The sequence below is a fragment of the Lucilia sericata genome, unplaced genomic scaffold (assembly GCF_015586225.1).
Source record: "Lucilia sericata isolate MDLA Ls3-8-SP2 unplaced genomic scaffold, ASM1558622v1 Contig000283F_arrow, whole genome shotgun sequence".
Lineage (NCBI taxonomy): Eukaryota > Metazoa > Arthropoda > Insecta > Diptera > Calliphoridae > Lucilia > Lucilia sericata.
This window is the reverse complement of record NW_023994308.1, coordinates 385,991-443,675: the sequence shown is the minus strand read 5'-3', so window position 1 is coordinate 443,675 and position 57,685 is coordinate 385,991. Positions and strand designations below refer to the sequence as shown.

The 57,685-nt window shown below is 30.4% G+C and overlaps 2 protein-coding genes across 6 annotated transcripts; both read left to right on the top strand.

The window, feature by feature from the left end:
* Positions 1-15,680: 15,680 nt before the first annotated feature.
* Positions 15,681-24,265, top strand: LOC119603213 (band 7 protein CG42540-like; the record flags this gene model as incomplete). Its single annotated transcript, XM_037955179.1, is given in 9 exon segments — positions 15,681-15,793; positions 15,898-15,970; positions 16,057-16,143; positions 21,246-21,448; positions 23,239-23,266; positions 23,269-23,293; positions 23,421-23,598; positions 23,673-23,730; positions 23,733-24,265. Coding segments are annotated over 9 exon segments (812 nt in total), but the record flags the coding sequence as incomplete, so codon positions are not given.
* Positions 24,266-27,627: 3,362 nt separating this feature from the next.
* Positions 27,628-52,420, top strand: LOC119603208 (band 7 protein AGAP004871). 5 transcript variants are annotated; one of them, XM_037955156.1, is made up of 10 exons: positions 27,628-27,733; positions 35,579-35,716; positions 35,860-35,871; positions 44,462-44,571; positions 44,720-44,792; positions 49,032-49,114; positions 49,251-49,454; positions 51,705-51,760; positions 51,843-52,023; positions 52,124-52,420. In XM_037955156.1, the coding sequence occupies exons 2-10, from the start codon at positions 35,599-35,601 to the stop codon at positions 52,256-52,258; spliced, it is 972 nt and encodes a 323-aa protein (XP_037811084.1). In that variant the 5' UTR covers positions 27,628-27,733; positions 35,579-35,598; the 3' UTR covers positions 52,259-52,420. The 5 variants fall into 5 exon arrangements, with proteins under 5 accessions (XP_037811084.1, XP_037811080.1, XP_037811083.1 ...); XM_037955152.1 differs by lacking the exon at positions 27,628-27,733 and adding an exon at positions 31,978-32,004; XM_037955155.1 differs by lacking the exon at positions 27,628-27,733 and adding an exon at positions 32,415-32,433.
* Positions 52,421-57,685: the final 5,265 nt, after the last annotated feature.

Genomic DNA, 57,685 nt, shown 5'->3' with positions numbered 1-57,685 from the left:
CGAAAAATTGACATTTAAGAAAATGAAAGTTTAAATTAATTGCAAGGTAATTGGGGTTATAAAAAGACTTAGGATTAATGCTTAAGTGGAACTACATACATATACAAAGACACAAAATTTAAGATAAACTGTGAATATACAAAGGCCCTTGGTTGGAACTTAATTGGGACTATACAAGGTTCTAGTTCAGTTCTAGTTCAGTTCTAGTTCAGTTCTAGTTCAGTTCTAGTTCAGTTCTAGTTCAGTTCTAGTTCAGTTTTAGTTCAGTTCTAGTTCAGTTCTAGTTCAGTTCTAGTTCAGTTCTAGTTCAGTTCTAGTTCAGTTCTCTAGTTCAGTTCTAGTTCAGTTCTAGTTCAGTTCTAGTTCAGTTCTAGTTCAGTTCTAGTTCAGTTCTAGTTCAGTTCTAGTTCAGTTCTAGTTCAGTTCTAGTTCAGTTCTAGTTCAGTTCTAGTTCAGTTCTAGTTCAGTTCTAGTTCAGTTCTAGTTCAGTTCTAGTTCAGTTCTAGTTCAGTTCAGTTCTAGTTCAGTTCTTGTTCAGTTCTAGTTCAGTTCTAGTTCAGTTCTAGTTCAGTTCTAGTTTAGTTCTAGTTCAGTTCTAGTTCAGTTCTAGTTCAGTTCTAGTTCAGTTCTAGTTCAGTTCGAGTTCAGTTCTAGTTCAGTTCTAGTTCAGTTCTAGTTCAGTTCTAGTTCAGTTCTAGTTCAGTTCTGGTTCAGTTCTAGTTCAGTTCAGTTCAGTTCTAGTTCAGTTCTAGTTCAGTTCTAGTTCAGTTCTAGTTCAGTTCTAGTTCAGTTCTAGTTCAGTTCTAGTTCAGTTCTAGTTCAGTTCTAGTTCAGTTCTAGTTCAGTTCTAGTTCAGTTCTAGTTCAGTTCTAGTTCAGTTCTAGTTCAGTTCTAGTTCAGTTCTAGTTCAGTTTCTAGTTCAGTTCTAGTTCAGTTCTAGTTCAGTTCTAGTTCAGTTCTAGTTCAGTTCTAGTTCAGTTCTAGTTCAGTTTAGTTCAGTTCTAGTTCAGTTCTAGTTCAGTTCTAGTTCAGTTCTAGTTCAGTTCTAGTTCAGTTCTAGTTCAGTTCTAGTTCAGTTCTAGTTCAGTTCTAGTTCAGTTCTAGTTCAGTTCTAGTTCAGTTCTAGTTCAGTTCTAGTTCAGTTCTAGTTCAGTTCTAGTTCAGTTCTAGTTCAGTTCTAGTTCAGTTCTAGTTCAGTTCTAGTTCAGTTCTAGTTCAGTTCTAGTTCAGTTCTAGTTCAGTTCTAGTTCAGTTCTAGTTCAGTTCTAGTTCAGTTCTAGTTCAGTTCTAGTTCAGTTCTAGTTCAGTTCTAGTTCAGTTCTAGTTCAGTTCTAGTTCAGTTCTAGTTCAGTTCTAGTTCAGTTCTAGTTCAGTTCTAGTTCAGTTCTAGTTCAGTTCTAGTTCAGTTCTAGTTCAGTTCTAGTTCAGTTCTAGTTAGTTCAGTTCTAGTTCAGTTCTAGTTCAGTTCTAGTTCAGTTCTAGTTCAGTTCTAGTTCAGTTCTACTTCAGTTCTAGTTCAGTTCTAGTTCAGTTCTAGTTCAGTTCTAGTTCAGTTCTAGTTCAGTTCTAGTTCAGTTCTAGTTCAGTTCTAGTTCAGTTCTAGTTCAGTTCTAGTTCAGTTCTAGTTCAGTTCTAGTTCAGTTCTAGTTCAGTTCTAGTTCAGTTCTAGTTCAGTTCTAGTTCAGTTCTAGTTCAGTTCTAGTTCAGTTCTAGTTCAGTTCTAGTTCAGTTCTAGTTCAGTTCTAGTTCAGTTCTAGTTCAGTTCTAGTTCAGTTCTAGTTCAGTTCTAGTTCAGTTCTAGTTCAGTTCTAGTTCAGTTCTAGTTCAGTTCTATTTCATTTCTAGTTCAGTTCAGTTCAGTTAAATATTAATTCCCTTTATGAAGATCTAACTACTGACTAAAAATTTGGACTACATTTAAAGTTAAACTTTGACTACATGAGTTCCAATTTGTGACACACCTAGAACATGAAAGAAAATCTTTCCACAATTCCGATAGCAACTGTATTCCTATTGCAGTTACAATGATTATTTTGAATAAAATGAATATTAATAGATACCCTGACACATACACACACTCCCAAACAATCAATAAACAGTGAATATCCTATGACTATATATAAGGATATTATTTCGTTTAAAATGTATGGAAATGTTATTAGACACATCATCATTATTTAAATATACACATTCACATTTAAACAACATGTGTAGGGTTTTATTGTTAAAATATAATTTTCTAGATGAATTTACACGAGCAGCTACAAATATGTATGAGTATTTGATTACATTGGTTTATGTAGATTTGTATGCATGTACATATGTACATGTACATATGTATGAAAGAGAGTAATGCTAATTGCATTAAATAAACAAACACATTGGGTTTAACTCTTAACAACAAGCATTTAATCAACAAACCACAAAAGACATGCAATATTACACATGCAAATACATTTACACACACATACATATATGTAATATTTATATAAACAAGGACACATATAAAACTACTACGAAACTTTTATACTTTCTCCCCACAACCACCCACTCATACGCTCTTATATGCATGAGTGTGTAAGTAAATAACAACTACATAAAAACATAACTACAACATACATATATAATACTGGTCATTATGTATGTGGCAGGACTCTCTCTCCCCTCATAACTAACTCTCTTTCCTTTTTGTGATTCGTCTATTTGCTTGCAACATTTTTTCTCCCCTTCCCGTATTTACATTTCATTACTTTCAATACTACTCTTTGAAAATTCATGTGTCCGAATGTTTGTGTATATTAGTATATGTTTACACTTATAAATCAATTGGCATTATTAATTGTTTATTTATACATTCATTAATTTATATACAAATCTTTCATTGAGGCATTTTAAAATTTCATCAAAAAGCCCCAAATAATGCTTTATTAAAGGGTAAAAACTTAATTATCATGTGGTTAAATCAACTATTTAACTTTGTGTTTTTTATATTTAATAATTTTTTAATAAAAAAAACAAATACAAACAAATATTGTAGTTAACAATTTAAAGGGGTTTTTTTACTATTAAAAGGTAATAATGTGATACAAATACTTTTGTTATTAATAATTTTTAAAAATGTTTATGCATTTCTTACATTAAAGGATTATCCCTTTTATAAAGCATATTTTAAGGGATTTTAGTTTTCTAAGAAAAAATTTAAAAGAAAATATTCATGAATATTTTAACATTACATAAAAACTCTTATTAATAAAATAAAGGTTGCAAAATGTGTTAAATCAAATTAATAATTGTCTAGTCTATAGTCTAGTCTATAGTCTAGTCTATAGTCTAGTCTATAGTCTAGTCTATAGTCTAGTCTATAGTCTAGTCTATAGTCTAGTCTATAGTCTAGTCTCTAGTCTAGTCTATAGTCTAGTCTATAGTCTAGTCTATAGTCTAGTCTATAGTCTAGTCTATAGTCTAGTCTATAGTCTAGTCTATAGTCTAGTCTATAGTCTAGTCTATAGTCTAGTCTATAGTCTAGTCTATAGTCTAGTCTATAGTCTAGTCTATAGTCTAGTCTAGTCTAGTCTAGTCTAGTCTATAGTTATAGTCTAGTCTATAGTTAGTCTAGTCTATAGTCTAGTCTAGTCTATAGTCTAGTCTAGTCTAGTCTAGTCTAGTCTATAGTCTAGTCTAGTCTATAGTCTAGTCTAGTCTATTAGTCTAGTCTATAGTCTAGTCTATAGTCTAGTCTATAGTCTAGTCTATAGTCTAGTCTATAGTCTAGTCTATAGTCTTTCTATAGTAGTCTATAGTCTAGTCATAGTCTAGTCTATAGTCTAGTCTATAGTCTAGTCTATAGTCTAGTCTATAGTCTAGTCTATAGTCTAGTCTCTAGTCTAGTCTATAGTCTAGTCTATAGTCCTAGCTATAGTCTAGTCTATAGTCTAGTCTATAGTCTAGTCTATCGTCTAGTCTATAGTCTAGTCTATAGTCTAGTCTATAGTCTAGTCTTATAGTCTAGTCTATAGTCTAGTCTATAGTCTAGCTATAGTCTAGTCTATAGTCTAGTCTATAGTCTAGTCTATAGTCTAGTCTATAGTCTAGTCTATAGTCTAGTCTATAGTCTAGTCTATAGTCTAGTCTATAGTCTAGTCTATAGTCTAGTCTATAGTCTAGTCTATAGTCTAGTCTATAGTCTAGTCTATAGTCTAGTCTATAGTCTAGTCTATAGTCTAGTCTATAGTCTAGTCTATAGTCTAGTCTAGTCTAGTCTATAGTCTAGTCTATAGTCTAGTCTATAGTCTAGTCTATAGTCTAGTCTATAGTCTTTTCTATAGTCTAGTCTATAGTCTAGTCTATAGTCTAGTCTATAGTCTAGTCTATAGTCTAGTCTATAGTCTATTCTATAGTCTAGTCTATAGTCTAGTCTATAGTCTAGTCTATAGTCTAGTCTATAGTCTAGTCTATAGTCTATTCTATAGTCTAGTCTATAGTCTAGTCTATAGACTAGTCTATAGTCTAGTCTATAGTCTAGTCTATAGTCTAGTCTATAGTCTAGTCTATAGTCTAGTCTATAGTCTAGTCTATAGTCTAGTCTATAGTCTAGTCTATAGTCTAGTCTATAGTCTAGTCTATAGTCTAGTCTATAGTCTAGTCTATAGTCTAGTCTATAGTCTAGTCTATAGTCTAGTCTATAGTCTAGTCTATAGTCTAGTCTATAGTCTAGTCTATAGTCTAGTCTATAGTCTAGTCTATAGTCTAGTCTATAGTCTAGTCTACAGTCTAGTCTATAGTCTAGTCTATAGTCTAGTCTATAGTCTAGTCTATAGTCTAGTCTATAGTCTAGTCTATAGTCTAGTCTATAGTCTAGTCTATAGTCTAGTCTATAGTCTAGTCTATAGTCTAGTCTATAGTCTAGTCTATAGTCTAGTCTATAGTCTAGTCTACAGTCTAGTCTATAGTCTAGTCTATAGTCTAGTCTATAGTCTAGTCTATAGTCTAGTCTATAGTCTAGTCTATAGTCTAGTCTATAGTCTAGTCTATAGTCTAGTCTATAGTCTAGTCTATAGTCTAGTCTATAGTCTAGTCTATAGTCTAGTCTATAGTATAGTCTATTGTATAGTCTATAATCTGTCCTATAGACTATTCTGTAGTCTAGTCTATAGTTTATTTCCTTAAAATACAAAACAAATATCTTCATCACAAAATCAATCACACGATTGCAAAATTAGAATTAAAAATTTAATCGTTTTTAGTGTGAAACACTTATAAACTAGTTTGACATTAAATTTTTTAAAATCATTTCATGTTCTATAGCCACAATAATTTATTTATTCATTTAGCTAACTAGTTAATAGTTTTTTTATTTATTTTAAGTTAATTCATATCTAAAGCGAGTAGAACAAGTCACGTAGTGTTTTGCGGTTTATGTGTGTAAATTAGTTGTTAGTTAAAAATTGCCTGTCAACTTCTCTGTAAAGTTGTTTTAAATTTGCACATTTTTTTTGGTTTAACAAACTATACCGCATGCTGCCACACGATCATGCCACAGACAAGAATATAAATAGGAGAACAACAAATAATACATGTTTACCACTGCTACCAAACAACTTGTTTAAATGTTTTTTTTTACTGCTACGATTACTTTAACTTCTTCTACCGTAATTTGTATCAGTTAGATTGGAAAAGTGTTAATAAATAGCAGAAGTGTAATTGTACAGCAGCGACAAACATTTGAGCATTATTAGAGAGGGCCAAGTGAATGTAAATTACTCACTTAAGAATCGAAATCGGAACAATGATTTTGTGAAAAGCTCCACTAACAAAATGTCAGTTCATATTTTGTCGCCTATCTTTTCGGTGAAAAATATTTTTATTTTTCAAATGATTTTCAAACTCACTTGTTTATCTCTATAATAAAAAAGTTTGAATTATAATTCTTAACTTTATAAAACCAGTTTGAAACAGGTGTTTAAAAAAGTTAAACTATTTTTTCTAACGAAAACGTGATAATGAATAAATAAATTAGAAACGCTGCTATGTACATAATTTAACAGTGATGACAGATTGTTGAAAAGTTCTTTAAAAACAGCAAATATGAAAATTTTGCTATTTATAAGCAATAGCAATATGTACTATAATACTAAAAATAGCAAATTTTATGAAAATTTACAAAAATAGCAAATTTATGAAAATTTTAAAAAATAAGCAAATTTTATGAAAATTTACTAAAAATAGCAAATTTTATGAAAATTTACTAAAATAGCAAATTTTATGAAAATTTACTAAAAATAGCAAATTTATGAAAATTTACTAAAAATAGCAAATTTTATGAAAATTTACTAAAAATAGCAAATTTTATGAAAATTTACTAAAAATAGCAAATTTTATGAAAATTTACTAAAAATAGCAAATTTTATGAAAATTTACTAAAAATAGCAAATTTTATGAAAATTTACTAAAAATAGCAAATTTTATGAAAATTTACTAAAAATAGCAAATTTTATGAAAATTTACTAAAAATAGCAAATTTTATGAAAATTTACTAAAAATAGCAAATTTTATGAAAATTTACTAAAAATAGCAAATTTTATGAAAATTTACTAAAAATAGCAAATTTTATGAAAATTTACTAAAAATAGCAAATTTTATGAAAACTTACTAAAAATAGCAAATTTATGAAAATTTACTAAAAATAGCAAATTTTATGAAAATTTACTAAAAATCGCAAATTTTATAAAAATTTACTAAAAATACCAAATTTTATGAAAATTTACCAAAAATAGCCAATTTTATGAAAATTTACTAAAAATAGCAAATTTTATGAAAGTTTACTAAAAATAGCAAATTTTATGGAAATTTACTAAAATAGCAAATTTTATGTCCAGTCTATAGTCGAGACTATAGTCCAATTTATAGTCGAGACTATAGTCCAATTTATAGTCGAGACTGTAGTCCAATCTATAGTCGGGATTATAGTCCAATTTATAGACGAGACTATAGTCCAATCTATAGTCGGGACTTTAGTCCAATCTATAGTCGAGACTGTAGTCCAATCTATAGTCGAGACTATAGTCCAATCTATAGTCGGGACTATAGTCCAAACTATTGATCAGTCTTTAGTAAGGCTATAGATCAGTCTTTTGAAAAACTATAGACCAGTCTTTAGTAAAGACTATAGATCTATCTATAATCAAGTCTATCAATCAGACTATAAATCAGTATTTAGTCAAGACTATACATCAGTCTATATGCAGGACTATAGATCAGTATATAGTTAAGACTATAGATCAGTCTGTAGGCTGGACTATAGATCAGTCTATTGTTAAGACTAGAGATCAATCTATAGTCTACAGTTAAGGCTTTATATCAGCATACAATCAAGACTATAGTCTAGATTAAAAGTCAGTCTATAATCATGACAATAGATAAGTCTATAGTCAAGACTATAGATCAGACTATAGCCAAGACTTTAGATCAGTTAATGGTCAAGACTATAGATCAGACATCTGTAGTCCAATATAAATAAATCAAAAGAAATTTTTAAGCAGTTAGCTTTAGATCTAAAACTAATTCCCACCTGAAAACTGCATGTAATGTAACACACAAACTGACATTCATACATACATATGTATGTATGTGTGTATGTTTTAGCAAGATGTGCAAAACAATTTACTGCTTACATTTGCCGGTTAAATTTTTCTCCTTAATGCCTGTCAGCCTCTAACAAAAAGCTAAATATTAAAACAAATTAAACCCGATAACCTGGTAGATATATAGAAAAATGGTTATTCACCATTAACAGTTACATAAACTCTTTGCAGCAAATATTTAACTGTCGCTTTAGTTTAAAATCATTTTTTAAAACAGGTCTGAAGTTGCCGACTAACACGAACATCTTTTATTAATTTAAAACGCCTAAAGAACTTAATGAATGCAATTTTTTTTCTCATAAATCAACTATTTTTATGGCTATGGCTTAAACAAAGTATTTAGATGAATATTTGAATTGAAATTTCGCATGTCATGCATGTCTGGTTTTTAGAAATAATTGAAAAAAAAAAAAAAAAAAAAAATGTTGAATAATTGTGGACAAGTTGTAGACAGAAAACAATTTTAAGTAATTTAAATGTATGTGACTATAGACAAGTCTATAGAGCCATATAGTCTGGAGTATGGAGCTGTCGATAGTATGGACCATAAAGCAGTCTATAGTCTGGACTATAAAACAGTTTATAGTCTGGACTATAGAACAGTCTATAGTCTGGACTATAGAACAGTCTATATAGTATGGACCATAAAGCAGTCTATAGTCTGGACTATAGAACAGTCTATAGTCTGGACTATAGAACAGTCTATAGTCTGGACTATAGAACAGTCTATAGTCTGGACTATAGAACAGTCTATAGTCTGGACTATAGAACAGTCTATAGTCTGGACTATAGAACAGTCTATAGTCTGGACTATAGAACAGTCTATAGTCTGGACTATAGAACAGTCTATAGTCTGGACTATAGAACAGTCTATAGTCTGGACTATAGAACAGTCTATAGTCTGGACTATAGAACAGTCTATAGTCTGGACTATAGAACAGTCTATAGTCTGGACTGTAGAACAGTCTATAGTCTGGACTGTAGAACAGTCTTTAGTCTGGACTATAGAACAGTCTATAGTCTGGACTATAGAACAGTCTATAGTCTGGACTATAGAACAGTCTATAGTCTGGACTATAGAACAGTCTATAGTCTGGACTATAGAACAGTCTATAGTCTGGACTATAGAACAGTCTATAGTCTGGACTATAGAACAGTCTATAGTCTGGACTATAGAACAGTCTATAGTCTGGATTATAGAACAGTCTATAGTCTGGACTATAGAACAGTCTATAGTCTGGACTATAGAACAGTCTATAGTCTGGACTATAGAACAGTGTATAGTCTGGACTATAGAACAGTCTATAGTCTGGACTGTAGAACAGTCTATAGTCTGGACTGTAGAACAGTCTTTAGTCTGGACTATAGAATAGCCTATAGTCTGGACTATAGAATAGCCTATAGTCTGGACTATAGAATAGCCTATAGTCTGGACTATAGAATAGCCTATAGTCTGGACTATAGAATAGCCTATAGTCTGGACTATAGAATAGCCTATAGTCTGGACTATAGAATAGCCTATAGTCTGGACTATAGAATAGTCTATAGTCTGGACTATAGAATAGTCTATAGTCTGGACTATAGAATAGTCTATAGTCTGGACTATAAGAACAGTCTATAGTCTGGACTATAGAACAGTCTATAGTCTGGACTATAGAACAGTCTATAGTATGGACTATAGAACAGTCTATAGTATGGACTATAGAACAGTCTATAGTCTGGACTATAGACAGTCTATAGTCTGGACTATAGAACAGTCTATAGTCTGGACTATAGAACAGTCTATAGTCTGGACTATAGAACAGTCTATAGTCTGGACTATAGAAACAGTCTATAGTCTGGACTATAGAACAGTCTATAGTCTGGACTATAGAACAGTCTATAGTCTGGACTATAGAACAGTCTATAGTCTGGACTATAGAACAGTCTATAGTCTGGACTATAGAACAGTCTATAGTCTGGACTATAGAACAGTCTATAGTCTGGACTATAGAACAGTCTATAGTCTGGACTATAGAGCAGTCTATAGTCTGGACTATAGAACAGTCTATAGTCTGGACTATAGAACAGTCTATAGTCTGGACTATAGAACAGTCTATAGTCTGGACTATAGAACAGTCTATAGTCTGGACAATAGAACAGTCTATAGTCTGGACTATAGAACAGTCTATAGTCTGGACTATAGAACAGTCTATAGTCTGGACTATAGAACAGTCTATAGTCTGGACTATAAAACAGTCTATAGTCTGGACTATAGAACAGTCTATAGTCTGGACTATAGAACAGTCTATAGTCTGGACTATAGAACAGTCTATAGTCTGGACTATAGAACAGTCTATAGTCTGGACTATAGAACAGTCTATATTCTGGACTATAGAACAGTCTATAGTCTGGACTACAGAACAGTCTATAGTCTGGACTATAGAACAGTCTATAGTCTGGACTATAGAAACAGTCTATAGTCTGGACTATAGAACAGTCTATAGTCTGGACTATAGAACAGTCTATAGTCTGGACTATAGAACAGTCTATAGTCTGGACTATAGAACAGTCTATAGTCTGGACTATAGAACAGTCTATAGTCTGGACTATAGAACAGTCTATAGTCTGGACTATAGAACAGTCTATAGTCTGGACTATAGAACAGTCTATAGTCTGGACTATAGAACAGTCTATAGTCTGGACTATAGAACAGTCTATAAACTGAACTATATAGTCCAGACTGAAGACTGTTCTACAGTCCAGACTATATACTGTTCTATAGTCCAGACTATAGAATAGTCTATAGTCTGGACTATAGAAAAATAGAATAAAATCTGGACTATATATAGTCAATTTGCAAATAATTTACTATTAAAAGGAAAATTTTTTCGACTTGCAATATATCAGTTTACGGGCGTAGTACTTTGTGCTTAAATGTATCCACATTGTGGAAACATTTATCCTTAATATCATGTATGAGCTCTTTTATTACCACCTTTTCTTTGCCTGCAATTTGCCTATAAAAATTGCTGCTGATTGTGAAAAAAGACACTTTTAAAATCTTGTTTTATTATTTTATTTCAATAAAAGTAATGCCAGTAACAAAAAGTAAGAAATGTGTATGAGTATGATGTTTTTCTCCATAAAAATGTTTATACACAAATGTTGACAAGCATTTGTAAAATGTAAAACTTTAATACTCTCCAACAAACACACATATTCCCTACAAGCAAGAAGATACGAAAACGATACGAATTCGTATTGCTTAGAAGAAAAAAATTATTGCGGCAACAATCATATTCGTATTGCGGAAGATACCTCCTTCGGGAGAGATTGTGCGGCCAGGGGGATACTTCTAAGCAATACGAAAGCAATACTCCTAGAAGACAAAAAAGAGACATTGCTAGATAATCAGCATGGTGAAATTAAGAAGATATCTTCAGATAATCGTCTGGAAGATATATTGGAGATATTCTCCTATTATCTTTAGGAAGAAAAGTATAAGAAATTAAAAAATTGGCAATTTGAAGACACATTTATTAGTGTTAGCAATAAAATATTACAATATGGAAAATATATTAACATAAATATGCCAAATTAACGTTTCCCCAGCACAATTTTGTTTTACCCACAGGAAGATTCTTTTAATATTGATTTCTTTTAAGTACTCTGAAAACCAAAAACATCATGACTATCCATTTTTTTATGTGAAAATATAGATAAACTTACATTTTTTCAAGCATAAATTACCATTGTAATGATGTCGTCTTGATTTATCGCGTATTAACTTATTGTAGTAAGATTTATGTAAAAAAATTAGTTTTTTTCTTATTTTGAAAATATTTTGAAGTTTAAAAAAAATATTTTTATTGCTATAATATCATCTATGCGATAATATAACGATATCCTAAACGTATTGCGTAGGATGAAAATCCTCTTGCAGAAATAAATACAACAATTTGGCAACAAAAAATACTTTACAAAATCAAAAAAATATTAATTTAAATATTTTTATTGTTTATTGCCGATTTTACTTTTAAATATTAACATTGCGATATCAAAAAATATTGCTTGGATGATTTTCTTCCAAATTATAAAAATTTAATATATCTTTGATATCTTCTATGGACGATATCTTCCAAATGTTTGTAGGGTTGTCGTTGCTCCCAAACTCCTATATGCAGAAAAAATGTTTCTATAATAAAAAATAAATATAAGAAATAAATAGCAACGAAAAAATGCTGTTGGTTTTGTTAAGGATTACGGAGTGCATTAAAGAGATCATGTTTCAGGAGAATAAAAGAAAAACCAACAACAACAGCCAACAGAGACGTAAATGAAGAAGAGTATGAAAAATGTAAAATTTATGTAAATTACATGGAATAACACACTCTACACACATGCAGACACATTTTTTTGCTTGTTTGCTAAATGACATTTAATGCTCAGAGACATACACTCAACTGTAGACAATAAAACATACATATAAGGAGTAAATGCGACAGAGTATAAAAATGTTCTTAAAAGTTTATGAACGTTGAAAACATCTTTATTTGTATCCGTTTTCAAACACTTTTTCTTTCGTAAAAACTTTTTCGCCTGCCTTCGTAAATCATTAAATTGCCTGTCTTCAACATGTTTCTCTTTTCAGACTGTTGATGTATGACAATTTTTTTATGGTTATATTTTTTCTGCTTTTTTTTATTTAATAATTAATTTTTATAGGATTTTATTTTTGTTGTTTTGTTACAACAAATATTTAAATGACAATGGCTGTCAGCTTAAATATTAAAGTGGATTAAAGAGCATTTTTTTGAAATAAAGAAAAATATTTGTTTATACAAGATAACAAATATTACTGTTTTATTAAATTGCTATAAAAAATTGATAAAAAATAACCATATAATTTAGAAAAAGTTCAATAACAATTTAACTGAATGAAACGGAATTAAAAGTGATTAAGAACCGAACTAGAAACTTGAACTTGAACTAGAACTGAACTAGAACTGAACTAGAACTGAACTAGAACTGAACTAGAACTGAACTAGAACTGAACTAGAAACTGAACTAGAACTGAACTAGAACTGAACTAGAACTGAACTGAATGAACTAGAACTGAACTAGAACTGAACTAGAACTGAACTAGAACTGAACTAGAACTGAACTAGAACTGAACTAGAACTGAACTAGAACTGAACTAGAACTGAACTAGAACTGAACTAGAACTGAACTAGAACTGAACTAGAACTGAACTAGAACTGAACTAGAACTGAACTAGAACTGAACTAGAACTGAACTAGAACTGAACTAGAACTGAACTAGAACTGAACTAGAACTGAACTAGAACTGAACTAGAACTGAACTAGAACTGAACTAGAACTGAACTAGAACTGAACTAGAACTGAACTAGAACTGAACTAGAACTGAACTAGAACTGAACTAGAACTGAACTAGAACTGAACTAGAACTGAACTAGAACTGAACTAGAACTGAACTAGAACTGAACTAGAACTGAACTAGAACTGAACTAGAACTGAACTAGAACTGAACTAGAACTGAACTAGAACTGAACTAGAACTGAACTAGAACTGAACTAGAACTGAACTAGAACTGAACTAGAACTGAACTAGAACTGAACTAGAACTGAACTAGAACTGAACTAGAACTGAACTAGAACTGAACTAGAACTGAACTAGAACTGAACTAGAACTGAACTAGAACTGAACTAGAACTGAACTAGAAACTGAACTAGAACTGAACTAGAACTGAACTAGAACTGAACTAGAACTGAACTAGAACTGAACTAGAAACTGAACTAGAACTGAACTAGAACTGAACTAGAACTGAACTAGAACTGAACTAGAACTGAACTAGAACTGAACTAGAACTGAACTAGAACTGAACTAGAACTGAACTAGAACTGAACTAGAACTGAACTAGAACTGAACTAGAACTGAACTAGAACTGAACTAGATAAAAATATTAATAATCAAAACTATTCTCTATTTCAAAGGTAAAATGTATTTCAGCGATTTTTGGTTTGGGAGAATAACTAGAACTGAACTAGAACTGAACTAACTGAACTAGAACTGAACTAGAACTGAACTAGAACTGAACTAGAACTGAACTAGAACTGAACTAGAACTGAACTAGAACTGAACTAGAACTGAACTAGAACTGAACTAGAACTGAACTAGAACTGAACTAGAACTGAACTAGAACTGAACTAGAACTGAACTAGAACTGAACTAGAACTGAACTAGAACTGAACTAGAACTGAACTAGAACTGAACTAGAACTGAACTAGAACTGAACTAGAACTGAACTAGAACTGAACTAGAACTGAACTAGAACTGAACTAGAACTGAACTAGAACTGAACTAGAACTGAACTAGAACTGAACTAGAACTGAACTAGAACTGAACTAGAACTGAACTAGAACTGAACTAGAACTGAACTAGAACTGAACTAGAACTGAACTAGAACTGAACTAGAACTGAACGAACTGAACTAGAACTGAACTAGAACTGAACTAGAACTGAACTAGAACTGAACTAGAACTGAACTAGAACTGAACTAGAACTGAACTAGAACTGAACTAGAACTGAACTAAACTGAACTAGAACTGAACTAGAACTGAACTAGAACTGAACTAGAACTGAACTAGAACTGAACTAGAACTGAACTAGAACTGAACTTGAACTGAACTAGAACTGAACTAGAACTGAACTAGAACTGAACTAGAACTGAACTAGAACTGAACTAGAACTGAACTAGAACTGAACTAGAACTGAACTAGAACTGAACTAGAACTGAACTAGAACTGAACTAGAACTGAACTAGAACTGAACTAGAACTGAACTAGAACTGAACTAGAACTGAACTAGAACTGAACTAGAATGAACTAGAACTGAACTAGAACTGAACTAGAACTGAATAGAACTGAACTAGAACTGAACTAGAACTGAACTAGAACTGAACTAGAACTGAACTAGAACTGAACTAGAACTGAACTAGAACTGAACTAGAACTGAACTAGAACTGAACTAGAACTGAACTAGAACTGAACTAGAACTGAACTAGAACTGAACTAGAACTGAACTAGAACTGAACTAGAACTGAACTAGAACTGAACTAGAACTGAACTAGAACTGAACTAGAACTGAACTAGAACTGAACTAGAACTGAACTAGAACTGAACTAGAACTGAACTAGAACTGAACTAGAACTGAACTAGAACTGAACTAGAACTGAACTAGAACTGAACTAGAACTGAACTAGAATGAACTAGAACTGAACTAGAACTGAACTAGAACTGAACTAGAACTGAACTAGAACTGAACTAGAACTGAACTAGAACTGAACTAGAACTGAACTAGAACTGAACTAGAACTGAACTAGAACTGAACTAGAACTGAACTAGAACTGAACTAGAACTGAACTAGAACTGAACTAGAACTGAACTAGAACTGAACTAGAACTGAACTAGAACTGAACTAGAACTGAACTAGAACTGAACTAGAACTGAACTAGAACTGAACTAGAACTGAACTAGAACTGAACTAGAACTGAACTAGAACTGAACTAGAACTGAACTAGAACTGAACTAGAACTGAACTAGAACTGAACTAGAACTGAACTAGAACTGAACTAGAACTGAACTAGAACTGAACTAGAACTGAACTAGAACTGAACTAGAACTGAACTAGAACTGAACTAGAACTGAACTAGAACTGAACTAGAACTGAACTAGAACTGAACTAGAACTGAACTAGAACTGAACTAGAACTGAACTAGAACTGAACTAGAACTGAACTAAAACTGAACTAAAACTAAACCAAAAAAAAACAAAATTTTTTTAATCATCACAAATTTGTATAAGCAAGAACACCACGGCGTATGATTGATTAAATTATATTCAATATTAGACATACGTCATGTTGGTCTTTAATTTATATTAAATGTAAAAATATTAAAAAATTAATAATGTAAATTTTTAATTAAAAAAGCAGCGAAATTTACCAATTTTTTATTTATATTCCCATTTTCATTAACCAGTGGAAGAAGACCTGCATGAAGATAAAAGCTCAACTTGCAGCACTTTACTGATACTACTGTCCGTAGCTCTGGTAATTTTAACACTACCATTTAGTCTATTTGTATGTTTTAAGGTAAATAATAATTATACCGAACCATATTGTCATACCTGAAAATCAGCATTTATTTAAACAATTGTTAAATTTCATTATGCATATAATTATGATTACACTTTAAGGTTGTTCAGGAATATGAACGTGCGGTTATATTTCGTTTGGGACGTTTAATGGCTGGTGGTGCCAAAGGACCGGGTAGGTGTTTATATAATATGTGAAATAAACTTTTGTTGAAATTAATAGGGAATTTTATTTAAATTGTTTACAATTTATTTTTATAGGCATTTTCTTTATATTACCCTGTATTGATTCATACGATAGAGTGGATTTACGGACGCGAACTTATGATGTACCTCCACAAGAGGTAAGTTTAATTTAGATGTTTTATTAATAACTTTATTAATGGTTGATTAATCAAAGTTTAAAGTTTTCATTGTGTTTTTTTTTGGTAAAAAAATTATGTTAGAGTTTTCACTTCATTAAATATTAACCAACTTTTTATTATTTGAACAATCATTTTTAGTTTCTCTGGTTCCCAACAACAATTGCTTGTCTGCACTACTTATTTTCTACATCTTTCACTTATTAAATCAAAAACTGTGCTGGTGTGCCATTTCGCTTAAAGTTTTTATTATTAAATTCACTTCATAAATGTTCTGTAAGAGTTTTTTGCTTCGTTTTAACTTGCATTATGTGTTTTCATTAAAGTTTAATATTTTCCATGTTTTGTTGTGTGGCTTGTTTTTTGTGTTGAAGTTACGCTGTCTAGATTTCTGTGGTTAGAATCCATAATCAACTAAGTCCATTTTAAGAAATTAGAACTGAAGTTAAAACTAAATTTAGAACTGAACTAGAACTGAACTAGAACTGAACTAGAACTGAACTAGAACTGAACTAGAACTGAACTAGAACTGAACTAGAACTGAACTAGAACTGAACTAGAACAGAACTAGAACTGAACTAGAACTGAACTAGAACTGAACTAGAACTGAACTAGAACTGAACTAGAACTAGAAACTGAACTAGAACTGAACTAGAACTGAACTAGAACTGAACTAGAACTGAACTAGAACTGAACTAGAACTGAACTAGAACTGAACTAGAACTGAACTAGAACTGAACTAGAACTGAACTAGAACTGAACTAGAACTGAACTAGAACTGAACTAGAACTGAACTAGAACTGAACTAGAACTGAACTAGAACTGAACTAGAACTGAACTAGAACTGAACTAGAACTGAACTAGAACTGAACTAGAACTGAAATAGAACTGAAATAGAACTGAACTAGAACTGAACTAGAACTGAACTAGAACTGAACTAGAACTGAACTAGAACTGAACTAGAACTGAACTAGAACTGAACTAGAACTGAACTAGAACTGAACTAGAACTAAACTAGAACTGAACTAGAACTGAACTAGAACTGAACAAGAACTGAACTAGAACTGAACTAGAACTGAACTAGAACTGAACTAGAACTGAACTAGAACTGAACTAGAACTGAACTAGAACTGAACTAGAACTGAACTAGAACTGAACTGAACTAGAACTGAACTAGAACTGAACTAGAACTATACTAGAACTGAACTAGAACTGAACTAGAACTGAACTAGAACTGAACTAGAACTGAACTAGAACTGAACTAGAACTGAACTAGAACTGAACTAGAACTGAACTAGAACTGAACTAGAACTGAACTAGAACTGAACTAGAACTGAACTAGAACTGAACTAGAACTGAACTAGAACTGAACTAGAACTGAACTAGAACTGAACTAGAACTGAACTAGAACTGAACTAGAACTGAACTAGAACTGAACTAGAACTGAACTAGAACTGAACTAGAACTGAACTAGAACTGAACTAGAACTGAACTAGAACTGAACTAGAACTGAACTAGAACTGAACTAGAACTGAACTAGAACTGAACTAGAACTGAACTAGAACTGAACTAGAACTGAACTAGAACTGAACTAGAACTGAACTAGAACTGAACTAGAACTGAACTAGAACTGAACTAGAACTGAACTAGAACTGAACTAGAACTGAACTAGAACTGAACTAGAACTGAACTAGAACTGAACTAGAACTGAACTAGAACTGAACTAGAACTGAACTAGAACTGAACTAGAACTGAACTAGAACTGAACTAGAACTGAACTAGAACTGAACTAGAACTGAACTAGAACTGAACTAGAACTGAACTAGAACTGAACTAGAACTGAACTAGAACTGAACTAGAACTGAACTAGAACTGAAAGAGAACTGAACTAGAACTGAACTAGAACTGAACTAGAACTGAACTGAACTAGAACTGAACTAGAACTGAACTAGAACTAGAACTGAACTAGAACTGAACTAGAACTGAACTAGAACTGAACTAGAACTGAACTAGAACTGAACTAGAACTGAACTAGAACTGAACTAGAACTGAACTAGAACTGAACTAGAACTGAACTAGAACTGAACTAGAACTGAACTAGAACTGAACTAGAACTGAACTAGAACTGAACTAGAATTTTTTGGAACTGAACTAAAACTGAACTAGAACTGAACTAGAACTGAAATAGAACTGAACTAGAACTGAACTAGAACTGAACTAGAACTGAACTAGAACTGAACTAGAACTGAACTAGAACTGAACTAGAACTGAACTAGAACTGAACTAGAACTGAACTAGAACTGAACTAGAACTGAACTAGAACTGAACTAGAACTGAACTAGAACTGAACTAGAACTGAACTAGAACTGAACTAGAACTGAACTAGAACTGAACTAGAACTGAACTAGAACTGAACTAGAACTGAACTAGAACTGAACTAGAACTGAACTAGAACTGAACTAGAACTGAACTAGAACTGAACTAGAACTGAACTAGAACTAAACTAGAACTGAACTAGAACTGAACTAGAACTGAACTAGAACTGAACTAGAACTGAACTAGAACTGAACTAGAACTGAACTAGAACTGAACTAGAACTGAACTAGAACTGAACTAGAACTGAACTAGAACTGAACTAGAACTGAACTAGAACTGAACTAGAACTGAAATAGAACTGAACTAGAACTGAACTAGAACTGAACTAGAACTGAACTGAACTAGAACTGAACTAGAACTGAACTAGAACTGAACTAGAACTGAACTAGAACTGAACTAGAACTGAACTAGAACTGAACTAGAACTGAACTAGAACTGAACTAGAACTGAACTAGAACTGAACTAGAACTGAACTAGAACTGAACTAGAACTGAACTAGAACTGAACTAGAACTGAACTAGAACTGAACTAGAACTGAACTAGAACTGAACTAGAACTGAACTAGAACTGAACTAGAACTGAACTAGAACTGAACTAGAACTGAACTAGAACTGAACTAGAACTGAACTAGAACTGAACTAGAACTGAACTAGAACTGAAAGAACTGAACTAGAACTGAACTAGAACTGAAGTAGAACTGAACTAGAACTGAACTAGAACTGAACTAGAACTGAACTAGAACTGAACTAGAACTGAACTAGAACTGAACTAGAACTGAACTAGAACTGAACTAGAACTGAACTAGAACTGAACTAGAACTGAACTAGAACTGAACTAGAACTGAACTAGAACTGAACTAGAACTGAACTAGAACTGAACTAGAACTGAACTAGAACTGAACTAGAACTGAACTAGAACTGAACTAGAACTGAACTAGAACTGAACTAGAACTGAAATAGAACTGAACTAGAACTGAACTAGAACTGAACTAGAACTGAACTAGAACTGAACTAGAACTGAACTAGAACTGAACTAGAACTGAACTAGAACTGAACTAGAACTGAACTAGAACTGAACTAGAACTGAACTAGAACTGAACTAGAACTGAACTAGAACTAAACTAGTACTGTCCTAAAACTAACCTAAAACTGAACTAGAACTGTTAGTAATTTTTTTAGAAGCACGATTTTCATCATAAGCTGATATAGTTTGTAACCATAGATTAATACACAAAAACATTCATTCAATATCGTTTCCGTTTTTACGCACATTTTTTGTTTTATTTTTGTTGTTGTTTATAAAAAGTTTTCGTTGATTTATGACTTTTTTTATGAACGCGAAAAAAATTGAGCAACTAAATGGAATATTAGGGACAATCTTTCACTGGGGTCAAGGTTCGTCAGAAGATGTTTTTAATCTGTATTTATGTTAAGCAAAATGTGGAAGATTCACTGTGTTTCAAGAGATAACAGTTTTGGGGTTTTGTAAACAAGGGTGATAAATATGTGTTAGAAAAAAGTTTTTCAATTACTGAAATTTTGAGTAGATATTTGATAAATTTGGCAACAAGGCATAGACTTTTGTTCTAGCAGTGTATTTAAGGTAAAATATATTTTTTTAATTATGCTTGTTATATGGAAGGACAGGATTTACAAATCACCCTAATTAGTGCTTGAAAATAGCTTAAAATATTGTGAATTTTTTTAAATAACTTTCGTTAATCACGCTGTATAATTGACTGTTACATATTTTGATAATTATACTTTTTAATTAGAAAAAGAGTAATGGAATGGGTTAATTTGTACGTTGTCCACATTTTTCAATAATTTGTTTCAAAATTGACAACTTGATTGGCATTACATAATTTGCAATAAATTCTATAGTTGTTTTTTGAATTGACCTTTAATTTGATTTTGTTATGCATGAAGTATTTATACAGAAACTGTATGAACTTATTACGTCAATTAATGGCAGGTTTTGATAATTTGTAACATAAATACAGTGGATATTTAATAAGTGGCTATTATATTTATAAAATTTTCATTTTATACTATTCGAAAGTCAAAACCATATGATTTCATTGCATATTTCTCATAATTCCTAAACTCAAAGTTATTGTGTAAAAACTCATCAAATTAAATAAAATTCATAAATTACTTAATCAATATTCACTTTATAAAACAATAACTTATCCTATAGCTAAAAGTACAAACGAACTGCAACAAAAATCCATAAATTTTAAAACTCATGATAAACGCTGATATGCCCTAATACTCCCCAAAAAATAAATCATAATAAAATGTATCAGTTTTCTTTGCTGATTTCATGATATACAAAGTGAGATAAAAAAAGGCAGAGAATTATTCACTGAACTGTGTTTTCTGTTTTTTTTTTTTTATTTATTTTATGGACATGGATTTAAGTAAATACTTGTGTTTATATGTATACATAATACTGGTTTATACATACATTTGTATATAAACTGTAAACTATATTTATTTAATATTTATAAAGCTAAACCACCCCCCCCCATACTCAAATGTATTTGTTGCATTTTTCATGGCGCAAAAAAGCACTTTATTCATGTTATTGTTTGTTGTAGCTTTAAAGCAGTTCTAGATAGTTATTATTCATATTTATGTATACATATTTTATAAATGATGTTTATAGTGTTTTTTTGGAATTTATATCCGTTTTTTATTTGTTTTGTAGGTCCTTACTAAGACAGTGTTACTGTTTCCGTGGATGCTGTAGTCTATTATCGCGTCTCAAATGCCACCGTTTCCATAGCCAACGTTGAAAATGCTCATCATTCTACGCGTCTACTGGCACAAACAACACTCCGCAATACAATGGGTACAAGACATTTACATGAGATTCTTAGTGAACGTATGACAATTTCCGGCACTATGCAGGTAGAGTAGTGTTGAGAGGAAAGTGCTGCTTTCATTTTCGTTTTTTTTTGCATTTTCATGATTTCATATTTTGACAAATTTTAAGTTGTGTGTTAGTTTATTTTTTTTAGATTAAATATGTAGAAATATATGTATCTATATGTAACATGGCGATGGAATGATATTGAAACTTTAAATTTGAATTATTCAGGATTTTAGGAAAATTATCATTGAATTTCAATCTTAAATAAGAAACACTTATTCCAGAGGCCATGTACTAGGCTTACTAAGTTTAAAGGAAGTGAATTTTTTAACTAACTAACTAACTAACTAACTAACTAACTAACTAACTAACTAACTAACTAACTAACTACTAACTAACTACTAACTACTACTAACTAACTAACTAACTAACTAACTACTAACTAACTAACTACTACTAAACTAACTAACTAACTAACTAACTACTAACTAACTAACTACTACTAACTACTAACTAACTAACTAACTAACTAACTAACTAACTAACTAACTAACTCTAACTACTAACTAACTACTAAACTAACTAACTAACTACTACTAACTAACTAACTAACTACTAACTAACTAACTACTACTAACTAACTAACTAACTAACTAACTACTAACTAACTAACTAACTAACTACTAACTAACTAACTACTAACTACTAACTAACTAACTAACTAACTAACTAACTAACTAACTAACTAACTAACTACTAACTAACTAACTAACTACTAACTAACTAACTAACTACTAACTAACTAACTAACTAACTAACTAAACTAACTACTAACTAACTAACTAACTAACTAACTAACTAACTAACTAACTAACTAACTAACTAACTAACTAACTAACTAACTAACTAACTACTAACTAACTAACTAACTAACTACTAACTACTACTAACTAACTAACTAACTAACTAACTAACTACTACTAACTAACTAACTAACTAACTAACTAACTAACTAACTACTAACTAACTACTACTAACTAACTAACTAACTCTAACTAACTAACTAACTAACTAACTAACTAACTAACTAACTAACTAACTACTAACTAACTAACTAACTAACTAACTAACTAACTAACTAACTAACTAACTAACTAACTAACTAACTAACTAACTAACTAACTAACTACTAACTAACTACTAACTAACTAACTAACTAACTAACTACTACTAACTAACTAACTAACTAACTAACTAACTAACTAACTAACTAACTAACTACTACTAACTACTAACTAACTAACTAACTAACTACTAACTAACTAACTACTAACTAACTAACTAACTAACTACTAACTAACTAACTAACTAACTAACTAACTAACTAACTACTACTAACTAACTAACTAACTAACTAACTAACTACGAACTAACTAACTAAACTAACTACTAACTAACTACTAACTACTTAGCCCGACTATATTTTCTTACTAGTTTTTTGTTATCAAGTGGAAAGTTTTTACGTTGTGAATTGCACTGCTTTTATTAACGACAGCTGCACGTATACGTGTTAATGATTTTTGATATTACAATATTAAGTATACGTATAGTTTAAAATAATTTTTTAACATCTAAAACTATGTTAACTGAAAAACATTGAGATAGTAGTAAATCATTAAAAAATTTATTTAATTAAATGGTATCATATAGAAATAAATATTTAATAAAAATATTAATTAATTAATCTGTATTTTTTACGATTTATATTATTATTTTTTGTTACGGGCTTTAATTTTAATTTATTTTGTATTTCATTTCATTTTACCAGCTACAATTGGATGAAGCCACCGATGCATGGGTATTAAAGTAGAGCGTGTTGAAATGTGAGTAATAGTTTCCTATTTGCTATAATAAATATAAATGCAACAAATCTCTGCTTTAACTTAACTGCATGCAACATGCAGACAAATAAACTGTACAATAATATTTATTTAAATTCACACTTTTTAGCAAAGATGTACGACTTCCGGTGCAGTTACAAAGAGCCATGGCAGCAGAGGAAGCAGCACGCGAGGCGAGAGCCAAAGTTATAGCAGCCGAAGGGGAACAAAAGGCATCGCGTGCTCTAAGAGAAGCTTCAGAGGTTATAGGTGGTTCACCAGCAGCTTTACAATTAAGATACTTACAAGTAAAGCAAACAAATAAATAAAAATATTATAAACTTTATGATATTTATACCTTTTCTTCTTTTCTTCCTTAAAGACTTTAAGTCAAATATCAGCTGAGAAAAACTCCACTATAGTTTTTCCCTTGCCCATAGATTAATTACCTACTTCCTAAAATCAAATGATGCTGCCACCCAACAATAGCAGAAGCTGCTGTTGCTATGCTATGATAAAATGCTACAACAGGACAACGAAACGTCTACTACTTTAGAGAAATCTTCCTAAAATTTACTTTCAAAGTCATACAACAACAAATAGTAATTTATATTTAATCTATAGCTAAAGACAGTTTAGTTTAATTCCTAATAAGGAAACAGTTGATCCTAGTAAATGCTTTTGAATATTTAAACCTCAGCCTATAGATACATTTTATAATCCATTGTATTCGAATTAGTAAGCCTAGTTTTATTATATAATCTAGTTTAGACTATTAAACTAGTTTAAAGTTCTTTCCATTTTTTAAGCATTTAAAAAAAAGATATCTTTAAACCTAATAAAACTACTACTTAGTAAACTGTTGACTCATTTAACCAATAATATCTATAACTAAACATCTATCTAACTATTTTAACTTTATCTATCGATTATGTTTAATTTATAAAGAAACTAAATTGAAGAAATAAAAAGCAAATAATAAAACCCAAATAGGGTTTTCCGGGTTTTTTAATGTCGGCTATATACCAAAAAAGGATTTTTTTGTTTTCAACTATATACACTACAATATATGTATGTATTAGTTTATAGTCGATACTCTAGATTACTATAAACAATTCTATAGTCGACGAAAAATACTATTCTATAGTAAGAAAATAATCTACTATATAGTAGATAGTTGAGACTATACATACTTTATATATTCGATAGTAGAGACTGTAGATGTTTTACAATCGAAAGAATAGACAATTCTAATATCTCGACTATACACTATTCAATAGTTGATAGATGAGACTGTAGACTAATCAAAAATCTAGACTATTGGCTAATTAAAAGTGGAAAGCTAAGACGATGATATAGACTATTCAATAGTGCAGACTTAACACTGAAGGAGATTGATTATTATATAGTCAAGACGATAATTTATTATATAGTCGAGATTATAAACAATTTTTTAGTCTTCACTATATATTACTTTATAGTTGAGAAATTTTGTAGTTGAAACACTGTTCAATAGTCGAAACTTTAGAATATTTTATGGTCGACTATATATACTATAGTCGATACCAAAGATTGTTTTATAGTCGAGACTATGGACTGTGCTACACTATACTATATACTATTCTATAGTCGGGACTACAGTCTGTTCTATAATCTAGATAATAGACTACTAGAGAGAAAATATATTATTCTATTTAATAGTAAAGACTGTAGATAGTATAAAAATATATATAGTATAGAAAATGTAGAATCTATTATCGAGATTATAGACAACTGTAGACTTCTATAGTCAATAACCGATGCTGTACAGCCGAAAGTGTAGATCTATTATTCTATATCGACTATATTATGACCGAGGACTATATACTATTCAATAGTCGAGACTACAGAATGTTCTATAGTAGACGCTACATACGAATAGAGATACACTTTATTTTATAGTCGAGACTGTAATCTATTCTATTATCGAGGACTATAGACGACCGCAGACTTTTCTGCAGTCGAGGCCGTAATAGACTTTGCTATAGATTGTAGTCGAGACTCTGAACTATTTGAAACTATGGTTGAATAAGTATTATAGACTATTCTATCGTGGAAAGATTATAGGCGGACTTCATCGAGTGAACTCAAATAAGTTTTTTAAGGGCTCTACTACTCAAACGGGAGTTTTCAACTTTTTTTTAAATAAAAAAAAAATAAAATATTTTTGGAAACAATGAAGAAATAGTTTGGACAATTTTTGTTAAGACTAATAGGTGAAAATTTGCACTCATTTGAATAAAACCCTGTATGATTAATTTTATGTTACTTGGTCCAATAGTCTAGCTTTAACCTTTTAGGCTGCCAATAACCCTTCCAAATACATACAGCTATATAAGAAATTTGTCATAGTATACGTTTATAATAAATATTATAGTTTTATTAAAACAAATACATTAATAATTTTACACATTTCAATTAATTGATATGCTAGACAACAGAAAGAGCAGGAAGACAGACAATACACTGAAATAAACCATGCCTAATATGTATGAAAAACTGACTAATCAACCGACCAACCAACCGACCAACCGAAAAACCGGCCAACCTAACTAACTAACTAACTAACTAACTACTAACTAACTACTAACTACTAACTAACTAACTAACTACTAACTACTAACTAACTAACTACTACTAACTAACTAACTAACTAACTAACTAACTACTAACTAACTAACTACTACTAACTAACTAACTAACTAACTAACTAACTAACTACTACTAACTAACTAACTACTAAACTAACTACTAACTAACTAACTAACTAACTACTAACTAACTAACTAACTAACTAACTAACTAACTAACTAACTAACTAACTAACTAACTAACTAACTAACTAACTAACTAACTAACTAACTACTACTAACTAACTAACTAACTAACTAACTAACTAACTAACTAACTAACTAACTAAAACTAACTAACTAACTAACAACTAACTACTAACTAACTAACACTAACTAACTAACTACTAACTAACTAACTAACTAACTAACTAACTAACTAACTAACTAACTAACTAACTAACTAACTAACTAACTAACCTAACTAACTAACTAACTAACTAACTAACTAACTCCTAACTAACTAACTAACTAACTAACTACCAACTAACTAACTAACTAACTAACCTAACTAACTAACTAACTAACTAACTAACTAACTAACTAACTAACAACTAACACTAACTAACTAACTACTAACTAACTAACTAACTAACTAACTAACTAACTAACTAACTAACACTAACTAACTAACTAACTAACTAACTAACTACTAACTAACTAAATAACTAACTAACTAACTAACTAACTAACTAACTAACTAACTAACTAACTAACTAACTCCTAACTAACTAACTACTAACTAACTAACTACTAACTAAACTAACTAACTAACTAACTAACTAACTAACTAACGAACTAACTAACTAACTACACTAACTAACTAATAACTAACTACTAACTAACTAACTAACTAACTAACTAACTAACTAGCTAACTAACGAACTAACTAACTAACTAACTTACTAACTAACTAACTAACTAACTAACTAACTATCTAAGTTAACCATGGATTATTTTCAGTGTAGCTTATTAAATAATTTCAAAATATCAATTTCTATTCTTTGATCAGATTAAAAAGGTGTTCTCCAGATGTTCACAGTTAAAGAAATTCGTTAGTTCTTAGAGAGAAATGCTTACAAAAAGTATTAAAATATTAATTCATATTGTTGATGAATGAAATTTGGTATATGAGTACTCTTTCATATCAAAGTAAATATGGTAACTGTTTACCATCAAGATAATTATGTAATTAGGCAAAAAGCGTTTATAAATTTTAATATGAAAAACTTTACTAATTTATTCCCTAAATATTTCTACAGCACGTGTTCTAATAAATTAGAATAATTAAATATATTAATTAGTTGTTTTTGTTAAAATATCACCTAATTGCTAACAACAAACCTATATACAAAAACATTACTTTAAATATATAATAAAAATATATAAATTAATTTGAAATTAAAACTAACCGCACAAAGAGTATAGACTAACCTATTTATATACATATGTTAGTATATACATAAATACAATATAATTTGTTCGACTTGAAAATACTTTCTTAATAAATAAACGTGTAGACCAATAAATTGTTGGACATGTGATTTCAAGGTTAAATATTTCCCAAAAGGAAGGCTAATATTCTATAATAATATGACTCAACTATCACAAAGCTAATTTTGCAGTATTGTCAACGACTATGACAGTAATATCTTCAATAAATATAAATACAATATAATTTCTTACAAGTCATTAAAGCAACACCTTTTTATTGGACACAAAATAGAATGTAATAAACAAAAGACGGGTAAATTTTATAATGGTCAAGTTAAAGGTAAGTTAAATTAACAATGAGTTATAAATGAGTAATACATTAATCAAATATTTTTAGCATTTGCAGTTGAAAATAAAAATTTGAAATCTAAATTTGTTATGTCTGGTAATAAGTAATTTGATGTCATTTAAGTTTGATATGAAAATATTACCATTTGAACTATAGGGTTTTTTATAGACAATTATTTAAAAAAAATATATATAAAAATTTGTTTTGGGATTCAAAGGTGTTGACGAGAATTTTGTTCTGGTTATAAAACTTTGTTCTGTTTAATATAAAATTCTGATTGATTGTTTGATAGTTAAATACTAACACGCACAGTCTTGCATATCGCTGCCATTTTTATAATAGTACTCTTCATATGTGTTAAAGACTAGGGAGTAAACTACAGTATACGCTATACAAAAGTATATAGTCTATTTTATTAGAAAGAGTAGTCCAAAGTGACGACTTTAGAGTAGACTATAGTACCAACTATAAAGTAGAGTAGTCGTTAGGCTAAAGTATATATTAGTCTAAAATCTCGACTATGAAATAGTTTGTAGTCTAAATTATACTATAGTTTCAACTAGATTAGTCTATAGTTTCGACTATGGAGAAGTCTAAAGTCTTGACTATGGTGTAGTCTATAACTTCGACTATAGAGTAGTCAATGGTATCAACTAGAAAGTAGTATATAGTCGCTACCATCGATTAATTTATAGTCTGATTGATGGAAAGTGTCAAGTATAGAGCAGTTTTAGCTTCGACTAGAGTAGACTATTGACTACAGAAAAGTTTAAAGTCTCGAGTATGGATTAGTGCATAGTCTCGTCCTTAAAGTTGACTATCTACTCAACTGTGGAGTACAATAATAATTACGGGTACAGATCATAGTTATATTGTTAGTTCCATTTGTAGAGTAAACAGTCTATATTCTCGTCTGTAGTACATAATCTCGACTAAGGAAAAGTTTATAGTCTCGACTATAGATTGTCCTTAAGGGTAGACTATAGCGGTAGTATATAGTATCGAGTAGTGTAGAGTAGAGTAGAGTAGAGTAGAGTAGAGTAGAGTAGGTAGAGTAGAGTAGAGTAGAGTAGAGTAGAGTAGAGTAGAGTAGAGTAGAGTAGAGTAGAGTAGAGTAGAGTAGAGTAGATTAAGGTAGTGTAGAGTAGGTAGAGTAGAGTAGAGTAGAGTAGAGTAGAGTAGAGTAGTGTAGAGTAGAGTAGAGTAGAGTAGAGTAGTGTAGAGTAGAGTAGAGTAGAGTAGAGTAGAGTAGAGTAGAGTAGAGTAGAGTAGAGTAGAGTAGAGTAGAGTTGAGTAGAGTGGAGTAGAGTAGAGTAGAGTAGAGTGGAGCAGAGCAGAGCGGAGTAGAGTAGAGTAGTAGTAGAGTAGAGTAGAGTAGAGTAGAGTAGAGTAGAGTAGAGTAGAGTAGAGTAGAGTAGAGTAGAGTAGAGTAGAGTCGCAGAGTAGAGTAGAGTAGAGCAGAGTAGGTAGAGTAGAGTAGAGTAGAGTAGAGTAGAGTAGAGTAGATTAAGGTATAGTCTAGACTATAGAAATATCTATAGTCTCTACCATGGAGTAGGTAGAGTTCCAACAATAGAGTAACAAATATAGAATTGTATATATCCTTGGCTAGAGAATATTCTATAGTCTCAACTATATATTAGTCTAAAGTCAACATTAGAATAGTTCATAGTCTCCATGATAGAGCAGTCTATAATCTAATGTCTCGATCATGAAGTTGTTTTTAGTCTGGACTATAGAAAAGTTTGTAGTGTCGATTTTCGAGACTATAGTTTCAATTATAGAGTAGACTATAGTCTTGAGTATATAGTGGTCTATCTATAGTTTCGACTATATAGTAGTCGAGATTATGGAGTAGTATGTAGCCACAAGTATATATACTATACTTACAGGAGACTACATAGTCGACTATGAAATAGCCTACAGTTTCGAATATAGCCTACAGACTAGCTTATAGAGATTAGTGAACTAAGAATGGTCTTTCTATTTAATCAAGAGAATAGAATTTTGGAAATTTCAAATTTATACTATACATAAAGTACTGATTGTACTTTCTCTCTCTCATTCTATTGTATAGCATTTTTAGTGGGAGAACTGCTGTTAATAATTCATAAATTTATTTTGTATAAAGTTATAATTCGGTACTCCCATACATTGACAACTTTATTATATTAGCTTTACAATAGCTGTTCACGGACACAATGGGTTCAATTATAATACAAGGTTATTTTTTTACTTTGTTTACATTCAATTAAAGCTACAAGTGTGAAATATTTTGTTACTTTTAAATTGATTAAGTCCTTTTAATGGAAAAATACAAGTTCCGTAAAAAAATATAATTATATTATTTTATAATTTATATGTATTTACAAATCAAACATCACCCTAGAAAACATTGCTAATAATTTGCCACAATGTTAATTTTTGGAATAAAAGCTTTAATAAAAGTTCATAGAAATTTTAATCAATAAGTAACGCATTACACCTTGAAAAAGAAAACACGTTTATTGAAGATTCCTTAATGAGTAAAATTATTTTTTCTTTGTTAATAATTTATTTTGAATATGTATGCATATCATTTTTTAGTCTTTGTTGTTTTATTTGCGGAAGAGAGTACAAATACAAACAAGTATTAAGTATAAGTATTTAGGTACATATGTATGTATATATTCATAATAGGGATATTACATATTAAAGTTCCTGCTATAAATGGTCAGAATCAATCTATTTTATAACAAAAAAAAAGAAAATAACAAAATTTTCTTAGTGGGGTATCTAATTGGCAATTGGTATTGAGTTTTGAGAAATTTTTAGTCTCGACTATTGAGTCCACTACAATCTCGCCTATAAAGTAGTGATAAGTTCCAATAGAGTAGTAGATATCTTTGACTAGGACTATAGAGTACATTGTAGACTAGACTATAGACTAGACTATAGACTAGACTATAGACTAGACTATAGACTAAACTATAGACTAGACTATAGACTAGACTATAGACTAGACTATAGACTAGACTATAGACTAGACTATAGACTAGACTAGACTAGACTATAGACTAGACTATAGACTAGACTATAGACTAGACTATAGACTAGACTATAGACTAGACTATAGACTAGACTAGACTATAGACTAGACTATAGACTAGACTATAGACTAGACTATAGACTAGACTATAGACTAGACTATAGACTAGACTATAGACTAGACTATAGACTAGACTATAGACTAGACTATAGACTAGACTATAGACTAGACTATAGACTAGACTATAGACTAGACTATAGACTAGACTATAGACTAGACTATAGACTAGACTATAGACTAGACTATAGACTAGACTATAGACTAGACAATAGACTAGACTATAGACTAGACAATAGACTATACTATAGACTAGGCTAAAGACTAGACAATAGACTATACTATAGACTAGGCTAAAGACTAGACTAAAGACTAGACTAAAGACTAGGCTAGACTAAAGACTAGACTAAAGACTAGACTAAAGACTAGACTAAAGACTAGGACTATAGACTAGACTATAGACTAGACTACATACTAGACTATAGACTAAACTAAGATTAGACTAAAGACTATACTAAAGACTAGATTAAAGACTAGACTAAAGACTAGACCCTAGACTAGCTATAGACTAGACTATTGACTAAGCTATAGACTGTGCTATAGGCTAGATTATAGACTAGTCTATAGACTAGACTAAGGACTATACTAAAGAAAAGACTAAAGACTAGAACACAGACTAGACTAAAGACTGGACTATAGACTATACTATAAACTAGAATATGGACTATACTATAGACTATACTATAGACTATACTATAGACTAGACATTAGTCTATAAACTAAACTGCAGATTAGACTAGGAATGTATTGGATTTTATTTATCTAGACAAAATATTCTACTATAGTTTGGACTACATTCTCGAATGTATTCTTTATCAATAATACGGATATAGTCTAATATAAGTCTTAAAAAAATACAAAGGAAAAAACGCTTCTTCCCTAATTTCGACTTACATACTCATTATTTACTTGTAGAATGTTTTGTTTGTCACACAAAATTAACTATATCTGTCTATGTATGAGTATTAAATATACCAGTAAATAATAATGTTCAAATATCTACCCATGTCTGTGTGTCCGTATGTCCGTTCATTTACACCGTAAATAAATTAATGGCTAGTTTTTATTTGAGATTTTAGTATTCATTCTATTGTCCTGTCAACCAGAACTAACAATTGTAAGTGATTTACCTGAAAGCGGATTTAAATAATAACGAATAATACTAAAATTATATGAATGTGTTGAAATATAATATGCAATTTATTTAACGATTTCAAATACGGGTTTTTATTTATTCATTTATTTGTTTATTTAATGTACTTACAAATAAATATTTAAACAATCTCGTCTATAGGCGTATAAATATTAAAAACGTGTATTTATTTTGGTTATTTTGATTAATGTTGCTCGTTATGTTGCCGGAAATTATTTGAGTTAAATAACAATATAAAATACATTAATGAAGAGAAATAATGAAAATAATTACATTCCTTTTGTATAAAAATAAATAAAACTTGCATTCGTGTTTTTATTGTTATTGTGATTTAATGGAATTTTGTATATAAGTGAAATTAATTTGGCTTATTATGTAGTTCAATTCGAATGAGTATATTTGTTTTGTGAAAGTGGTGATTAATTCTGGATTTAATTTTAAATAACTCATATTTTGAATCTAAAAGTATCGGGGAAAGAAAACATTGTAATTGTTTAATAATTATGTATAAAATCATTTTTTATATAAATAAGTTTGAGATACCTTTGATAAATTATTATTAAAAGACTTATAACTTTATTAAAAACCGGTGTTGTAATATTGAGAAATTTAACTGTCCCTAATAAAGCATGAACGACTGCTGCCAATTTGATTATTCCATCGTTTTAGTAAAAGCAAATAAAATGGAGTCGAGTATATACTATATACTCTATAGTCGATTCACTAGTCGATTATATAGTCGAATCTATAGACGAGTCTATAGTCGAGTCTATAGTCGAGTCTTAGTCGAGCCAATAGTTCGAGTCAATAGTTGAGTCTATGGTCGAGTTATAGTCTAGTCGATTAGCGGAAGTCTATCGTCCACTCTATAGTCGAGTCCACAGTCGAATCTATAGTTGAGTATATAGTCTAGTCTATAGTCCAATCTATATTCTAGTCTATTGTCCAGCCTATAGTCTAGACTATAGTCTAGTTTAGTCTAGTCTAGTCTAGTCTAGTCTAGTCTAGTCTAGTCTAGTCTAGTCTAGTCTAGTCTAGTCTAGTCTAGTCTAGTCTAGTCTAGTCTAGTATAGTAGTCTAGTCTAGTCTAGTCTAGTCTAGTCTATGTCTAGTCTAGTCTAGTCTATAGTCTAGTCTATAAGTCTAGTCTATAGTCTAGTCTATAGTCTAGTCTATAGTCTAGTCTATAGTCTAGTCTATAGTCTAGTCTATAGTCTAGTCTATAGTCTAGTCTATAGTCTAGTCTATAGTCTATAGTCTAGTCTATAGTCTAGTCTATAGTCTAGTCTATAGTCTAGTCTATAGTCTAGTCTATAGTCTAGTCTATAGGTCTAGTCTATAGTCTAGTCTATAGTTCTAGTCTATAGTCTAGTCTATAGTCTAGTCTATAGTCTAGTCTATAGTCTAGTCTATAGTCTAGTCTATGTCTAGTCTATAGTCTAGTCTATAGTCTAGTCTATAGTCTAGTCTATAGTCTAGTCATAGTCTAGTCTATAGTCTAGTCTATAGTCTAGTTCTATAGTCTAGTCTATAGTCTAGTCTATAGTCTAGTCTATAGTCTAGTCTATAGTCTAGTCTATAGTCTAGTCTATAGTCTAGTTCTATAGTCTAGTCTATAGTCTAGTCTATAGTCTAGTCTATAGTCTAGTCTATAGTCTAGTCTATAGTCTAGTCTATAGTTAGTCTATAGTCTAGTCTATAGTCTAGTCTATAGTCTAGTCTATAGTCTAGTCTATAGTCTAGTCTATAGTCTAGTCTATAGTCTAGTCTATAGTCTAGTCTATAGTCTAGTCTATAGTCTAGTCTATGTCTAGTCTGTAGTCTAGTCTATAGTCTAGTCTATAGTCTAGTCTATAGTCTAGTCTATAGTCTAGTCTATAGTCTAGTCTATAGTCTAGTCTATAGTCTAGTCTATAGTCTAGTCTATAGTCTAGTCTATAGTCTAGTCTATAGTCTAGTCTATAGTCTAGTCTATAGTCTAGTCGACTAGTCTAGTCTATAGTCTAGTCTATAGTCTAGTCTATAGTCTATTTATAGTCATAAAGCTAAATCTGACTGTTTCTGGCGGTTTTGTAGTATGACTAGAAGGGCAATGGCGAAAAAAGATTGACCAACAGTGGTCTGAACTTTCTTGAACTAGATTTTATTGGATTGAGTGCAACAATATATTCTTTAATCATTAGCTTCTTCATCACTAAAGGACAGATCTAATGATCCCAACAAAACAGATTCGTAATAGTTATACTTTAGTGTTTGTAGTTACTGGTAGTTATATACATATTTATGTATGGCAAATTTTAATATATGTATTTTATGTAAAGCGTGGTATATTTTTCAAATTTGTTTTCTTTTATTTAAATATTTAACATTTACATATATATATGTAAGTATGTACGTATTTATGCATAAATGTTTATCTCGTTAAAATAACATTTTTATGCAAACGATAAACAAGTCATATACAAAATTATTCAGACATTGATTTTTGTTAGATTACATATGTTTATATGGTTTTTTCCTCTATGTATATAACTAAAAAAAAAACAAATGCATTAGGGTGGTAACTTAATTATAAGAAATTTATCAAAAGTAACAGTTTTTAAAACTAATTTTAATTATTTTAACTATTACTATAGCAAAACACTTAATTTTTTTAACAGCATTTTATTTTTTAAAGGCTTTAGAGCCACCCTAATATTGTTATTTGAAGTGGTAAATATCTGGTGTATCTTCTCTACTTACACTTTCAACGATTTAAATAATTTATAAGATGTGTTATAAAATTTGTATAACGATGTGCTGTGCTTAAGTTTTACCATAGAAAATGGCAACATTTTAGAGATGTGCTAGCTTTAACATACACATACACATATAGAAAGTTTTGCAAAATGTCGTAACAGTAAAGGATGCAAGTCATAGAAATTATAAAATATTCAAAATATCTTTTGGTGAAAAAAACTGGTGTTTTGGTGTGAAAAAGTGGATTTTAAGTAGGAAAACCATTTTTTTTGTGAAAAATCGATTTTTTTTTGGTAATAATTATGATTTTTATGAAAAATTTGATTTTTGGTGAAAAAATTTTTATGAACAATTTAATTCTAAGTAAAAAATTAAATTTTTAGTAAAATGTTAGATTTTTAGTGAAAAATAGTGATAAAAATTTGAACTTTTAGTGAAAAATTATTTCGAATGAAAATGTCCAAACTGTTTAATCTCTCACTGTTGTTGCAAATTCACGTATTTACACTAAATGTTTTATTTATGACTTAAGGATTTTCTAGCATGTTAATCGATGTTTACAGAGACACACATTCAAAGCCACATACAGATGTAATTATATGTATGTATGTGTGAGAATCTCAGTATAAGTTCAGTTGATGCCACTCTAATGTTTGCTGATTTGTTTTTTCCTTTGAACTTAGGATTTATTTAAAAAAAAAAAAAAAAAATAGTTTGTTCTTTATTTCGGAATTTAATATTATATTTTTTCAGATTTTTCTTTCTAAATGTTTTCGTTTTTTATTTGTGCAACTTTTAGCTTGTCTTTAGCTCTCTGTAATGGATACACAGTTGCATCAACATATTACCACCATTTCAAATGGTGATGGTGGTGTCGGTGGTAATGGTGTTGTGTCTATACAACGTGATGATGAGTACCGGGAACGTATGTTAAAAAGTAAGTTAATGGATGGAAAATTTTAATTAAAAATACGTATAGTTTGTAAATGGTAATATTTTGTCTATTTTCTGATTTTTTAAGTGTTGTTGTTGTTGCTGCTGCGGTGGGTGCTGGTGTTTTTTGAAATAATTAATATGCAGTTCGAAGACTAAGTAAGTAAATGAAAACAAATTGAAAATTTAAACTTTCCGATGTAGTAGTAAAAAGTAAAGTCATACATATTTACGGGTTAAGTGATGAACTAGTCAGTTAGTTAGTTAATTAGTAGTTAGTTAGTTAGTTAGTTAGTTAGTTTTAGTTATTTAGTTAGTTTTTAGTTAGTGTAGTTAGTTAGTTAGTTAGTTAGTTAGTTAGTTTAGTTAGTTAGTTAGTTAGTTAGTTAGTTAGTTAGTTAGTTAGTTAGTTAGTTAGGTAGTTTAGTTAGTTAGTTAGTTAGTTAGTTAGTTAGTTAGTTAGTTAGTTAGTAGTTAGTTAGTTAGTTAGTTAGTTAGTTAGTTAGTAGTTAGTTAGTTAGTTAGTTAGTTAGTTAGTTAGTTAGTTAGTTAGTTAGTTAGTTAGTTAGTTAGTTAGTAGTTAGTTAGTTAGTTAGTTAGTTAGTTAGTTAGTTAGTTAGTTAGTTAGTTAGTTAGTTAGTTAGTTAGTAGTTAGTTAGTTAGTTAGTTAGTTAGTTAGTTAGTTAGTTAGTTAGTTAGTTAGTTAGTTAGTTAGTAGTTAGTTAGTTAGTTAGTTAGTTAGTTAGTTAGTTAGTTAGTTAGTTAGTTAGTTAGTTAGTTAGTTAGTTAGTTAGTTAGTTAGTTAGTTAGTTAGTTAGTTAGTTAGTTAGTTAGTAGTTAGTTAGTTAGTTAGTTAGTTAGTTAGTTAGTTAGTTAGTTAGTAGTTAGTTAGTTAGTTAGTAGTTAGTTAGTTAGTTAGTTAGTTAGTTAGTTAGTTAGTTAGTAGTTAGTTAGTTAGTTAGTTAGTTAGTTAGTTAGTTAGTTAGTTAGTTAGTTAGTTAGTTAGTAGTTAGTAGTTAGTTAGTTAGTTAGTTAGTTAGTTAGTTAGTTAGTTAGTTAGTTAGTTAGTTAGTTAGTTAGTTAGTTAGTTAGTTAGTTAGTTAGTTAGTTAGTTAGTAGTTAGTTAGTAGTTAGTTAGTTAGTTAGTTAGTTAGTTAGTTAGTTAGTTAGTTAGTTAGTTAGTTAGTTAGTAGTTAGTAGTTAGTTAGTTAGTTAGTTAGTTAGTTAGTAGTAGTTAGTTAGTTAGTTAGTTAGTTAGTTAGTTAGTTAGTAGTTAGTTATAGTGTTTATAAACCGGTTAACCGGTTAACCGAAGAACCGGTTTTTATTGCATATTTCGGTTTTTCGCAAACCGGTTTTTTTTAAAACATTGGTTTTTCGGTTAACCGGGTTATCCGGTTTTTAAGTCTCGGTTAACCGATTTCAAAAAATCTAATTTTTAGTACAAAATTGTATGTTTTCTTTGATTTTTTATTGTGATTTTTAAAAATCTTGGATAGTTGAGATTGTTAAACAAATGTTAGGAAATGTTAAACATATATTATGCATATAAAATGGAGATTTACAATTTCAGACAATCAGGAAATTAGTAAAAAGATGGCATTTAAACCAATAAAAAATTAAGTATTTAAACAAATTCCAACCATTATATGAAGAAATTTGTTACTTATTAAGACGAATAAATAACGTTGATTATAAAATGCACTTCCTTGTTTACTGCGTGAGTATAATAAAAATCGAGAAGTTTGTCAAACGTTCTCAAAACGGATTTTATTTATCGAAACATAAGGGTAATTGTCGCTGTCCGAGAATTTATGCTGCTGGGGTTTTTCACAAACTGTAATGGCGCTTAGGTTGATTATCAGGAAGGAAGTAATGACACCTGTCAATATTCCTAAGTGTCATTCACAGTAATTTGAACAACCACAGGCGTAGCGAGCGGAGGGTGGTCACAATTAAAGCAGTGGCTCAATGTCTATGTCGAGACAGTCGTCGTCTACGTCCGTTCCCGATGAATCGTCGCGAGCCTGAACACTATTTATACTAGTGTTGGACATAAAATTTTTTATTGATATAGATGCATTATATATTCAAAGGTCAATTTATTCCTCCTATGGCAACTTCCATATACCTGACGAATCAATAATAACTTCAGATCTGTATAAGTTTGCTTTCTTATGATATATTAATGTACATATTTATACTAAAAAGTGCAAATATCTTATTAAGTAATTCATAATATTTCGCAAAATGAAATTTTTCAACTAAATATTATAATATTTTAAAGATTTCCAAACATTTTGGTTAACCGGTTTAACCGGTTTTTTTGTACTCGGTTAACCGACAAACCGGTTTTTTAGAAATGGTCAATTTTCGGTTAACCGAAAAACCGGTTTTTCCAAAAGTCGGTTTTTTATAAACACTAGTTAGTTAGTTAGTTAGTTAGTTAGGTTAGTTAGTTAGTTAGTAGTTAGTTAGTTAGTTAGTTAGTTAGTTAGTTAGTTAGTTAGTTAGTTAGTTAGTTAGTTAGTTAGTTAGTTAGTTAGTTAGTAGTTAGTTAGTTAGTTAGTTAGTTAGTAGTTAGTTAGTTAGTAGTTAGTTAGTTAGTAGTTAGTTAGTTAGTTAGTTAGTTAGTTAGTTAGTTAGTTAGTTAGTTAGTTAGTTAGTTAGTTAGTTAGTTAGTTAGTTAGTTAGTTAGTTAGTTAGTTAGTTAGTTAGTTAGTTAGTTAGTTAGTTAGTTAGTTAGTTAGTTAGTTAGTTAGTTAGTTAGTTAGTAGTTAGTTAGTTAGTTAGTTAGTTAGTTAGTAGTTAGTTAGTTAGTTAGTTAGTTAGTAGTTAGTTAGTTAGTTAGTTAGTTAGTTAGTTAGTTAGTTAGTAGTAGTTAGTTAGTTAGTTAGTTAGTTAGTTAGTTAGTTAGTTAGTTAGTTAGTAGTTAGTTAGTTAGTTAGTTAGTTAGTTAGTTAGTTAGTTAGTTAGTTAGTTAGTTAGTTAGTTAGTTAGTTAGTTAGTTAGTTAGTTAGTTAGTTAGTTAGTTAGTTAGTTAGTTAGTTAGTTAGTTAGTTAGTTAGTTAGTTAGTTAGTTAGTTAGTAGTTAGTTAGTTGGTTGGTTGGTTGGTTATTAACCTTCTAGATGGTTTTACGTATACTTGATATTACCAATTCATATTACTCATACCCCCTATTTGTATGTTTAATGCAAAACATTTATTTTAATTGTGTGTAACACCTATACTTCTTACTTTTAAACACCCATATTTCTCTTCAAACCAACTTAATTGACCTCTTTCGTAAAAGTCATTATAATAATTAAATTGTTTTAAATTAATAATATTTCTCGTGTTAACAGGAAAACCCAAATGTTACCATCTGTTAAAAATTCTAATGTTGACCTACATCAACTTTGGAATATTAAACTTAAACCCACATTCAGTTTCTTTTTACAGACAAATGTTCGTTATTCTAAATAATGGTTTCAGTTAGCAGTACTAGTTGTAAATTACAAAAAGAAATTGTAGATTATTTTTATCCTCTCATTTGCTACATAAGTGTGAAAATTTCCTATCAAACAGTTAACATGAAGTAGATTTAAATTATAAACTGAATAACCTTAACATTTTATATAGATTGCGGGCAACTGATCAGTTTTGTATAAATTCAATAAAACCAAATAGTATTCGTATAGGGTGACGCCTTAATCAAATATGTTCCAGGTAACAATTGTATTAATGAGTCGTTTTTTTTTGTGTTGACTATAAAATGACAACACACACGCATACAGTTTTGTATGTTTATTTACTTTTTTTTAATGGAAAACCTCAATTTAATTTTACATTTTTTTCAAAAAAAAAAAAAAAAACGTTTTAGAATAAAACACACATGGTAAATTCCTAGAAGTAATTGCTTTAAAATACTTATCAAATATGTATCCTTTTTCATAACTACGACAACTAGAAAAACAAACAACAAAAGCTGGACATTATATGAATGTATATAAAACTAAATGTATGAATAGACAAGTACTATACCTGTAATTACAACAACAAATATAAACTACAACATGCATATGCAAACTTAGAAAATTACTTACTTTACACAGAGACGAATTAATGGTTTGCAGGACTTCAGACTGGACTAGTCCCTGAGTATTACATCCCAGGGTGCAAATTGTAATATAATTTAGACTAGACTAGACTATAGACTAGACTATACACTAGACTATAGACTAGACTATAGACTATAGACTAGACTATAGACTAGACTATAGACTAGACTATAGACTAGACTATAGACTAGACTATGGACTAGACTATAGACTAGACTATAGACTAGACTATAGACTAGACTATAGACTAGACTATAGACTAGACTATAAACTAGACTATAGACTAGACTATAGACTAGACTATAGACTAGACTATAGACTAGACTATAGACTAGACTATAGACTAGACTATAGACTAGACTATAGACTAGACTATAGACTAGACTATAGACTAGACTATAGACTAGACTATAGACTAGACTATAGACTAGACTATAGACTAGACTATAGACTAGACTATAGACTAGACTATAGACTAGACTATAGACTAGACTATAGACTACACTATAGACTAGACTATAGACTAGACTATAGACTAGACTATAGACTAGACTATAGACTAGACTATAGACTAGACTATAGACTAGACTATAGACTAGACTATAGACTAGACTATAGACTAGACTATAGACTAGACTATAGACTAGACTATAGACTAGACTATAGACTAGACTATAGACTAGACTATAGACTAGACTATAGACTAGACTATAGACTAGACTATAGACTAGACTATAGACTAGACTATAGACTAGACTATAGACTAGACTATAGACTAGACTATAGACTAGACTATAGACTAGACTATAGACTAGACTATAGACTAGACTATAGACTAGACTATAGACTAGACTATAGACTAGACTATAGACTAGACTATAGACTCGACTATAGACTAGACTATAGACTAGACTATAGACTAGACTATAGACTAGACTATAGACTAGACTATAGACTAGACTATAGACTAGACTATAGACTAGACTATAGACTAGACTATAGACTAGACTATAGACTAGACTATAGACTAGACTATAGACTAGACTATAGACTAGACTATAGACTAGACTATAGACTAGACTATAGACTAGACTATAGACTAGACTATAGACTAGACTATAGACTAGACTATGACTATAGACTAGACTAAACTAGACTATAGACTAGACTATAGACTAGACTATAGACTAGACTATAGACTAGACTATAGACTAGACTATAGACTAGACTAGACTAGATAGACTAGACTATAGACTAGACTATAGACTAGACTATAGACTAGACTATAGACTAGACTCTAGACTAAGACTATTAGACTAGACTAGAGACTAGACGACTAGACTAGACTATAGACTAGACTAGGACTAGACTATAGACTAGACTATAGACTAGACTATGACTATACTTAGACTAGACTATAGACTAGACTATAGACTAGACTATAGACTAGACTATAGACTAGACTATAGACGAGACTATAGACTAGACTCTAGACTAGACTATAGACTAGACTATAGACTAGACTATAGACTAGACTATAGACTAGACATAGACTAGACTATAGACTAGACTATAGACTAGACTATAGACTAGACTATAGACTAGACTATAGACTAGACTATAGACTAGACTATAGACTAGACTATAGACTAGACTATACTAGACTATAGACTAGACTATACTAGACTATAGACTAGACTATAGACTAGACTATAGACTAGACTATAGACTAGACTATAGACTAGACTATAGACTAGACTATAGACTAGACTATAGACTAGACATAGACTAGACTATGACTAACTATAGACGATAGACTAGACTATAGACTAGACTATAGACTAGACTATAGACTAGACTATAGACTAGACTATAGACTAGACTATAGACTAGACTATAGACTAGACTATAGACTAGACTATAGACTAGACTATAGACTAGACTAGACTGAGACTATAGATAGACTATAGACTAGACTATAGACTAGACTATAGACTAGACTATAGACTAGACTAACTAGACTAGACTTAGACTAGACTATAGACTAGACTATAGGCTAGACTTAGACTAGACTATAGACTAGACTATAGATAGACTATAGACTAGACTATAGACTAGACTATAGACTAGACTATAGACTATACTATAGACTAGACTATAGACTAGACTATAGACGGCTATATACTAGACTATAGACTAGACTATAGACTAGACTATAGACTAGACTATAGACTAGACTATAGACTAGACTATAGACTAGACTATAGACTAGACTATAGACTAGACTATAGACTAGACTATAGACTAGACTATAGACTAGACTATAGACTAGACTATAGACTAGACTATAGACTAGACTATAGACTAGACTATAGACTAGACTATAGACTAGACTATAGACTAGACTATAGACTAGACTATAGACTAGACTATAGACTAGACTATAGACTAGACTATAGACTAGACTATAGACTAGACTATAGACTAGACTATAGACTAGACTATAGACTAGACTATATACTAGACTATAGACTAGACTATAGACTAGACTATAGACTAGACTATAGACTAGACTATAGACTAGACTATAGACTAGACTATAGACTAGACTATAGACTAGACTAGAAGACTATAGACTAGACTATAGACTAGACTATAGACTAGACATAGACTAGACTATAGACTAGACTATAGACTAGACTATAGACTAGACTATAGACTAGACTATAGACTAGACTATAGACTAGACTATAGACTAGACTATAGACTAGACTATAGACTAGACTATAGACTAGACTATAGACTAGACTATAGACTAGACTATAGACTAGACTATAGACTATACTAGAGACTAGACTATAGACTAGACTATCTAGACTATAGACTAGACTATATACTAGACTAGACTATAGACTAGACTATAGACTAGACTATAGACTAGACTATAGACTAGACTATAGGCTAGACTATAGACTAGACTATAGACTAGACTATAGGCTAGACTATAGACTAGACGTAGACTAGACTAGACTAGACTATAGACTAGACTATAGACTAGACTATAACTAGACTATAGACTAGACTATAGACTAGACTATAGACTAGACTATAGACTAGACTATAGACTAGACTATAGACTAGACTATAGACTAGACTATAGACTAGACTATAGACTAGACTATAGACTAGACTATAGACTAGACTATAGACTAGACTATAGACTAGACTATAGACTAGACTATAGACTAGACTATAGACTAGACTATAGACTAGACTATAGACTAGACTATAGACTAGACTATAGACTAGACTTAGACTAGACTATAGACTAGACTATAGACTAGACTAGACTATAGACTAGACTATAGACTAGACTAGACTAGACTAGAGCTAGACTATAGACCTAGACTGTGTAGACTAGACCTATAGACGAGACTATAGACTAGACTATAGACCTAGACTATAGACTAGACTCATAGACTAGACTATAGACTAAGACTATAGACTAGAACTATAGACTAGATTAGACGATAGACTAGACTATAGACTAGATTAGACTATAGACTAGACTATAGACTTTAGACTAAATAAACTAGACTATAGACTAGACTAATAGACTAGACGATAGACTAGACTATAGACTAGGCTATAGATTAGACTATAGCTAGACCATAGACTATATTAGGTTATATACGATAGATTGAATAGTCGCAGTTAAAATATTAGTAATTGAAGTGTTTGTCGATTTTGCCAACAAACTGATAACATTTGTTTATTACAAACCTTCTTATCGATTGAAGTAGTAAAAACAAAAAAAGCATAATTGAAATGTTATAAGGAAATAATTCCGCAAACTCCAAACAATATAGCAGACAAATATAAGGTATATGAATTATTAACAAATAATTAAATACATTATTTATTGGCTCAAATAACTCACACCAAAAAAGCTTTCATTTCTAACAGTGTATAGATTTATTTGAACTCTATTTATAACAACTTTTACAAAACCAATGACAGACCCCCATTCCAAACGCAATACACCCCCTAATTTGTTTATAACAATTGCTGTTATCCACTAACAAATACCACACACACGAACACACAATTATTTTGTTATAATTTATGGATTTTTATGAGTTCTACACATGAAATTGTCCATTTTATTTTATTAGTTAGAGTATAATAGATATACTACAGTTAGTTGTAATCAATTGGTCAACGTGTTCGAATTCGAGTGGTCGCCAGTAAAATGGATTCTTTAGGCTGTTACTCTAATAGAAATTCACATCAACTAAGGAAAAACAATTAAAATTATTAACAGAAATTATTATATTAAGTGTGAAATTTATCAAGTGAAATAAATATTTAAATAAATCGGAGGTTATAGGTTCCTTACTAATCGTTATAGAATTATCTGAAGTACTTCGTATGTGTGTAAGATGAGTTGCGGTAGTGCTAGCAGTATTAAGGCTATTATACGTATGAATCTGAAAATTTATTATATTTTACAAATTATTTCGTATTGTTTTGTTTTTTGCTAATAAAATTATAAACATTTATCATAAGCCGTTCATTTAATTGACATTTATTGTGTAATTTCCATTTTCATAGTTTTTTATTTTATAATACATTTTCATGTTTTAGCTGAAGCTGATACCAGCGATAAAGCCTCAACATTTGGCAAAGTACTGCAATATTTGTCAATTATATTGGTTGTCCTTACAGCCCCTTTCAGTTTGTTTGTGTGTTTCAAGGTTAGTTATAGTTGTTTCATATATACAATTTTTTTATTATTATGAATTTGTTAAATTTAATGGTTAAAATGTGTCATTTGTTGTTTTTTGTTTTTTGTTTTTGTTTTATTTTTATCTTTGTTTTTTTTTTTGTCGTTTATAATTATAGGTTGTGCAGGAATATGAACGTGCAGTTATATTCCGTTTAGGTCGTTTATTACAAGGTGGCGCCAAAGGTCCTGGTAAGTTATACTTTGTGAACTTACAAAATATAGTTAATAAACTATGATATTACACTTTTATCTAGATAGTTGATTAATTAAAAAAGATAATTAATTTAAATTATATAAGTAGTTTTTTCATATAAAATGGGTAATTTTTATAATGAGATTTTTTTTGTAGGAAATTGTGTCTGTGACGTAAATAATTATTCAGTTAATCAAATTAAAAAAAAGTAATTTCTTAATATAATGCTTTCTCTGGGGCGTAATAATCCATTTTTAAAGGTTATCATCCATTTAATTAAAATTTTAGTTTCAACAAGAGGCAGTTCTAAAAACCTATATTATTGTTCATTAGAGTGTCCCGACGAACTGCCCTTTTAGGAATCTCATCTAGGATGAGCTCTCGTACCTCTGCGTAGCCCTTAGATCCCTATCAGCGAATTCTTATAAACTTGACCTGTTTATAAGAATTCAGAGTATATATACTCTAAATTCTTTTGCCCATATATATGCACAACTATGTTGAAATTCTAACGAACACTTCGAAGGTACAAGTTATTGCGCATGCCTTGATGTTCTATCTTTGAGTTCTTCTACATTCATTCAAGGCCTCTACTTTATATACATATGTTGCCTGATCAATTTTAGGACTGGTCGTTTTGAATTTAGACACCAAATGTAGAAAAGTATAAGTTAATGAGCCGTTACGTCAGTCGTAATATAGTTTTATTATTTGAATATAATACATTATATTAACATCAAATCTTCCTTACTTCATAAGATGTTGTCAACCTTTGGTCGCTAATAGAGCCTGAACAATGCTTTTTAATGCTGAGAGACAATAGGTGACATAACAAGGATAAATAAGGACAATCTCCTAAGTAAACTCTTAGAAATATTTCATAATTCTTTAGAGAATGTTGTGCTTCACGACTGAGATCGCCGGGGAATGTAACCTTAAAGAAAGACCCCATCTTGATGTTATTGCAATCCCGGGTAAAAGAGTTGCTATCAGTACCTTAAGTCTATAGGGACTATAAACTGGTTATTATCAAATGTATCCTCGGCCTATCCTTGGTATGATTTGAAATGGGTCGAAGCAGAGAACTACATAATCTAGTACCACTGGAACCGGTAGGCTGCAGGACAGAGTTTCGGACTTTGTCTTATCCCGGATATTGGATAGATTCCTTCGGGGTGCACCTGTTGCCAGTGGTTTAAACTCAAATTCTCGAGAAGAGAATGTCGGTTAAAAGCCTGATGTACGGTAATGTCTATAGTTCGAGATAAGTTCGATGCTGATGCCTTAGTCAACAGATACCCCACAGAGGATTGACGGTGGGACTGTGTATATGATACAGGTTGGATGTATGTAGGGGTATACGGAACTTACCCACCCATACAACTAGATTGACTATATCGGATGTTGTTCTCTATGAGTGCGACGAATGATTGAGAAGTGTGCTGGATTCTATGGTGAATGAAAAGTATCTTATATATGTGATAGAATGGACCTTCCATGACCCGATATGTTCAGGAGACCGAATATGACTCTAGGTACATTTGCCGATTCAACAGAGACCATCCCATCTGCGTGGTTATAAACGGAAGTGATGTTTTTGCATCTTGGTAGTTTAGCAACGGGTCAGCAGTGATCAGTGCAAGGTGCAAGTTCGAAAGTACAAAAATAAAGGGCGGTGCTGAGTCGTCTAGTCAGCTTACTCAGTGGTTGAAAAGTACCACCCTGAAATAAGGCCTACACGTCAGGTATTCACGACGTCTTCACGATTGAGAAGTGTAACCAAAAGGCATACTCCATGAAACAGTTATACAGCATCATTGATTTGATAAAAAGGCTACACCAATGCATTCGTTTTTTAATGAAACTTTACGCAATTTAGGTCATTGCCTTATGAAATCTGATAATACAAATTCCAGTAGAAATATTAATAATTTACGAGACAAGTATGGCAAAAACCCTTATAAATACCTCGAAAACGAATAGGAGCCAATCAACTAGTTGATTTAATAGAGAGGGGTTCCCTTGAATGCCAATAATTGCACTTGATTGATGTGCCACTATTCCTCGGCCTAACTATAGAGACCGATCACCAAGATCAACGTTGTCATGAGCAATAACGCATCCTCCATAGAGAATCATTCTCAGATGACCTTGTTGTTTCGGTACAAGAGTATCAGTATCTTGATACATATTTGTTAGACCGATTTATGGGCTAATAAAAATCAAAATCAATCATCCATGGTGAGTTGAATTCACCGTGGAATAAAACTTGTCATATAGTTGACAATAAATGACCCGTTAGGAAGAGGAAAACATAAACCACATTCGTGTAGAATTTCACAACAGACTATCCTGAAGTAATTGTAACAATGATTTTTCCGAAATTTTACAAAGTGATATTCAGTTTTATACAATTGTCAGGCAACAATTAGAAAGTGTTAACCTAACAATTTCATGACATTGGAAGAGGGTGAGAAGGCACCTGCTACAGAAGGGTGAGAAGGACATACTTCGGCTCAGTAGGTAATTAAGAGGAATCTAGGAACTTCCTCTTAATTACCTATTGAGTCGAAGTATGTAGCATTTGTAAATATTGGTCTTGTAACCAACCAACAGCCACCATGTGTATCACGAAGGTACCATACCAATATCCAGTACAGAGCAATTTCTACGAGCCACTAACTACCGTGGCTTCATATAGCTAAGAAGTTCGGTAAAATCCCGAATTAATTGTTACGATCCCGACTGAGCAGAAGTATTGGTACCATCTCTATTCCCCAGATCGCAATAACAATAAAGGAATAGAGATTCGTGAAGATAACATGTCCCGGGGAAGACAACTAGTCAGCCTATCATTACTAGATCAAAGTCTTAAGGCACTGCTTTATCATTCAGGATATGCTAGGAGAGATTTTCAAGAATATAAGTTTTCATACCCTAAACCACTATAGTGGTGTAGGGTATGTAGGAGATATTATGCATTTGTGCTGATGTTTGTAATACCCAGAATTACTTACTGAGTCGTTAAAATCTGTCTGTCAGTATGTCCGTCTGTCTGTCCGTCTGTCTGTCTGTCCGTCTGTCTGTCCGTCCGTCTGTCTGTCCGTCTGTCAGTCCGTCTGTCCGTCTGTATGTACATGTAAGCTGTGGCACGCTACAGGTTGCAATTTTTAAGATAATTTGATGAAATTTGGCACTATAGACTAGACTATAGACTAGACTATAGACTAGACTGTAGACTAGACTGTAGACTAGACTGTAGACTAGACAGTAGACTTGACTGTAGATTTTACTTACTGAGTCGTTAAAATCTGTCTGTCAGTATGTCCGTCTGTCTGTCCGTCTGTCTGTCTGTCCGTCTGTCCGTCTGTCTGTCCGTCTGTCTGTCCGTCTGTCTGTCCGTCTGTCAGTCCGTCTGTCAGTCTGTCTGTCCATCTGTATGTACATGTAAGCTGTGGCACGCTACAGGTTGCAATTTTTAAGATAATTTGATGAAATTTGGCACATATTTTTCTCTTGGAACAAGGACGAAGCCTATTGATATCTGTCCATTTTTTATGTATATATGTAATATTGCTCTTGAGCTCATTATTTTGTATGTTAAATGTTCTAATATCTCTACAAAAATCGATACAATTTAATTTGTGTAGGGTATCATATAGCCAGCCATGCCAGACTATACATTCTTAATTGTTTTTACATATACTTGTGTATATACTTCAAAAACATCATTTACATACTTTGTATGATAATGCTATCAACAATGTTACTTTCATAACTACTTAACCCTTCTAAGTCAACTTCCAAAATCTCTTTAAAAATTTCTTAATTTCCATCTAAATAAACTTTCTAAATAATTTCCCTTAAACTTCCCATAATGTATAATGTTATTCAGTACTAAAATCTTAATTAAATCATTCTGTACTCCAAAATGACACTGAAAAAATCCTTAAATCCATAGACTATCAATTTGCTTACATATACCCAGTCATTATGTTAAACTTTATCTTTTAAACATCAACGTTATAAATTTACATAATTTTCTGTCTTCTGCCTTTGCTTGGCATGAGCAAGTAACATTTAAGGATTATGGAAATTCTCAACGTTTTTAAGGCAAAAAAAAAAAGAATAAAGAAAAATATAATAAAACCATTAAAAATAAAAAGCGTAAAATACTCGTAACGTTAGTTACTTACAAATTCATTCTATGTTTTATTTTATCTGTTTATTTTCAGGAATTTTCTTTATTTTACCCTGCATTGATGCCTATGCCAGAGTAGATTTACGTACACGTACCTACGATGTGCCGCCCCAAGAGGTAAACCACAGGAAGGAATGCAAAAAAAAAAAAAAAATTATGTTAAAATTTAAATAATAAAATTTGTTCATATAAAACAACCAGCGGAGATAAATAGAATAAAAATGTATTTAAGTTAAAATATTTTATCTTTTAGGTTTTAACCAAGGACAGTGTAACGGTTTCTGTCGATGCCGTTGTCTATTATCGTGTATCGAATGCCACCGTTTCAGTGGCCAACGTTGAAAATGCTCATCATTCGACGAGACTATTGGCACAGACCACTCTACGCAATACAATGGGCACACGTCATTTGCATGAAATTTTAAGTGAACGTATGACAATATCGGGAACTATGCAGGTGGGTTGTAAATGTAGTATTTATACTATAGATTTAATGAAAATTTTCAAATATGGCTAAAGAACACAAAACATTAATATGTATAGAGAGAGAATTATTTTATACCATGGTCATTAAGGTGCAGTTAGTTTAGGAAAATATTCTTAATTTTCCATAAATTTTAAAATTTTCTCAAAAAAGAAAATTTATTGAAAATTTCATGTAAAAAAGAAAATTTGTGGAAAATTTCCTATAAAAAGAAAATTTATTATAAATTTCCTATAAAAAGAAAATTTGTGGAAAATTTCCTATAAAAAGAAAATTTATTGAAAATTTTCTATAAAAAGAAAATTTAAGGAAAATTTTCTATAAAAAGAAAATTTAAGGAAAATTTTCTATAAAAAGAAAATTTAAGGAAAATTTTCTATAAAAAGAAAATTATGGAAAATTTTCTACAAAAAGAAAATTTATAGAAATATTTCTATAAAAAGAAAATTTAGGGAAAATTTTCTATAAAAAGAAAATTTATGGAAAATTTTCTACAAAAAGAAAATTTATAGAAATATTTCTACAAAAAGAAAATTTATAGAAATATTTCTACAAAAAGAAAATTTATAGAAATATTTCTATAAAAAGAAAATTTATGGAAAAATTTCTATAAAAAGAAAATTTATGGAAAAATTTCTATAAAAAGAAAATTTATGGAAATTTTCTAAAAAAAGAAAATTTATGGAAAATTTTCTATAAAAAGAAAATTTTAGGGAATTTTCTATAAAAAGAAAATTTAAGGAAAATTTTCTACAAAAGGAAAATTGAAGGAAATTTTCTATAAAAAGAAAATTGAAGGAAATTTTCTATAAAAAGAATATTTATGGAAAATTTTCTATTAAAATAAAATGTTCTATTAAAAACTGAAGCCAATAAATGTCCCTTTAGAAAGATAAAATTATAAACAACAGTCGTTAAGAATTTCACAACAGACTTTTCTGAAATAGTTGTTACAATGATTTTTCCGAAATTTCACAAAGTGCTATTCAGTTTTATGTAATTGTCTGGTAACAATTTAAGGAAAATTTTCTATAAAAAGAAAATTGAAGGAAATTTTCTATAAAAATAATATTTAAGGAAAATTTTCTATAAAAAGAAAATTTATGGAAAATTTTCTATAAAAAGAAAATTTAAGGAAAATTTTCTATTACAAAAAAAATTTTGGGAAATTTTCTATAAAAAGAAAATGTATGGGATATTTTCTATTAAAAGAAAATTTATGGGAAATTTTCTATTAAAAGAAAATTTATGGAAAAATTTCCTATAAAAAGAAAATTTAAGGAAATTTTTCTATAAAAGATAATTTATGGAAAATTTTCTATAAAAAGAAAATTTAAGGAAAATTTTCTATAAAAAGAAAATTTAAAGAAAATTTTCTATAAAAAGAAAATTTATGGAAAATTTTCTATAAAAAGAAAATTTAAAGAAAATTTCCTATAAAAAGAAAATTTAAGGAAAATTTTCTATAAAAAGAAAATTTAAGGAAAATTTTCTATAAAAAGAAAATTTTAGGAAAATTTTCTATAAAAAGAAAATTTTCTGTTAAAAAAAATTATGAGAAATTTTCTATTAAAAGAAAATTTATGAGAAATTTTCTATTAAAAGAAAATTTATGAGAAATTTTCTATTAAAAGAAAATTTATGAGAAATTTTCTATTAAAAGAAAATTTATGAGAAATTTTCTATTAAAAGAAAATTTATGGGAAATTTTGTATAAAAAGAAAATTTAAGGAACATTTTCTATAAAAAGAAAATTTATGGAAAAAAGAAAATTTATGGACAATTTTCTATAAAAAGAAAATTTATGGACAATTTTCTATAAAAAGAAAATTGAAGGAAATTTTCTATAAAAACAATATTTTAGGAAAATTTTCTATAAAAAGAATATTTTAGGAAAACTTTCTATAAAAAGAAAATTTAAGGAAAATTTCTATAAAAGGAAAATTTAAGGAAAATTTTCTATAAAATAAAATTTATGGAAAATTTTCTATAAAAAGAAAATTTAAGGAAAATTGTCTATAAAAAGAAAATTTAAGAAGAATTTTCTAGAAAAAGAATATTTATGGAAAATAGAAAATTTTCTAAAAAGAAAATTTATAGAAAATTTTCTATATCAAGTCATTTATAATAAACAAAATTTGTGCCACCCTAATAACAAATTTCTTCAAAAATCTTTATTTAATTTATAAACATATTTTTTTTTCTCAACTATATAAATTTCAGGTACAATTGGATGAAGCCACCGATGCTTGGGGTATTAAAGTCGAACGTGTTGAAATGTTAGTAAATTTTTTGTGTATCTTACACCTTTAACAGATAAATTAAATCTCTTGTATTTCTATCAAACCATAAAAATTCTAGTAAAGATGTACGCCTACCCGTACAACTGCAAAGAGCCATGGCCGCTGAAGCAGAGGCAGCACGAGAGGCTCGTGCTAAAGTCATTGCAGCTGAGGGTGAACAAAAAGCATCACGTGCTTTACGCGAGGCATCTGAGGTAATTGGAGATTCACCGGCTGCTCTACAATTACGTTATCTACAGGTAAATAGATGTTTATAAATAAATAATATTTCATTTTTTTATTTTTCTCTGAAACTACAAATAAATTATTTATGCCATCTACTTTCTCACTCACATACAGACTCTCAATACAATTTCGGCTGAAAAGAATTCAACTATTGTATTCCCACTACCCATTGATTTATTAACATATTTCATGCGCGGCAAGGAGGCAATGGATCCGGCTTCAAAAAAGAATTTTGAAAATATTATGTAATGGCAAAAATGGAGAATTTATGAAGCAGTAAACAGTGAACATACATATCTACATACATATTTTGTGTAGTATTTTCTATTAAGCAATACTATATGGTTTTGTAATTATTATGTTTAATTTAATATTTGTACACTTTAAGTAAAACTTTGGTAAACTGGGTTAGATTTGTCTTGTTTTTTTTTTTTTGAGGGAGAGTAAGTAAATTTAAAAAATTAAATTTTAAAACAAAAAATTTTGAATTTTGGCACCTTCGAAGTTTAATGCATGATCATGATATACTAAACGTTCACGCTTATATGTATAATATTTATTTGATAATTTTTTGTAAATATATATTTGATCTTACATGACGTTTGTAATTGCAAATAATGTCGAAACAAATAATAAAGACAAATTCATTAATATATTATGTTTGTGCAAATAAATATGTATTTAAAGAAAATCAAAATTTTTATACCCTATACATGTTGATGTTTGTAACGCACTAAAATATTAGTACTATGCATACCTTAAAATATACTGATTGACTTATAATCACTTTCTGAGTCAATTTAATGATGTTCGTCAGTCATATTGTACATGTAATGAAAATACAGGCCGCAATTTTTAAGATAATTTGATGAAATTTAGCACATACGTTTCTCTTGAATCAAGGACAAAGCCTACTGAAAATGGTAAAAATCGGTCCTCCCGAAAAGGGCTTTTGAGCTCATAATTATGTAAATATTCCTAATGATCGGTATTTTAAAATGATCGGGTTCCATTTGACCCTAGCAATATTAGTTTCACATATTAACACTAATATTGCGATGAAATTCAGTACAAATTAATATTATATAAATATAAATCTATCCAACAAATTTTTTGGAATCGGTCCATATCGCCCGTATGAAGCCACTTTCAAAAAATTTGTTTTTCAGTGCAAAATTTTTTAAATCGGAACGAATGTGATATTGAAGATGGTAAATGCTTTGCTATGAAAATTACAATTAATGTTCATAAATGGTGTAGGGTATCGTATGGTCGGTCACGCCCGACTATACTTCCTTACTTGTCTTTATATGTATGTTTTTCAAGAGAGCAATTAGTTAGTTAGTTCGTTAGTTTGTTAGTTCGTTAGTTAGTTAGTTGTTAGTATTATTTCGTTAGTTAGTTAGTTAGTTAGTTAGTTAGTTCGTTTTAGTTCGTTAGTTATTCGTTAGTTAGTTAGTTAGTTTATTGTTCGTTAGTTCGTAGTTAGTTCGTTAGTTAGTTAGTTCGTTCGTTGTTTCGTTCGTTAGTTTCGTTAGTTCGTTCGTTCGTTCGTTCGTTCGTTCGTTCGTTCGTTAGTTCGTTCGTTCGTTCTTCGTTCGTTTCGTTAGTTCTTCGTTGCGTTCGTTTCGTTTTCGTTAGTTCGTTCTTCGTTCGTTCGTTCGTTCGTTCGTTCGTTCGTTCGTTTGTTCGTTCGTTTTCGTTCGTTCGTTCGTTCGTTCGTTTCGTTCGTTCGTTCGTTCGTTCGTTCTTGTTCTTGTTCGTTCGTTCGTTCGTTCGTTCGTTCGTTCGTTCGTTCGTTCGTTCGTTCGTTCGTTCGTTCGTTCGTTCGTTTTCGTGTCGTTCGTTCGTTTTTCGTTCGTTCGTTCGTTCTTTTTTTTCGTTCGTTCGTTCGTTCGTTCGTTCTTCGTTCGTTCGTTCGTTCGTTCGTTCGTTTCGTTCGTTCGTTCGTTCGTTCGTTCGTTCGTTCGTTTCGTTCGTTCGTTCGTTCGTTCGTTCGTTCGTTCGTTTTCGTTCTTCGTTCGTTTTCGTTTTCGTTCGTTCGTTTTTTCGTTCGTTCGTTCGTTCTTCGTTCGTCGTTCGTTCGTTCGTTCGTTCGTTCGTTCGTTCTTTCGTTCGTTCTTCGTTCGTTCGTTCGTTCGTTCGTTCGTTCGTTCGTTCTTCGTTCGTTCGTTCGTTCGTTCGTTTCGTTCGTTCTTGTTCGTTCGTTCGTTCGTTCGTTCGTTCGTTCGTTTTCGTTCGTTCGTTCGTTCGTTCGTTCGTTCGTTTCGTTCGTTCGTTCGTTCGTTCGTTCGTTTCGTTATTCGTTTTCGTTCGTTCGTTCGTTCGTCTTTCGTTCGTTCCGTTCGTTCGTTCGTTCTTTCGTTCGTTCGTTCGTTCGTTCGTTCGTTCGTTCGTTCGTTCGTTCGTTCGTTCGTTCTTTCGTTCGTTAGTTAGTTAGTTAGTGTAGTTAGTTCGTAGTTCGTTAGTTAGTTAGTTAGTTAGTTCGTTTAGTTAGTTAGTTCGTTTAGTTCGTTTAGTTAGTTAGTTTTCGTTTTCGTTCGTTCGTTAGTTCTTTAGTTAGTTAGTTAGTTCGTTAGTTTAGTTAGTTAGTTAGTTAGTTAGTTAGTTCTTCGTTCGTTAGTTAGTTAGTTCGTTCTTTCGTTAGTTCGTTAGTTGTTAGTTCGTTAGTTAGTTAGTTAGTTAGTTAGTTTCGTTAGTTTAGTTCGTTCGTTAGTTAGTTAGTTAGTTAGTTAGTTCGTTCGTTAGTTAGTTCGTTGTTAGTTCGTTAGTTAGTTTTCGTTAGTTAGTTAGTTAGTTAGTTAGTTAGCTAGTTTCTGGCGTTGAATACATTTGAAATTAATATAAAACAACAACATCTCGTTGACACTGAAACCAACACTGTGTACCTGGGCGTATGATTTATATTTTATGTTCGCTTTCATACAAAAATGAAAACCACTTATACGCATTGTTGTACACAATTTTTTACAGCTTTTTCCATCAACAAACATTTATAATATTTTGGAATGTCAATAAACCACAAAAAAATTATCAGCTGTTTTAGAGGTCATTGTTAGATAAAGTTTAAAGAACCCATTTAACACCTCATATTCGTTTCTTCAGATAAAAAGCAAAACATTTATAATGGTAATATTGGTTGTAAAACTACAATGTATCAAACATTTTAATAAAATTATTTCTTTAGTCTCAATCAGTTTAAACTATTTTAAACACCTGCCATATTTCCCAAATTCTTTAGTTTAACATTTCTATTTAAAAGTTAAGGAACTTACATGAATGTCATTGTATGTATGTACCTAAAAGAAATAAAATATATGTTTCTAAATTAATTGGCACTTTGAGACAAATATTTATATGACTGTGTGAGAAATTTTTAGTATAAGTTAAAGAAAACACGTAAGTAATAAAGTGACAGGCATTTTTCTCAACTTTAAAGTATCACAATTTTACACTAAAGTGCCAATTAGTTTAAATGTCAAATTGCTATGATTTTTTAGTTTACATAGTTAACCGCAATATGTTTATTTAAGAAAAAATTATATAAATATTTAAAATACCAGGTGCACGCAACTATTGTGCAAAGAAGTGAAAATCTTTAGCAATTTATTAGAAAAGTGTCATTGAAAGTGGTTGTGCCAACAAACAAAGTCAAGAAGATAAAAGAACTAATAAAAATATGTCAAGTTTGGTAAAAGTTATTTGTAAAATAGTTATTGTTTTACATATTTTTGATAAAATGTTTTTACTTTTTACTGCAGGATATTTTACCTTTGGAAGCGGTGTATAAAGATGGCACACGAATTAGAGATGATGATTATAGGGAACGTATTATGCGATGTAAGGAATTTATGGTTGTTTTTAATAGCATTTTGCTAATTTGAAATTTTTTTATATTTTGTTGCAATCATTTAAAAATTGGGAACTAAATGTGAGTATTATTTAACAAAAATAGTTTTATATAAGTTGTTAATAACAAAAAGAAAATGAAACCTTTTTATAAAAAGAAAATTTATTGAAAAAATAATACAAAAAACAATCCTAAAGTTATTGCTACCAAGCTATTTAAGTGTATAACATCATCAGTATTAAAAAACAACACAACAAAACTTTTTTACATAAAATATGTTAATAGCAAACAATCACCTCGTAAACACCTTGAGGTTTCAATAAATACAAGTACATAACTCCTATAACAAACAACATCAGCTTGTGGATGTGACATCGCTAATATCCCCCAAAAAAACTTTTATTCCGCCATCTGAGGTATAATTTAAGAAACACGATTTAACTTTAATTGTAGTTAGTAAAGTGCTTTTTCAACAATTGTGATCATTTTACGATTTTTGTTAAAAAAAACATTTCACTTACAGTTGTAAAACTTTTGAAGTTTTTTCTGCTTTTCACTTTGAACTTAAAAACTTTAACCTTTTATTTTCATTTAACGTTCACGAATGCAAAACATCAAACTCAAAGTAGTAAACTGACTAATATTAAATCAACAATAACAATAACAACAACAACAACAAAATAATAATAACAAAATAAGATTTTTTTCTTCAAAAATGAGCATAAGAAAAGTCATTGTAGTAAAAGTAATAACAAAAAATTTTTTTGTTTAAAACCACTAAAAGAAACCCAAAAATAACAACAAAATGCTCACTTACTTAAAAGGAGAAGGATCAAATATATAAACATACATACACTCACAGCCCACAATTTGTGGCCCAAAGTTACAAAAAAAAAAAAACGAAACACAAAGAGATTTTACAATAAAGATATAAAACACTTCATACCGACAAAAGTTAACAATAAAAACACTAAAAAATGGTAGAAATAGTTAGAGATAGAAACAGAGAGGAAGATAAAAGTTACAAAACCACTTGACAATTGTATCATATACATTTATATTACCAACACATGCATAAATATGAAAGAACAATAGTCGAGGATAATATTTACACAAACAAGGAGTATTTTGTTTATGTTTAATACATTACCACTCTAATTTATAAAGCTACACAGTTACATACTTGTATCAATATGTATTAGAACGGCTCACGAAAAAAAAACAATTTTAAATCCTCTTTAAAAATAGTTCTCTATAAGGAAGAATAAAGCAGTGTAAAAACGTTTATCAGTTTTACACAAACCAGTTTTATAACGAAGCTAAGCCGGACTAATATTCATAGCAGAGTTTTAAACCTCTCACTCTTGATCTCACTCTCTTGCACACATACACGCATGCAAATGTCCCTGCAGTTCTAGTAAAAGTTAATATTAAACAATTATTATTAAAAGTTATAATTGGTGCCTCGGACCTCAGATATAATCTAATTATAGACTGGAGTATAGTAAAAACTAGTCTATAGTCTGGAATATATTCTAGTCTGTAGTCCAGAATATAGGTTAGACTACAGTCCAGACTATAGACTAGATTAGACTATAGACGAGATTATAAACTAGACTACAGTACAAACTATATACTAAACTATAGTACAGATTATAAACAAGACTATAATTCCAGACAATAGACTGGACTATAGAACAGACAATAGACTAGACTATAATACAGATTATACACTAAACTATAGTATATACTAGAATATAGTGTAGGCTATAGACTAAGATATAGTCCAGAATAAACTAGACTATAGTTCAGACTATACACTATGG

Coding starts and splice junctions, on each gene's coding strand:
- LOC119603208 (XM_037955156.1), top strand. CDS start 35,599: ATGGATACACAGTTGCATCAACATATTACCACCATTTCAAATGGTGAT. Junction 44,793..49,031: donor AGGTGGCGCCAAAGGTCCTG/GTAAGTTATACT, acceptor GTTTATTTTCAG/GAATTTTCTTTATTTTACCC. Junction 49,455..51,704: donor CAATATCGGGAACTATGCAG/GTGGGTTGTAAA, acceptor TATAAATTTCAG/GTACAATTGGATGAAGCCAC.